Here is a 67,190-nt window from a genome sequence, read left to right on the forward strand (position 1 = left end):
TAATCCCAAATTCCCTTTTTTAAAATGGGTTTTCAATAAATTGTCTAAATTCCTATTTTAATAGGAGGCGACTTTAACATTACATTTTCTATAGTTACAGATAGACACTCGATAGATCACCCAACCCTGTCACCTGCTGCAACACGCCTTTCTTCTCAATTTAGGCAATTGGTCAGGAAACATAATTTCTTTCATATATGGCGCATACTTAATCCAATGAATAGAGAATACACCTTTTATTCCCACCCTCATACTACTCACACAAGGATAGAAACCTTTTTTGGTAACGTGTTAGCTGTTCGTCTCAGGAAAATCTGTGATCCACCCCATTACGTGGTCCGACCATGCTCCGGTCATACTAGAATTAGCACACCATACTAGAGTTAAAAGATGGTTTGGTTCCTCGAAGGGTTTGTCACTAGAGATTAAAAGGGTACTCCAGTGAAATGTTTTATTTTTTATTTTTTTAAATCAACTGGTGCCAGAAAGTGCCAGATTTTTAAATTACTTCTATTAAAAAAAATCTTAATCCTTCCTTTACTTATTAGCTGCTGAATACTACAGTGGAAATTCTTTTCTTTTTGAAACACAGAGCTGTCTGCTGACATCATGACCACAGTGCTCTCTGCTGAAATCTCTGTCCATTTTAGGAACTGTCAAGAACAGCATATGTTTGCCATGAGGATCTCCTTTTACTCTGGACAGTTCCTAAAATGTACAGAGATGTCAGCAGAGAGCACTGTGCTCATCATGTCAGCAGACAGCTCTGTGTTTCAAACGGAAAATAATTTACACTGTAGTATTCAGCAGCTAATAAGTACAGGAAGGATTAATATTTTTTAAGAGAAGTAATTTACAAATCTGTTTCACTTTCTTGCACCAGTTGATTTAAAAAAAAAAAAAAAAAAAAAGGGTTTCACCGGAGTACCCCTGAGTCTCTACTTAAAAAAGAAATACATGCATTTTTGGAGGACCGTTTGAAAGAATACTTTGTGCACAATATAGGGTCAGTCTTGTCCTCCTCCACTCTGTGGCAAGCTCACAAATCTGTTTTCAGAGGTCAAAGTATAGCATTATCTTCTAGAATTAAGAAAGAATTACTAAAAGACTTATCTGACTCATTAAAATCCCTAGAGCAGAGTATGCAGATTCGCCCTTCAGTGACACTTCTGAAACATATAACCAAAACGAGAAATAAACTGAGAGACTATTCCATTTGGTATTAAAGACACCTCAGGCAACATTATCTACGACCCAGAACAAATTGTCAAGCTGTTTGGGGATTACTACACTCAACTGTATAATCTAGCCCCTGACCATCCTTCAGATCTGGTGAAAAGGAATTTATTAGTTCGGTCTTCTTCAGATAAATGTAATTTACCAAAACTCACATTAGATGACCTACAATTACTAAATTCCCATATTACGGTAGAAGAATTGCAGGACACAATAAAAAGTTTACCCAAAGGTAAGTCCCCAGGACCTGACAGTCTTACATACTTATATTACAAAGTATTCTTGGACACTCTTACCCCCCACATGTTGTCCCTATTTAATCCTTTTTTATCTGGTGACCCCATTCCCTCCTCTATGCTCACCTCCTACATTATAGTCCTTCCCAAGCCAGATAAGGACCCATCCGAATGAGCAAGTTCTCACCCGATAGGTGAGAATAGGTTAGAAGAGATACTCCCTAGATTGATGCACACGGATCAAGTGGGGTTCGTACAATGTAGACAGGTTGGGGACAGCACGACAAGGAACATAAACATCACAGATATTCTCTGTAAAACAGAAAAAAAGGGTCTAATACTCAGTTTAGATGCTGAAAAAGCATTGAGTTGACCTTTTCTCATTCAAACCCTTAAATCATATGGAATGACCAGTGTGTTCCTCGCGGCTGTCTCCGGCCATTATACTACCCCATCGGCTCAAGTTCGCTTGACCCATGCTTTATCCCCACTTTTTCAGATCTCAAATGGGACAAGACAGGGGTGCCCCCTATCCCCTCTATTATTTGTGTTGAGTATTGAACCATTAGAAGCCAGAATTAGAAACAATGCTGATATAAAGTGAGTTAAACTGGATTCTTCTAAGCTCAAAATCTCTTTATTTGTGGACGACGTCCTCCTAACTAATCCCCACGTTTCACTACCTAACCTCCTTTTCCTCTATCCACATGTACTCCAAAGTGTCAGGTTATAAAATCAATTCTTCTAAAATGAAGCGCTACCCGTAAACATTACTGATCCTGACATTCGTAATCTAAAGTTAAACCACAATTTTTAGTGGCAGGATACCTCACTTAAATATCTTGGGACCAAACTCACTCCAAATTTTAGCTCCATATTTAAATGTAATTTCCACCCACTTATTCAGAAGATTAACTACTTATTATCTAAATGTTCTCCTCTACCTCTATCATTACTACGCAGGATTGCAGCAGTCAAGATGACTGTTCTACGCAAGGTTCTTTACAACTTTGAGACCCTACCCATTCCTGTTTCCAAAAAACCTTTAAAAAAACTCCAATCCTCACTATTAAAATTTGTATGGAAAGGGGGACGCCATAGAATCCCTTTCTCAGTTTTAACATCACCGAAAAATTCAGGAGGCTTGGCATTCCCCAACCTCTATAAGTACTACATGGCTACTCACCTACGTAGATTACCCGCTTGGTCATATTGCTCAATTAATCATTGGTGGTGCGAAATTGAATAAAAGTGGATCTCACCTATCCCTCTCAGTTCCCACATATGGGCCTGGAACCTAATCACACCTCCCAAAAACCTTCTGGGATCCATGAAACTTACCAATTGTATTTGGGAAAAATCCTCTTCCACCTTTCGCTTAAAATCACCTAAATCCATGTCAATTCCCTTGCTCTCCAACCCTTTAATTCGCTTGAGTAGAGACGCTGTGGAAGTCTCTCCTTGGATGAAGGCAGGATTACTTAAATTAATGATTGATCCGCTTAGGCGTACCATACTATCCTTTGAGTATCTCCAAGAAAATTATATAGGGAAATAATCAATATACCTTCTTCCATGCATACTCCACTCCCCTCCTTAACACCATTTGAAAACATATGTAGAAGGTCGGTGACATAAAGAAGCCTTATCAAGCAAATCTACAGTATTTTGATTTCACCCACTGATCTATATTTACATCCTCATTCCTTCATGTCCAAATGGGAATCTTACTTAGGTAAATCCATCACACTTCAGGGTTGGCAAAAGATCTGGTCCTATGCGGCTATATCTTTCTCATGTATTTCATACAAGGAAAATTAATTCAAAATGATCGTGTTTTGGTATCATACCCCAGATGTGCTACACCATTTTTTCCCCCATATTCCTGAAACATGTTGGCGATGTGGATTAAATAAAGGGACTCTCCCGCACATTTTTTGGGAATGTCCCTCACTGAAATTCTTTTGGTTAAGGGTCCGTAATGTTATACACAAAATACTTGGATTTCTGGTCCAACTGGATCCCTCGATATTTCTCCTTAATCTTCTACCAAACTGCTTTAAAAATTTCCAAGCCAAACCATGTCTTTATATCTTAACCGCGGATAAATGCCTCTTAGCACAGTGGTGGCAACGTAATGAGGCACTGTTGTTTCTCGGCTCTACTAGATAGAATTAGGGAGGTGAGACGGATGGGATCTCTTTCTGCACATATAGACCATTCCATGTCTCAATTTTACTCGACATGGCAACCCTGGGATCTCTGGAAGGAATTATCATAGGAAGCCTAGTCAGATTTACCCCCCTTCAAAATGTATGACCGTGCGGATATAACCTTTCAACTTTTCAACTTTCTCCTCTTTTTCTCTAATTCTTATGTCTCTTTCTATCTTATTCCGTTTCTTCTCATATATTCTCTATGCTCTTAAGGGATATATTTTTGTTCTCAACATACAGTACAAGTAGTACAATAATTTTGGTCTAAAAGAATAACTAATACTTCTGATTTATATTGAACTACTGTCTCTTTTCATAATCTAAATACGGATAATCAAATTCTTCAGTGGACTACATATGATCTTTCTATGTCACTTTCATTGAGAAATATATTACCTTCAATTTACATTGTCAGTCATATTGTTACATGGAATATATGACTCTGTCTTTCCATTCCTGATTGCTCAAATTTCACTATATGAAGTTGTTATTGTTCTTATACGTTAGATGTTAGATGAAAATTGAAAACATTATTTTAAATAAACAATTATTAAAAAAAAAAAAGAAATCTGTGATACATAAATCTAGATAATAATTCTTATTCTAAGGAGAAGACAAAAAACACAAATTGCCTCAAGTAAAGCACAGACAGTCCAAAGTTATATATTTACCTTTATTACACTGTTGGATAATGCAAATAACCAGAAGCCTCATAATACACCATGATGTCCAAGAAGACAGATTGTTTAACAAGAAATTTGTATTAAAAATAATTTTCAATCATTGCAAAGCCTATTATGCTTCTTAGTACATGTCTTCCTATCATTATGCGTAAGCCGTGTATATTCAGAAGTATAAGGAGCAGTAAATATGGAGCCTGGAGACATTTCTTCTCCTAATTCGTAATAGGTCCATAATGCTGCACTGATTCATTTTACATTATATATTATATAAAGATTAGAGATTTTTTTATTCATATATATCAGAGTATTTATTCTGCAGTATATATTGGGAAATCTTAGGCTTGAATACAATCTAAGCAGAGTCTAAGTCTGAGTTCACACATCGTAAAATTACATTGGAATTACAACAGTGTGCACTGATGCCTCCTATTTTGAAGACATTTATAGAGTACAATATTACATGAAAAATACAGCAATTTTTTGCCCCCTTTTTATGGCTGTATTTTTCATGTGATTTTATAATGTGTGTATATTCAATATCTACTTCTCCTTGTGAGCTGTAATGAATATGAGAGCCTTATAGTCAGCAAGGTCACTCACAGCCGTTCTCTTCTTAATCTTACAGTTATCTATAACAAATCCTTCTCCAACTAGAGTTTTCCTGACAAAATCCTCATCATATGTGAAAAAATGGAACTTCTCCCTCCCGACTGTGAAATATGTCATATCTAAAGCTCCAAGTAATATGAGATGTCCTCCAGGTTTTAGTAACCCTGAGAATTTCCTGAGATATCTTATATAATCATCTTGATTTTTGCTGATCTCATCCAGGAGCCAACCGCTAATGATACAATCTGCTGGTGGTAAGACTATCGGATCCATCATATTTTGTTTCGCAAAGTCACATTTCATCACATGTTGAACGGCCGATCTCACTTTCTCTTCATTGTCCTGTAACTGGTCACTAAAAGAGATGAAATCATATGGACAGTCCACATCAGTTATAGCAGAATAAAACCCTATCCAAAGGATAGGGGATAAGATGTCAGATCGCCGCGGTCCCGCTGCTGGGGAGCCCCGGGATCGCCGCTGCGGCACCGCGCTATCATTACAGCACAGAGCGAGTTCGCTCTGCACGTAATGACAGGCAATACAGGGGCCGGAGCATCGTTGCATCATGGTTCCGCCCCTCGTGATGTCACGACCCGCCCCTTTAAATACAAGTTTATGGGAGGGGGCGTGGCGGTCGTCACGCCCCCTGCCATAGACTTGCATTAAGGGGACGGGCCGTGATGTCACGAGGGGCGGAGCCATGAAGTCACGCTGCTCCGTCCCCTGTATATCGCCCGTCATTACGCACAGTGCTGTAATGATAGCGCGGTGCCGCAGCGGGGATCCCGGGGCTCCCCAGCAGCAGGACCACGGTGATCTGACATCTTATCCCCTATCCTTTGGATGGGGGATAAGATGTCTAGGGGTGGAGTACCCCTTTAATATTGGACATTTTTTATTAAAACTTGAAGGCTGTTGAACAAGATGAACATTTGTCTTTTTTCGACCACACTATGCAACTTTGGTATACTAAGTATAAATCTTGTAGAACTGAGCAGCTGACTAGTTTAAATCATCTGCCAACGGAAGGTGTGAGCTCTGGCACCGCAGCTTATTGGCCCAGCGCTCCCACCTCCTGATAATGTGAATAGAGTGACAAACGGCAGAGCAAAGGGCAGGACTATCATCAAGATGACAAGAGAGACCATGGAATACACAAAGAAAGGGCCAGAGGCTGTGCTGGAGCCCAGACAGGGACGTGTTACAATAAAGTGTCATCAAGCTGTGCAGCTTAAAGGAAATACGGTCATCCTATTCACCCACACTAAACCCAATACATTGGGTTGTAGTGCGGGTTAACAGGAGACCAATGCGGGGTCTCTGACTAATATGCATACCTGCAGTCTGGCGCCTGGTCCCCCTGAAGATCTGTCTATCTACCTGGAGGTGAATGGAATGGGATGCCTGCTGAAATCGTTCAGCAGGCATCCTGTACAAACTCGTGGGAGGGGAAGGGGGTCCTGAGATCGCCGCAAAATTGTCGGTCAATTCAGATTGTCGATTTGCGATGATTCCAGGTCAATCGGGTACATTCACTTGGGTGGGAGTTTACAGTGAGTTTCCCACTTCAAGTTTGAGATGCGGCAAATTTTCTGTAAACACTCTGTAAACCCCCACCTGTGTGAATGTACACTACACAAAATAAAGAGTAAAACACTACATGCACACCCTTACACAGTTAACCCTCCCCCACCAATAAAAATAAATAATTTCTCATACAGCAGTGTTTCCAAAATGGAGCATTCCGCTGTTGCAAAACAACAACTCCCAGTATTGCCGGACAGCCACTGACTGTCAAGGCATACTGGGAGTTTTTCAACAACTAGAGGCACCCTGTTTGCTAAAAACAGGGGAATTATCAGTCTACTCCCCACTGCTCATCTCTGTACCCGATGGGGATGATCAGTGGGGAATAGACTGACATGTACCTTCTGTGCGCTCTGATTGCACTTGGAGCAGGACAGCAACGGGAACATGTCGGGCAGCGGTGGGGAATGAATGAATGAGGCAGTGCATTGGGGGTACAGGTCAGGTACTGATGGAGGGGAATGGAGTGCTATAACAGCGCATAGGGGAGACAGGTCCTTCCATTCTCCGCTGCTCCTCTCTGTTAGATACGGAGATGAGCAGCATGGAATGGAATGGCATGTCCCTGCTGTGCGCTGTGACAGTGCTAGAAGATGACCGTGCAGCGGGGGGGGGGGGGGGGGGGGAATCATATATATACACATGGGGGAATAAAATTAATATACTTAAAGGGGAATGTGATTATACAGTAAGGCACATTAAAGTTTAAAAACCCCGCCGGGCCATTCAGGGCTTTCGGCGGGGAATTTAAAAATGAAAGTAAAATACATTGTACATTGCAAGGGAGTGCAGCATACCGCCCTCCCCCTGTTTAATAACTTCTAATCGCATTGGGTCTCAGAAGTGAGACCTGGTGCAATCCCTCAGCCCCTTTACTACAACCCCCATCATGGAAAAGAGTCTGTTCCATGATGGGGCTGTAATAGAAACCCTAACGTAGCCTCCCCTGCCACCAGCAGATTCCTGCAGCCAGGGAACTACTACTCCCATCATGGAAACAAGTTTGTTAAATGATGGGAATAGTAGTAGTCCCTCAGCACTGCAGGAGTCTGCCAGGTGCAAACAAATGACATACAGGCTCATCCGTTTGCCATAGACTTCAATGTTAAAAATAACTTCCGTTAATTTAATCGTTTATTGTGACAGAAGAAAAATTAGTGCATGTGCCGTTTTTTCTTCCGTCACAAATAATGTCAATTATTCATGACGGGCTATAACGGGTCATCACGGATAATCAAAAAATCCTATAGACTTTAATGGGATTTTGTAACAGCCATTTAACATCTGTTTTTAAGGCTTTTCTAACTGAAGTTTGTAACGGGTCTAACGGGTTTAACGGAGCAACTTTATAGTGTGAAAGGGGCCTAATAAAAATGTAGTGTGTGCATGTGTGTTAGATATTACTACTACTCCCAGTGTGGAACACACTATTCCTTGATGAAAGTAGTAGTACCTGTACTAATTGACAGATCGCCCCGGGTGTCACTTCAAACACCCGTTGCGATCCTCATGTATAATGTATAGATGCGGCTGCCGCACGTCTATCGTCCCCTGCACTGCTGCACCTATTCATATTTCCCACAGAGAGCTGTGATTGGACAGATGGTTCTATCAAATCAAAACTCTCTTTGGTAAATATGAATAGATGTATATATACGTCAGTGCAGGGGACGATAGAAGAGCAGCTGGCCGCCTGCATCTATACATTATACAGGAGGATCACAGCGGGTGTCAGGAGTGACCCTCGCTGCTATCTGTCCATTAATGCAGGTACTACAACTCCCAGCATGGAGCAGAGTGTGCTTCATATTGGGAGCAGTCGTACCTGCAGTTAAAGACAGATCACAGCGGGTTACCCTCCTGACACCCGCTGTGATCATTCTTCATCCCTGAGATGCGGAGCGGCTTTCTTCTGCACTCACATCTCTGCTCTGTGCTCCGGGCGGCCACTCACCATTCATATTTCCCGCTGAGAGCGGGGATTTGCTGCCGCCATCCGGCCAATCCCCACTCTGGGCGGAAAATATGAATAAGTGAGGTGAATTTCTATTCACATCACTGACCGGCCCAGAGTATAGTGCAGAGATGCGAGCTGTTACGCCTAGCGCTCCGGGTCCCCGCTCCTCCCCGGAGCGCTCACGGCGTCTTTCTCCCTGCAGCTCCCCGGTCAGTCCCGCTGACCGGGAGCGCTGCACTGTCATGGCCGTCGGGGATGCGATTCGCACAGCGGGACGCGCCCGCTCGCGAATCGCATCCCAGGTCACTTACCCGTCCCGGTCCCCTGCTGTCATGTGCTGGCGCGCGCGGCTCCGCTCTCTAGGGCGCGCGCGCGCCAGCTCTCTGAGACTTAAAGGGCCAGTGCACCAATGATTGGTGCCTGGCCCAATTAGCTTAATTGGCTTCCACCTGGTCCCTGACTATATCTGACCTCCTCCCATGCACTCCCTTGCCGGATCTTGTTGCCTTGTGCCAGTGAAAGCGTTTAGTGTGTCCAAAGCCTGTGTACCTGAACTTCTGCTATCCATCCTGACTACGAACCTTGCCGCCTGCCCCCGACCTTCTGCTACGTCTGACCTTGCCTCTGCCTTGTCCTTCTGTCCCACGCCTTCTCAGCAGTCAGCGAGGTAGAGCCGTTGCTAGTGGATACGACCTGGTTGCTACTGCCGCAGCAAGACCATCCCGCTTTGCGGCGGGCTCTGGTGAAAACCAGTAGCCTCTTAGAACCGGTCCACTAGCACGGTCCACGCCAATCCCTCGCTGACACAGAGGATCCACCTCCTACCAGCCGGGATCGTGACAGTAGATCCGGCCATGGATCCCGCTGAGGTGCCGCTGCCAAGTCTCGCTGATCTTCCCACGGTGGTCGCTCAGCAATCGCAGCAGATTGCCCAACAAGGACAGCAGCTGTCGCAGTTGACCGCCATGTTACAGCAACTTCTGCCTCTGCTACAGCAGCAACCATTTCCTCCGCCAGCTCCTGCACCTCCTCCGCAGCGAGTGGCCGCTCCTAGCCTCCGCTTGTCCCTGCCGGACAAATTTGATGGGGACTCTAAACTCTGCCGTGGATTTTTGTCTCAGTGTTCCCTGCATATGGAGATGTTGTCGGACTTGTTTCCTACAGAACGGTCTAAGGTGGCGTTCGTAGTGAGCCTTCTTTCAGGAAAGGCCTTGTCTTGGGCCACACCGCTCTGGGACTGCAATGATCCTGCCACAGCCACAGTCCAGTCCTTCTTCGCTGAAGTCCGAAGTGTCTTCGAGGAACCTGCCCGAGCCTCTTCTGCTGAGACTGCCTTGCTGAACCTGGTCCAGGGTAATTCTTCCGTTGGCGAGTACGCCATACAATTCCGTACTTTTGCTTCTGAACTATCCTGGAATAATGAGGCTCTCTGCGCGACCTTTAAAAAAGGCCTATCCAGTCGCATCAAGGATGTGCTGGCCGCACGAGAGATTCCTGCCAACCTCCAAGAACTCATCCATTTGGCTACCCGCATTGACATGCGTTTTTCTGAGCGACACCAAGAGCTCCGCCAGGAAAAAGACTTAGATCTCTGGGCACCTCTCCCACAGCATCCTTTGCAGTCTTCGCCTGGGCCTCCCGCCGAGGAGGCCATGCAAGTGGATCGGTCTCGCCTGACCCAGGAAGAGAGGAATCGCCGTAGAGAAGAAAATCTCTGTCTGTACTGTGCCAGTACCGAGCATTTCTTGGTGGATTGCCCTATCCGTCCTCCACGCCTGGGAAACGCACGCACGCACCCAGCTCACGTGGGTGTGGCATCTTTTGGTTCTAAGTCTTCTTCTCCACGTCTCACGGTGCCCGTGCGAATTTCTCCTACAGCCAACTCCTCCCTCTCAGCCGTGGCCTGCTTGGACTCTGGTGCCTCCGGGAATTTTATTTTGGAGTCCTTTGTTAATAAATTCAGCATCCCGGTGACCCGTCTCGTCAAGCCGCTCTACATTTCCGCGGTCAACGGAGCCAGATTGGACTGCACCGTGCGTTACCGCACAGAACCCCTCCTCATGTCTATTGGACCCCACCTCGAGAGGATTGAGCTATTCGTTCTCCCCGGCTGTACCTCTGAGGTCCTCCTCGGTCTGCCATGGCTCCGGCTTCATTCGCCCACCCTTGATTGGACCACCGGGGAGATCAAGTACTGGGACTCTGCCTGCCACAGGAAGTGTCTCTCCCCCCCTCCCAGTCCCGTCTGGCAAGCCTCTGTGCCTCCTCATGGCTCCCGTCCTTGTGTCTCCCTGCCCCGTGCCAAGCTTCGCCCTCTGCCCTCCCTCCCCATTCCTACTCCTGCTGTACTGCCTGCCATTGAGGAAACCATCCATTCTTTCCCGGTGTCCTCATCCCAGGGGAGGCAGTCACCGGACAAAAAAAAGGGGAGACCTAAGGGGGGGGGTACTGTTACGCCTAGCGCTCCGGGTCCCCGCTCCTCCCCGGAGCGCTCACGGCGTCTTTCTCCCTGCAGCTCCCCGGTCAGTCCCGCTGACCGGGAGCGCTGCACTGTCATGGCCGTCGGGGATGCGATTCGCACAGCGGGACGCGCCCGCTCGCGAATCGCATCCCAGGTCACTTACCCGTCCCGGTCCCCTGCTGTCATGTGCTGGCGCGCGCGGCTCCGCTCTCTAGGGCGCGCGCGCGCCAGCTCTCTGAGACTTAAAGGGCCAGTGCACCAATGATTGGTGCCTGGCCCAATTAGCTTAATTGGCTTCCACCTGGTCCCTGACTATATCTGACCTCCTCCCATGCACTCCCTTGCCGGATCTTGTTGCCTTGTGCCAGTGAAAGCGTTTAGTGTGTCCAAAGCCTGTGTACCTGAACTTCTGCTATCCATCCTGACTACGAACCTTGCCGCCTGCCCCCGACCTTCTGCTACGTCTGACCTTGCCTCTGCCTTGTCCTTCTGTCCCACGCCTTCTCAGCAGTCAGCGAGGTAGAGCCGTTGCTAGTGGATACGACCTGGTTGCTACTGCCGCAGCAAGACCATCCCGCTTTGCGGCGGGCTCTGGTGAAAACCAGTAGCCTCTTAGAACCGGTCCACTAGCACGGTCCACGCCAATCCCTCGCTGACACAGAGGATCCACCTCCTACCAGCCGGGATCGTGACACGAGCGCTGTATAGAATTGCTCCGAATCTCTGCTATTTTATGGGCGATTGCATCGGGTGTCAGGAGTGACACCTGTGGCAATCTGTCTATGAATACAGGGACTACTATTCCCATCATGGAACAGTGTGTTATATGCTGGGAGTAGTAGTACAAAATAATACATCATAAAATAAAGAAGATAAAAGTGAATAATAAACGCACACTACATTTATATTATTGTCGGCTACATTTTTAGGTCCCTGCCTGCCCACATAAACTGATCTCTGTTCAAAAATTAACATTAACAATTTTTTTTCCCAATTTTCGGGAGCGGGCAGGGTCCAGAAAATTCAGCACTCAATATTAAAAAGTGAATGAGGAGTGCATTTCATAATTTATTTTTTCTAGTTTTTGTTCTAAATCATAATTATTTTTTTTTTCACTTTACTTTTTTAACCCCATTTTTTATATGGAGTGCTGAATTTTCTGGTCCCTGCCCACTCCCGAAAATTGAAAGAAAAAAAAAAAAAATGTAATGTTAATTTTTAAACAGGGATCAATTTATGTGGGCGGGCAGGGACCTAAAATGTAGCCTACAATAAGAAAAATGTAGAAAGTGGCCGTTTAAACGTAAAAACAATATACTTTTTATAACAATAATTTTTAATTTTTTTTATTAGTAATGTATTTTAATATTGTGTTTAAAGTGTGGTTGTTTATGTGTTGTTCACTTTTTCCCCCACAATTTTAAAAAAATGTTTAGGTAGTACTACTACTCCCAGCATGTACCAGATTGTTACATGATGGCAGCTGTAGTACCTGTACTAATAAACAGATGACAGTAGGTATCACTCCTGACACCCGATGGGATTGTCCTTTCTATTGCAGAGATGGAGCGGCTTTCTCCTGCATTCGCATCTCTGCACTATACTCCGGCCGGCCAGTGATGTGAATCGATGGTTCCAGCCACTCACAGCTCTCTGCGGGTAAGCAGCTGCAACTACTTTGGAGAAGGAAGCAAGGTCCGGAGCATGGAGGAGGAGCTTGGGGGCATGGGCAACATCCAAGTGCTGTGCGCACCTTCGCAGAGGACTGCGGAAGGATCCCTGTGTGCAGTGTAAAGGTGGTGGCCGGTGCTCTACAAGCTGATTCCAGGGAGCAGCGCAGCAGCTTTCAAAAGTAAGTACCTGGAAGTTCTAAATAATTGTTTTATTTTGTGCTTTATTTATTTATTTATTTATTTTTAAACAGGGCATAGGGTATGTGAAGGGGGGCAGGGTCCATCCGTCTAATTATGGAATAAAGAGAGAGGGTTTGATTAATGTGGACAGAGAAGTGGACTGGTGTAGGGGGGAGGGGGTTCTGAGTCTGATTAAGGGGGACTGGTGAAGGGGCATGGCTTAATTAAGGGGATCTGCATCTGATTAAGGGGGTCAAGGGACTGGTGAAGGGGGACATGGGAATGATTAAGGAGGCAGGGGACTGATTGAGGGGGACTGAAAAAGGGGGACATGGGACTGATTAAGCGGGCAGGGGACTGATTAAGGGGGACAGGGGACTGATTAAGAGGGCAGGGGGCTGATTAAATGGTCAGGGGACTGATTAAGGGGGACAGGGGACTGATTAAGGGGGACAGGGGACTGATTAAGGGGAGGCAAGTGTTTTATTGAATGGGTGGCCAAGGGTTTTGGTGTTGGGAATGAAGGTGGCATATTGTGTGCTTCAAATTGTCTATCGGGTGCCAAACAAAAACATTGGTTGAAGAAATGTGGGAGAGTCTATGCATGCTTAGTGTTGTAAAATAGTTAGATATAGTGTTCTGACAACATGAGAAGGATCTAGGTGTACTTGTAGATGACAGACTACAGAATAGCATGCAATGTCAGGCTGCTGCTTCCAAGGCCGGCAGGATATTGTCATGTATAAAAAGATGCATGGACTCGAGGGACAGGGACATAATACCTTTGTAAAGTATTGCCTTTATATGCCTTTATAAAGCATTGGTATGGCCTCACCTGGAATATGCTGTTCAGTTTTGGGCACCAGTCCATAAAAGGGACACTGCAGAGCTGGAAAGGGTGCAGAGACGTGCGACTAAACTAATACGGGGCATGGAACATCTTAGCTATGAGGAGCGATTAAAGGAGTTACAATTGTTTAGTTTTGAGAAGAGACGTTTAAGGGGGGATATGATAAATGTATATAAGTATATTAATGGCCCATACAAAAAATATGGAGAAAAACTGTTCCAGGTTAAACCCCCCCAAAGGACGAGGAGAAGAAAAAGTTTAGTCTCAAGGGGCGACACGCCTTCTTTACCATGAGAACTGTGAACTTATGGAACAGTCTACCTCAGGAACTGGTCAAAGCAGTAAAAATTAACAGCTTTAAAACAGGATTAGATACAATCCTGGAACAAAATAACATTAATGCTTATGAAGAGATATAAAATCCCATCCCTTCCCCAATATTGCGCCACACCCCTACCCTTCAATTCCCTGGTTGAACTTGATGGACATATGTCTCTTTTCGACCGTACTAACTATGTAACTATGTAACATAGCTCTTGTTTCTACAAGACATAAACTTATGTATAACTTATGTATACATTGATATACATGATTGTTACCAGTCAAACCAGTTATTTATTATTGTACTTGTTTCCACTTGCACTTAAATTGTCTGTAATTAAAAAATATATATATTTGTTACAGATATTTTTTTCCTCTTTGTGTATGTTTATGGGTTAATGGGGGGGGGGGGCACCACAAGGTTAGCTCGCACAGGGCGCCTGAACACCTAAGGCCGGCCCTGCCTGCTGGTGTTGTAGACAAATACAGTTTAAAGCGGCATACTGGAGTGCCTTGAACTCCCCTTATAAGTGCATACCATATACGTACATCTAAGTGGTGTACCATTTAGTTCCCTTTAAAGTTTTAAGGGCCTAGTTCATTGCAAGGCCAGCCAGAAGTACACATCTGCTGGTGTTGTAGACAAATACTGTTTTAAGCATACTTGAGTGCCTTGAACTCCTCTCATAAGTGCATACCACATACATACATCTAAGTGGTGTACCAATTAGTTCCTGTTAAAGTCTAAAGGGCCTAGTTCATTGCAAGGCCAGTCAAAAGTACACACCTGCTAGTGTTGTAGACAAATACGGTTTTAAGCGTACTAGAGTGTATTGTCCTCCACTCATATACGCTTGAAGTATGTCAGGCAGAGAAGTGCAAGGACATGCACAGAGGAGTGGCAGAGGTCTAAATTCATCAGGCAGAGGTCGTAGCAGACTAGGCATAAGTGACAGCAGGATTCGCAGCGAGAGGCCTGAGATTCCGGTATCAGCTAGTGGTCTCGATCAGCAACCCATCTGCCGTCATCGATTGGTTAACACGGTCATCCACTTCATCACAAGTGACATCTGACACCCCCAGTCAACAGTCGGTGAGTTCCTCAGACACAATCCTCAGTTTGCATGGCCCGGGAGCAGTCCCTGTCCTCCCATTGCCTCTGTCCTATGCTGATCCCTCCCCTACAGAAGTATCTTATGCTGTGGGTTCAGCTCCACTATTCAGTGAGGATGATCTAATAGAGGACAGTCAGCAGCTACTGCCCAGCCAAGAAGTGGAGAAGACATCCGCCGTTTCCTCCGCTAGGCGGGCAAGTAGTGTCACGGTCTGGTCAGATGGCAAGAGGTGGATCCACTGGACCAGAGGAGAGATGGAGTGGGCCGAACCAGGGGAACAGAGTTTAAGGGATTACTGGTTTTCACCAGAGCCCGCTGCAAAGCGGGATGGTCTTGCTGCGGCAGTAATCCCCAGGTCGTTCCACCCGGTAGCGACTCAACTCCTCTGGTTGCTGAGATAGACGAGGTACAGGAGGGATAGGCAGAAGCGTAGTCAGATGTGGCAATGGTCAGGGCAGGCAGCACAGGTTCTAAGGCGGTAGTCACAGGCAACGGGTCGGCAGCAGGCAGGGTAACACTGGAACAACAGGGAACGCTTTCACAAGGCACAAGGCACAAAGATCCGGCAGGAGGCTGTGGGAGGAGAAGGTATTTATAGGCAGTGCACAGGTGAATGCCTAATTAATTCCAACCAGCACTGCCTCTCACAAACTTTAACCCTTAATAACCACTTTGGGCCAGGCACCAATCACTGGTGCACTGGCCCTTTAAATCTAAGAGTCCTGGCGCGCGCGCTGTCCCTAGAGAGCGGGGACGCACACACCGAGACGCCGGAGCGCTGCCTGGGGACACATGCTGTGAGCGCTCCGAAGCCAGCAGGGGGCCAACAGTACCCCCCCTTTGGTCTCCCCCTCTTTTTGGTACCGACGAACTTGAGGATGAGGCTGCAGTCCAGGATGTTCTCCTCCGGCTCCCAAGATCTCCCAAGACTGCAGCCCTCCCAGTCGACCAGAAAGAATTTTCTTCCTCTAACCAATTTGGATGCCAAAATCTCCTTGACGAAGAAGACATCAGATGTGCCAGCCACAGGAGTGGGAGTGGTGATTTTAGGGGAGAAGCGGTTAAAGATGGTAGGCTTAAGGAGGGAGAAGTGGAACGAATTAGGGATCCTAAGGGAGGAAGGGAGATGGAGCTGATAAGCCACAGGATTTATCCTCTTCTTAATCTTGTAGGGTCCCAAGTAACGAGGACCCAGTTTGTAGCTTGGGACCCTAAAATGAACGTATTTGTCTGAGAGCCACACTCTGTCTCCAGGGGAAAAAACGGAGGAGCTCTGCATTTTTTATCTGCTTGGGACTTCATGCGGGCAGAGGCTTGTAGAAGGGCAGTACGAGTCTCACGCCAAATGGTGGAGAAGTCCTGGATGAACTCATCAACTGCGGGAACTGCTGAGGAGGTAGACAAGGGCAGAGGAGGTAGAGGATGAAGTCCGTAGACCACAAAGAATGGAGATTTATTGGAAGCTGTGGAATTCTTGTAATTGTAAGAGAACTCTGCCCACGGGAGGAGATCTGCCCAGTTGTCTTGGTGAGAAGAAACAAAGTGTCGGAGATAATCTCCCAGGACTTGATTCACTCGTTCCACTTGACCGTTTGTTTGGGGGTGGTGAGAGGAAGAGAAGTCTAATTTCACTTTGAGCTGACCGCAAATAGCCCTCCAGAATTTGGATACAAACTGCACACCTCGATCAGAAACAATATTAAACCATGCAGACGGAAAATGTGCTTGAAGAATTGCTTAGCCAGTAGTGGCGCAGAGGGCAGCCCAGGTAATGGTACGAAGTGCGCCATCTTGGAAAAACGGTCCACTATCACCCAAATGACAGTCATGCCCAAGGAAAGGAGGAAGGTTGGTCACGAAATCCATGGCGATGTGGGACCATGGGGTCTCAGGAACAGGAAGAGGTAAGAGCCATCTAGCTGGTTTCTGGCGAGGCTACTTGTCCCGTGCGCAGATCACACAAGCTTGGACGTAGTCCGAGACATCCCTCTCCACGGAAGGCCACCAATATCTTTGGGTGATAAGCTGGAGTGTCTTCAGGACTCCTGGGTAACCTGCAAACAAGGAAGCGTGACCCGACTTGAGGATTTGAAGGCGCTGACGAGGAGGCCATAGGACTTGCCAGGAGGAAGAGAGCGCAGGTCCATAGGAGCAACGGCAATCAGGCGCTCGGGCGGAATAATATGCCGGGGAGTAGTCTCGTCACCCATCACATCTGAAGAGCGGGAGAGGGCATCTGCCCTGATGTTCTTGCTTGCCGAACGGAAATGGATCACAAAATTTAAGCGAGCGAAGAACAGGGACCAACGAGCCTGGTGTGGATTGAGCCTCTGTGCGGACTGAAGATAGGCAAGATTTTTGTGGTCCGTGTAAATGGACACCTCATGGATCCCTCGAGAAGACGTCTCCACTCCTCAAGAGACAATTTGATGGCCAGCAACTCCCTGTCACCAATCGAGTAGTTTCTTTCGGCTGGGGTGAAGGTCTTGGAGAAAAAGCCGTAAGTTAGGGTCCTGCCTCTAGGTAACTTCTGGGTGAGCACGGCTCCGACACCCACGGAGGAGGCATCCACTTCCAGAGAAAAAGGCTTAGTGGGGTCCGGTCTGGAACGTACAGGTGCGGTGGCAAAAGCGGCTTTCAAGGACTGGAAGGCTTCATCTGCTTGAGGAGGCCACGATTTTGGATTAGCACATTTCTTGGTCAAGGCCACTATGGGAGAGACCAGGGTGGAGAAATGAGGGATGAATTGCCTATAATAGTTGGCAAAACCCAAAAACCTTTGGATGGCACGAAGTCCAGAGGGGCGTGGCCAGTCCAGAACTGCGGAGAGCTTAGCCGGGTCCATCTGTAAACCTTGGGCGGAAATTATGTACCCCAGGAAGGGCAGTCTGGACCGCTCGAACAGGCACTTCTCGATTTTTGCGTAGAGACGGTTTCTTTGAAGGCGTGAAAGGACTTGGCGTACATGTTCCCGGTGTTGCTCAAGGTTTGAGGAGAAAATGAGAGTGTCGTCAAGGTAACCGACCACGCAGGTGTAAAGCAGATCTCTGAAAATGTCATTGACAAATTCTTGAAACACGGCAGGCGCGTTGCAGAGGCAGAAGGGCATCACCAGGTATTCAAAATGGCCATCCCGTGTGTTAAAGGCGGTCTTCCACTCGTCACCCTCTCTAATTCGGATCAAGTTGTAAACTCCACGGAGATCCAGCTTGGTAAAGATTCTGGCCCCACGCAGACGGTCAAAGAGCTCAGAGATCAAGGGGAGAGGGTAACTGTTCTTAACTGTGATCTTGTTAAGTCCTCTGTAATCTATACATGTGCGGAGGGAGCCGTCCTTTTTAGTAACAAATAAAAAATCGGCTCCAGCTGGGGAAGAGGACTTCCTTATGAAACCCCTCTGCAGGCTTTCTCGGATGTACTCCGACATGGCAAGAGTCTCTGGTGGAGAGAGTGGATAGATACAACCCCGAGGAGGAGTAGTCCCTGGCATCAGATCAATCTGACAATCATAGGGTCTATGAGGTGGAAGAACTTCAGCTTGCTTCTTACAAAAGACGTCGGCAAAACTGTGGTAGGGTTCTGGAAGTCCTGGTGGCGGAGAAGCAACATGGTTCTGCTTGACGGGTACAGTCTTGAGGCAGCGGCCGAAGCAAAAGGACCCCCAACTTTGGATTTCTCCGGTGGTCCAATCCAGGAGGGGACAATGGCGCTGAAGCCAGGGCAAACCAAGGAGAAGTTCAGAGGAGCAAAAGGGTAGGACAAAGCCAATGTCCATCTGTAGAGGTGGAGTGCGGTACTGGACAGTAGTAGTAAGTCTCTCTCCATTGACCGCAGAGATAAAGAAAGGCTTGGACAAACGGACCACAGGAATTTGATGCTTGTCTATCAAGGAGGCATGGGTGAAATTGCCAGCAGATCCAGAATCCAAGAAGGCTGTGGCAGTGAAGGAAGACTTGGCAGGCACAGAAAGCTGCACAGATACTGTCAGGCGTGGAGAGGAAGAATCCACACCTAGCAACGACTCTCCTACGTTTACTAGGTGCGTGCGTTTCCCAGAACGCGTGGGACAGAGAGGACAGTCTCTGAGGAAATGCTCGGTACTAGCGTAGTACAGACACAAATTTTCGAGTCTGCGACGACTCCGTTCTTGTGAGGTCAGGCGAGACCGGTCCACTTGCATGGCTTCCACGGCGGGAGGCCCAGAGAAGAGGTGCAGTGGACGCTGAAAACCAGAGACAAGCGAGTATAGTGTCCTGTACGAGCCTTCTCTCTTTCTTGAAGGAGTTCCTCTTGTCTCTCTGAGAAACGCTTGTCAATCCTTGTGGCCAGGAGAATGAGGTTACCAAGGTTAGCAGGTATCTCAAGTGCAGCTAGAACGTCCTTAATCTCACTGCTTAGTCCCTTCTTGAATGTAGCACATAGGGCTTCATTGTTCCAATTCAACTCTGAGGTGAGAGTACAGAATTGGATGGCGTAATCACCCACAGAAGCGCCTCCTTGGGTCAAATTTAGCAAAGCTGTCTCTGCAGAGGACACCTGGGCTGGTTCCTCGAATACACTCCGAAACTCCTGACAGAAGCGCTGGACGGGGTTGTGGCAGGATCAGAGTGGTCCCATAATGGTGTAGCCCAGGCCAGGGCCTTCCCGGTGAGCAGACAGAGTATGAATGCCACCTTAGCACGCTTAGAAGGAAATAAGTCGGCCGACATTTTGAGGTGCAGAGAACACTGGGTAAGGAAACCATGGCACTTTTTCGAATATCCAGCATACTTCTCAGGCAGGGACAGGAGTATTCTGGAAACAGTTGCTGGCAGAGGAGCAGGAACAGGCAGTGAAGTAGGTTTCTGCTGGGTAGAGATGATCTGCTGCAACATGGCGGACATCTGCTGGAGCTGGCGAGCCTGCATGGCAACGACCATAGGCAGATCCTTAGGATCAGGTACCTCAGCGGAATCCATGTCCGGATCTTACTGTCACGGTCCGGTCAGATGGCAGGAGGTGGATCCACTGGACCAGAGGAGAGATGGCGTGGGCCGAACCAGAGGAACGGAGTCTAAGGGATTACTGATTTTTACCAGAGCCCGCCGCAAAGCGGGATGGTCTTGCTGCGGCGATAATCCCCAGGTCGTTCCACCCGGTAGCGACTCAACTCCTCTGGTTGCTGAGATAGACGAGGTACAGGAGGGATAGGCAGAAGCGTAGTCAGACGTGGCAATGGTCAGGGCAGGCAGCACAGGTTCTAAGGCGGTAGTCACAGGCAACAGGTCGGCAACAGGCAGGGTAACACTGGAACAACAGGGAACGCTTTCACAAAGCACAAGGCACAAAGATCCGGCAGGAGGCTATGGGAGGAGAAGGTATTCATAGGCAGTGCACAGGTGAATGCCTAATTAAGTCCAAGCAGCACTGCCTCTCACAAACCTTAACCCTTAATAACCACTTTGGGCCAGGCACCAATCACTGGCGCGCTCCCTAGAGAGCGGGGACGCACATGCCGAGACGCCAGAGCGCTGCCTGGGGACACATGCTGTGAGCGCTCCGAAGCCAGCAGGGGGCCCGGAGCGCTCAGCGTAACAAGTAGTGATGAGGAGATTGGTGTGGAAGGCGGTGTTGCCAGGGTTCAGGCTCCTGAAGCAGAAACTGTTGAGCAACCTTAGGAGGACATCAGTGACGTGCAGACACAACTCGATGATGATGAAGCCGATCGCACTTGGGAGCTGGGTGCAGAAGGAACTTCATCATCATCAGGAGAAGAGGGTTGCAAGTTGATCATGTGGCAGCGACTGAGCCAGCAAGGTGGTAGCATGGTTGGCAGTAAGCATGGTGGCAGAAGTGTAAAGTCTGGAGCCAAAAGTGCCCGGGGTAGATCACCTGCTTCGCCACAGCCTACATTGCCGGAGGTAGTTCCTGGAGTCGGTGGCATTGTCCAAGAGACAACAGTATGTGCCCACTCATCCAACGGTGCAAAAGCTGAATGTGCTCCTGTCCAAGTTACTGGTGTTGCAGTCCCTCCCTTTTCAAGTGGTGGACTCTGCACCTTTCAGAGAACTGATGGCTTGTGCCGAGCCGAGGTGGAGAGTGATTTCTTTGCGAAGAAGGCAGTACCAGCCCTGCACAATTTTGTGGAACAGAAGATGGGCCAGTCCTTGAGTCTGTCAGTGTGTAACATAGTGCATGGCAGCGCCGACATGTGTAGCTGTAACTACGGTCAGGGACAATACATGTCCTTTACGGGGCACGGGGTAAATGTGGTTCCTGCATAGTGTTGGGCGCGAGTATTCGCATTTCAAAATTTTATTGCGAATATCACAAATTAGCGAATTTGCGAATATTGCGAATATATTCGCTATATATTCGAAATTGTGAATATTTGCCGCATATATTTTTCCGCATTTGTGCATATTTGCATATGTGAATATTTTCAAATGCACATATTCGCATATGAGACTATTTGCATATGTGAATATTCACATATTCCTTCTTTTCACTTGTGGGCCAATTAGAATGATGCAAATACGCTTGTCAGCTGTTATCAACAACATCCCTAGCAACCAATAGTATAGTTGCCCAGCCCCTCACTGTTTTCTTCCTAGAATAAGCGAATATTCGCATATGCGAATATGCAAATTTAACGAATAAGCAAAATTTGCGAAAATAGGACGAATAATCGTCTATATATTCGCAAAATATTGCAAATTCGAATATGGCCAATGCCGCTAATCACTATTCCTGCACAGCCACAACAGCAACTTGGACAGGTCACGCTGCTCCCGCCTCCACGCTCTCAGGCAGTTGGTCCTGTGACAGTGTGCAACTCCTCCTCATCATCCTCCACTGTGTCCTCAGCCTCCACTGCACGGACAAGTCTCAGTGCCCATCCAGCATACCATTTGTGTAGGGTATGGCAGTTTCACGCTGTTCTTCACATTGTCTGCCTTGGTGAAGGGAGTCACACAGGGGAGGAACTGCTAAAAGTCATTCATCAAGAAATCTAATCATGGCTTACTCCATGAAAACCGGAAATGGGAACCATGGTGACCGACAATGGGAAGAACATCTTGTCTGCACTGCAACAAGGAAGTCTGAGACATGAGCCCTGCATGGCACACGTGTTCAATCTCCTTGTCAAGTGGTTCCTGAAGTGTTCCCCCCATCTGCAAGACATCCTAACAATGGGAAGGAAACTTTGCATACACTTCAGCCACTCGTACACCGCAAAGCACACCCTCCTTTAGCTGCAGCGTCAGAACGTTATCCCCCAACAGAGTCTGATTTGTGACATTCCCACAAGTATACGAACATAGAAAAGCCATCACCTACTTCTTGATGATCCAAGTGGATAGGGGGACTCCCCTGTGTAACTTCAATGTGAACCAGTGGCAGCTCATACGTGACACCTGACGTTTGCTCAGGCCCTTTGAGGAAGCCACATTATTAGTCAGTTGCCAGGATTATGGGATGAACAACGTCATTCCACTGCTTTATTTACTACAACACGTGTTGGAAACGATGGCTGGTCAGGGCACTGGAGTAGTGGCGCCTACATCGCATTGCCCTATGAGCCCTGTGGGGGCTGAATTGGAGGAGGAGGAGGAGCACAGTGGAGCACAGTTTAGGTTTTGCGAGATGTGATGTTTTTCTAATCATCTGAGAAGAGGAGCAAGAGCAGCCAGAGGAGCTAGAGCGTTATGAGGAAGGCAAGACACAGGACCTAGACACACCGTGGCAGTATGCAGTGGAGATAGAGGCAGCGAGCTCCTCCGAGTAATTTGCACAAATGGCACGATGCATGTCAAATTGCTTGCGTAGTGACCGCCAAATTGTCACCATTCGGCAGCGGGATGACTTCTGGCTTTCCACCTTATTGGACCTTCGCTTCAGGCATAAAATGGGGGCCTTTTTTAACACCAACTGAAAAGGAGGACAAACTGACCTATTACAGAGGTGTCTATCTGTGCCATCGTCCAGCCTCTCGCAGGTATGACTCGGGGGGCCCTCTGTGCTCACATTCCACTGCCATGGCTGATGGGGAGGGGTGGGATGGCAGAAACAGTACCAGCTCAATCAGCAGCAATTTTCTTCACCCGCATAGTGAAGCAATTCATCAGCAGCAGGTAGACCTGGAGCAGGAACTGAACCAGCAGGTGGTGGCATACCTTGACTTGCCCATGCCAACAAACCTTGAAGATCCTCTGGACTTCTGGGTAGCCAAACTTGATTTGTGGCTGCAATTGGCAGAGTTTGCCCTGGAAAAGCTGTCTTGCCCGCCCAGTAGTGTGCCATCAGAGCGGGTGTTTAGTGTGACGTGGGCCATAGTCACCCCAAGGCGAACTTGTCTGTTCACAAAAAATGTGGAGAGACTGACCTTTGTGAAGATGAATCAGGCATGGATCAGCCAGGATTTCTACCCACCAATGCCAGATGCATCAGAGTAGATTGACCATGGTGCCACACTAACACTTCACAAATATGGATAGTGCAAAACATATTTAAGGTGCTGCTCCCCAGTTACAGACATTCCTATTCATTAGCTAAAACTTAACTTTTCTTAGGATAAAATATATGTACCCATTTTTTTTTAAATAAAAAAAAAGGACAGGTGTGCAAAAAACACAATGTGCCACCTAATACATCAAGTATTGATGTGATGCAAAGACCTCTAAAAGTTGGAAGGGAACAACTTATGGTTCATTGTAAGCGGTGGGGGTAAAAACTTCCCCTGTAAGGCCCTACTTTCGAATTACTAAGGGCAGCCCCACACAGGTACCTCTCCCCATTTCCACCTGCAAACACTGCCATTTCCCAGGGTTTTTAGGTGGAAATAGGGAGAATTTTCTGTGTGGGGCAGCCCTTTTTAGGGCGAGTAACACTTGCCATGAAGGGAATAAATAGGGCGAGAGTAGGGCCTTAAAGGGGAAGTTTTTACCCCCACCTGCTACAAAGAACCATACATTGTTTCCTTCCACCATACGTTGTTTCCTTCCACCTTTTCAAGGAAAGTGTTATTCGTCTTAAAATTGGCGGCCCCCCACAGAAACCAAACCCTATTTCCACCTAAAAACCCTGGGAAATGGCAGTTTTTGCAAGTGGAAATAGGGAGAAGTTCCCGTGTGGGGCCGTCCTTTTTATGGCGAGTAGCACATGCCAAGAAGGAAATTAATAATGCGAGAGTAGGGGCTTGCAGGGAAAGTTTTTACCCCCACCGGTTACAATCTACCATTGTTCCACCTTTTAGAGGTCTTTGCATCACATCAATACTTCGTGATGTAAGTGGCACATGGTGTTTTTTGCACACCTTTCCTTTTGCTTGAGTTAAAAAATGTTTTATATATTTTATCCTAACATTATTATTAAAAGTTACATTTTATGTAATGCATATCCTCAATACTTACTTGTGCACACTAACACTTTTAGAAAAGAGACCGTTTTCTTCTGCCTACCTGCCTCAGCTACTATTCTGATTCTGCCACCCGCCTGATGCCACACATCTGATGCTAAGTTCTCCTTTTTTCACCCACCTTCATCACTGGTACTGGTATTGCCACCCACCGTCCCACCATGTTACCCGGTCACTTTCAGGAATCCTGATGCTGCTGATGCCAGCTCCAGGCTGTCTCATACTGGCACCATATGTTCTCCTCATGCTGATGCCAGCTCCAGGCTGTCTCATTCGGCCACCATATGGTCTCCTCATGCAGCCGTCTCCTCCAGGTTGTGTCATTTAGCCACAATATGGTCTCCTCATGCTGCCACCACCTCCACGCTGTGTCATTCAGCCACTATATGGTCTACTCATGCTTCCGCCAACTTCAGGATGTGTTCATCCACTATATGGTCGCCTCATGCTGACACCAACTACAGGCTGTGTCATTCAGCCAATATATGGTCTCCTCATGCTGCTGCCAACTCCAGGTTGTGTCATTCAACCACTTTATGGTCTCCTCATGCTGACAACACCTCCACGTTGTGTCATTCAGCCACTATATGATCTCCTCATGCAACCGCCAACTGCACGCTGTGTCAGCCACTAAATGGTGTCCTCATGCTGCTGCCCCCCCCCCCCCACGCTGTGTCATTCAGCCACTATATGGTCTCCTTATGCTGCCACCAACTACAGGCTGTGTAATTCAGCCACTATATGGTCTCCTCATGCAGCCACCACCTCCACACTGTATCATTCATCCACTACATGGTCTCCTCATGCTGCCGCCACCTCCATGCTGTGTCATTCAGACACTATATGGTCTCCTCATACTTCCACCAACTACAGGCTGTGTCATTCAGCCATTATATGGTCTCCTCATGCTGCCGCCAACTCAAGGCTGTGTCATTCAGGCACTATATGATCTCCTCATGCTGCCGCCAGCTCCAGGCTGTGTCATTCAGCCACTTACAGGTCTCTTCATACTGATGCCGACTCCAAGCTCTGTCATTTTGCCGCTCTGTGACAGTGATTCTAATAGCGACACCTCTAATCTGCATGTCATACTAAATAACAGTATTATGTCACTAACCCACCACACACCTTATTTGTGTTATAGTAAGGCAAAGTGTTCTACACTACTGTTGAGGCCAGAAATAGCTGTTTTTAGTAGCGATTAGCCGCAAATATATTCGGACCGAATTGAGGGCTTACCTCTCCTTCCATGCTGGCTCTGGTGCTCTGAATAATACAGCCTGGTAGGGCCAGGCTTTATCAGTCGAGCACAGAGCACACAATCAATATGGTTCTATGGAACCATAATGATCTGTATGAGGAATTTAATGATTCCTCCTAAAAGTCCCCTAAGGGGACTAAAGGTGTAAAAAAAAAGTTTTAAAAAAGTTTTAAAACACACACATTAACCCCTTCCTTTCCCAAATTCCATATAAAATATATATAAACATAATAAAAATAAACATATGTGGAATCACCACATGCGTAAATGTCTCATCTAAACCGCACGGTCAATGGCGTACACGCAAAAAAATTCCAAAGTCCAAGTAGTCCAAAACACAAATAGGACCGATTAAAACTTCAGATCATGGCGCAAAAAATGAGCCCTCATACCGCCCCATACGCCTAAAAATAAAAAAGTTATAGGGGTCAGAATATGACAACTTTAAATGTATTAATTTCCGTGCATGTAGTTATGATTGTTTCCAGAAGTAATACAAAATCAAACTTATATAAGTAGGGGATCATTTTATTCGTATGGACCTACAGAATAAAGATAAAGTGTAATTTTTACCGAAAAATGTACTGCGTAAAAACGGAAGCCCCCAAAATTGACAAAATGGTGTTTTTTCTTCAATTTTGTTGCACAATGTTTTTTTTTTCCTGTTTCGCCGTAGATTTTTGGGTAAAATGACTGATGTCAATACAAAGTACAATTGGTGGCGCAAAAAATAAGCCATCATATGGATTTTTAGGTGGAAAATTGTAAGGGTTATGATTTTTAAAAGGTAAGTAGGGAAAAATGAAAGTGCAAAAACAGAAAAACGCTTGGTCCTTAGGGGGTTAAAGGGATATTCCGGCTTTAGACATTTTATTCTCTGTTCAATGGAGAAATGAAGGTAGATCCTAGAATTTTTTAACCCCGCAAGGACCAAGTCCACTTTTACCTTAAAGGGGTATTCCGGCTTTTAGACACTTCATCCCCTATCCAAAGGATAGGGGATAATATCCCTCTTTTAATAATGTCAAGCCGACTTTTTTTGTCGGGTTGTGCGACCAAATTTGTGTCGCATAGCCTATGCGACACAAATTTGGTCGCACAACCCGACAAAATATATCATCACCCTGAGTGTTTTTTAAACCCGCCAAAATGGGCGTGGTTATCGCAAAATGGGGCGTGTTCCCGACAAAAAAGAAAAAACACTCGGCGTATGATGAAAACCTGTGAATTTTTCTTCACCAAAACCTGACAGCTCTGAGGAAATGACTCAAAACTGACTAAATCCCACCCCTGTCATGGAACAGGGTCTGTTTCATGTTGAGGGTAGTAGTACAGGGGCAAAGGGGTTGATCGCATTGGGTCTCACTTCTGAGACCCAATCCGATCAAAAGTTGTTAAGCAGGGGAGCGGGCGGCATGGTCCGCTCCCCAGCGATGTACGATATATTTTACTTGCGGGGTTCTCAAATAGAAGAGCTGCGGTGGGAAAATATATATAGAATCGCTGGATGGAATGTATATGTCTGGCTCCCCACAGCTTCTATGTATCTTGTCCCATATACCCACCGCAGCGCATGTATATATATATATATATGTATGCCCCCCGCACAGTGCAACCATATGCCCCCAGCAGCACATGTTATATATGTCCCCCATACAGCGCTATCATATGCCCCCAGCAGTGCATATTATACATGTCCCCAGCACAGCGCTATCATATGCCCCCAGCAGCGCATGTTATATATGCGGGAGCATATATAACATGCGCTGCTGGGGGCATATGATAGCGCTGTGCAGGGGACATATATAATATGTGCTGCTGGGGGCATATGATAGCGCGGTGTAGGGGACATATATAACATGCGCTGCTGGGGGCATATGATTGCGCTGTGCGGGGGGAATACATATATATATATATATATATATATATATATATATACATGCTCTGCTGGGGGCATATGATAGCGCTGTGCGGGGGACATATATATAATTTACCGTGCAACACAATTTCCAACCCGTGAGACACAATTTTTTTTCCCATGTGACACATTAGTAAATCAGGGAGAAAAATACACGGAGTAAATGAAGAAACACTCAGAGATAAACCCGACACTCTTAGTAAATGAGGGCCAATATGTCTGATTGCGGGGGACCTCTGGGACCCCCCCACCCGCGATCTACATGCAGCACCCGCATTATGTGCGGAGCTGCGTCTCCAGGCTCAGAAACCGGAAGTTTGGAGACATGACGTAACACCACGCCCCCCTCATGACGTCACATCACGCCCCTCTCTTCATGTCTATGGGAGGGGGCGTAATGGCTGTTATACCCCCTCCCATATACATGAAGGGAGGGGGCATGACGTCATGTCACGAGGGGGGCCTGGTGTTACGTCACGTCTCCAGTCCCTAAAACTTCCGGTTTCTGAGCCTGGAGACGCAGCTCTGCACATAATACGGGTGCTGCAGGGAGATAGCTGCTGGTCCTAGCAGCGGGCCCCCCGCGATCAGACATCTTAAAATATCTAAAGCCGGAATACCCCTTTAAGGTAAAAATGGGCATGGTCCTTAAGGGGTTAAAAAATTCAAGGATCTACCTTGATTTCTCTTGTATAGTAGAAACATTACCAACAGTTTTCCACTAATATTAAGCCAAATACTTCACCTTTTATTTTCTTTTTCTACATGAAGTTTTGTGGCATGTCCCCAATCGAATGCTCCTGTCCGTGAGTCCAGCCATCTCTTCAGCTCCAGAATACATCTGTCAGTGACCTTCAGGACTATGATGTGTCTGAAAAAATCACAGGCTGAATATAGATGATGGACCATGGGACCAGCACTAAGGTCAATCAGGACATCTCCTTTAATGTAACCTGCAAAAAAAATATATAATAAATAAAAAAAAAATATATATATAAATATATAAAAAAAATTATATATATATATATATATATATATATATATATATATATATATATATATAGCAAAAACAAGGATAAGTTGGCTAGCACTACTGATACCAAAACTACTGCATGGACCTGGCATATAGGTGCACGCTGCTAGGCCGAATATACATAAACAAGAGAATACAGCAGCACATTGCTAGCACAAAGATACAGATAAAACATGAAATGCTATATAGCTATAGTGAGAAAAATGAAAAAGTGAGATACTTAGCTCACAATTTGGCGGCCAAATAGTTTGGACCATCCCCCCACGGTAAGGTGACCTCATTGGGACGGACCCGACACTGTGAATATGCCTCTGTGTAATCAGTTTAACAGGCATTGCAAGGTCTGAGAAGTCCATGCCCTTATACACACCTAATAGAGGTGGGTGAGGTGCAGGAGCTAACATGGAGGTAGCCACTCCCCCATATGTGAGGTAACCTTACCGTGGTGGGATGGTCCAAACAATTTGTCCGCCAAATTGTGAGCTAAGTACCTCAGTTTTTCATTTTTCTCACTATAGCTGTATAGCATTTCATGCTTTATCTGTATCTTTGTGCTAGCAGTGTGAAGCTGTATTCTCCTGTATATATATATATATATATATATATATATATATTATACTGAAACATCTAACATATTAAACCCTCAGAGATGTTGTAGACAAATGATAATGTATGTCTGTATTGCTAAATAAGTTTGGCAACATAGTATTTTCCAATATAGGATAATAATAGGAAAAAATAAGTTAATCCTCATATGTTCTACAGAGCTAGGTATGGTTTAATCTATTAAGTTAATTAAAATAATAGTAATAAAAAAAAAATAAAAAACATTAAAGAGATTTGTAGCTTTAGACAATGTCTCCTGGATATTAGCTCCTTAAGGACTGAGGGCGTATCCACATGCCCCTGTTTTAGAGTCCTTAAGGATTGAGGGTGTATGGATAAGCCCATGAGAATTCCGGTCGGGGACCGGACCGGGATGCCTGCTGAAATCATTCCGAGGGGGGTCCTGAGGTTTTTTTTTTTTTTTTTGCTAAACGTGTGGCCGGGCCCTCTTAGCTATTAATGAGCGATCCACCACCATTAGCTAAAGCCCACCCTCCGCTGATCAGTCCCGTAGTACTGATCAGCGTTTTTTTGTGGTGAAGGCGCTTTTTCGGGGATTAAAGCGTCTTTTTTATTTTAATTTTTGCACCTATGGGTTGTCCGTTCCACCAGTAGTAGGCATGTTTTGTGTGGACGGACCGTACCTGTGTGTGCGGCCTGCCCCACCGCTGTCAGTTCAGGGCGGGTTAGTTAGTTAGGGTGGGTTAGTTAGTTAGGTTAGGGCGGGTTAGGGTAGGAAGTCTCGCATCACACCACATGCAGCACAAACAACAATAAAGGTTTCCCCCAGATATATACACTTCACTCCCCATTAAAGCAGGAAAATAACCCACAAGGCGTTTTCAGCGGAGGAGACTTATGCCTTACTTGCCTCCAACTCTGAAAGTGCCACAGAGGAGGAGGAAGACCCCACCTTCCTTATTTCCTCGTCCTCCTCATCATCTTCTGAAGATGAGCCACCAAAGCAGCGGAGACATCGCCATGCAAGGCCGTAAACTTCCCCTGCTCCTGACCCTGTGCCCCATGCTAGTATGAGTCCCCCTGGCGCTCATACTAGTCAAGCCCCCCAGCCAAGTTTACTGGTGCCCCGTAGCCGCGAACTTGTCTGGACTCAGCCAGAGGATCATGAACCTGTGATTCCTGAGTTTGTTGGTGACTCAGGAATCAAGATTGACATTGTCTGGTTCACTGAAATGGACTATTTTAGTTTTTTTTCAGTGAGGACTTTTTCAATCTGATGGTTGACCAGACAAACCTGTATGCACAACAGTTCGTCTCCTCAAACCCCAGCTAATTTTTAGCTAGACCCAATGAGTGGTACCCAGTCAATGCAGCCGAAGTGAGGACCTTTTGAGGCCTCGTGCTGCATATGGGTCTAGTTAAAAAACCCAGTGTCAGGCAATACTGGAGTGGGGACGTCCTCTACCATACCCCGCTCTACAGTATGGCTATGGCATGTCCCCAGTTTGAGGCCATTCGGAAATGTTTGCATTGTGCTGATAATGCGGCATGTCCCCACCAAAGTGATCCTGTGTATGAAAGGCTGTATAAAATCAGGCCGGTCATCAATCACTTCGGGTCACTTTGGGGCCACATTTTGGGAGGCCTATGGCCCTGGGCGGGAAGTCACTATTGATGAGTCTCTCATCAGCTTTAAAGGGAGACTCAGCTTCCAGCAATACATCCCAACCAAGCGAGCGTGATATGGCGTGAATATGTATAAACTTTGCGAGAGTACTTCAGGGTACATTTGCAAGTCTATGGTGTATGAGGGACGAAATTCCCATATTGAACCCCCAGAATGTCCCCCTACTCTGGGTGTTAGCGGGAAAATAGTTTTGGAGCCTTTTGCACCCATTGCTAGATAAAGGTTACCACCTTTACATGGATAACTTTTATACTAATATCATATTATACTTTTCACATCCCTCGCCGCAAGATCCACAGTCGTTTGTGGGACAGTCCGGAAGAATCAAAGAGGCCTTCCGCCCCATCCCCTACATGCTCCTATCCCCCGGGTGAGTCCCGTGCGTTTTCCCATGAAAACCTGTTGCTGGTCAGGTATAAGGACAAGAGGGATGTCCTTATGCTCACCACAATTCATGGGAACGGCAGCACCCTTGTCCCTGTGTGAGGTACCGCGGGACAGGTCCTCAAGCCCGATTGTATTCTGGACTACAATCGATATATGGGGGGAGTTGATGTTTCTTATTAAGTACTCAAGCTATATGATGCCATGCGTAAAATACGGACATGGTACAAAATAGTTACGGTCTACATGGTACAGGTGGCCATGTAAAACTCTTTTCTACTGTTCCAGCATGCTTGCAACACAGGGAAATTCCTGCAGTTTCAAGAGGAAGTTCTAAAGGCCCTCATCTTTGGTTGCCTCCAAGGAGTGGAGTACATTGTCTTCCAAATTTTAAATCCAAAACACCCCCCCCCCCCCCCCCCCCAAAAAAAAAAAAAATAAAAAAAAAAAAATAACCCAAAACCTCTTTCCCAATAGCCCTGATAATATCTTTTTTTTCCACCAAAAAAATGGGTCATGGGATACGGACACAGAGTCAACAGCATTGGGGGTTTGCAGTTGCCTCTCCCCACCTGAGCGGGGTGCGCATTTGAGGTAACAGAAAAGGGACAGCCACACACATCACATTCCCAGAATGATGATTCAGAGCATAAGGTTTGGGGCGTGCATCATTTTTACTTTCGGCTATAATCTGGGTCATCATTCTGGAAATTGGCATGTCAGTTTTAAAATTGCAATTTTAATTCCACCCCCATAGTACACTTCATCCATTCCTGGAAAATAAATTTAGGGAACACCCGTCTGTTCCAAATCTCCACTTCACCCTATACACCTTCCCTAAGGGGTGTACTGTTTGTAATGGTGTCACATGGGGGTGTTCCTTTCTTGTATTTTCCTCTGAATATATGTAACTGTTAGGTCCGTAAGAAACATCGGTCTCAAATGCGAAGAGTTTTCGCTCATGAGCTCTGTCGTATTTCCAAGCAACAATTCACAGTCACATGTTAGTTGTGCCCAGGAAGATGAAGCAGAGCATAGGTTGAAAATTGCAATTTTCAAAAGCTACCCTTCATCTATCCTGGAAAATAAATTTAGAAAACACTTGTGCATTCAAAATGTGCTCTTTAGCCCTATACCCCTTCCTCAGGGTGGGTACGTTCTGTAATGGTGTCACATGTGGGTGTTTCATTTTTGTATTTTCCTCTGAATGTATGTAACCGTCAGCTGCTGATATGCCATAGGCCTCAAATGCAAAGTTACCTCTATGACTTCTGAGCCTTGTTGTGCGCCCGCCCAACATGTTACCCCATATATGGATGTGTTTCCATAGTCAGGAGAAAAAGCCCTCCAATATTTGTAACCCAATTACTCCAATTAACCCTTGTGAAAATGATAAAAATTGGGTAACCCCAGCATTTTATTGTAAAAAAATAAAAAAATTAAATTTATGGCCCACTGTTCAAAAAAACCTGTGAGGTATGAGTACTTGACGGGTGTAGTTTCAAAATTGTGGACACTTTCTGGGATTTTTTTTTTTTTTTTTTAGGTTTTATGTCAGAACCTCAACCATTGCAGTGCAAAGCACCACTTTAGGTCTCAAATTTTATCGGTGCTGTCTCACTCCCAAGCCCTGTTTTGCACCCGCATAGTGCTTTATGGGGTATATCCTTATTCTGGAGAAATTGGGCTACAAATTTTGTTGAGCAATTTAGTATTAAAAATCTATTTTTTTACTTTTACGGCCCACTGTTCAAAGAAACTGTGAGGTGTAAGTAATCACTGTAACCCTTGTTACGTTCCTGGATGGGTCTAGTTTCCAAAATGGTGTCACATGTGGGGGTTTCTGCTGTTCTGGCATCATGGGAGGTTTGAAAATGCACATAGCCTCCGACTCCTCATAAGGAACTATTACATGCAATCTTTAGATTGCAAACTCTGAACAATGCTGTTCCAAGGAACAGCATTGATCAGTGTTATCAGCACTTCTTTGCTCCCACCTGCCATGGCTTTCTGAATCATTGGAGTGCAGATCAGACAGTGAGAAGGAAGGTAAGAGAACTCCTGCATCCCCATAGCTGATCTGGACCCCATCTATAGCAGCTCCACTAAGCTACCAGCACTTAATTTTTGGCATTTTAAAAGCAGCGATCAGCTTTGATCACAGTTAGGAATGAGTGAATCGAATCTGACGAATCCAAATTTATTACAAATTTCTGGTAAAATTATATTTACAACGAATACAAATATCACCACGATTCGATCACGCAAATCGCTTCATTAACCCCTTAAGGACCCAGCCCATTTTCACCTTAAGGACCCGGACATTTTTTGCACATCTGACCACTGTCACTTTAAGCATTAATAACTCTGGGATGCTTTCACTTTTTCATAATTTCTTGGTGAAAAATTCCAAAATTTGATGAAAATTTTGAGTTAGAGTTTTTTAAACTTTGAAACTCTCTGCTTATAAGGAAAATGGACATCCCATATAAATTATATATTGATATTGATTCACATGTACAATATGTCTACTTTATGTTTGCATCATAAAGTTGTCATGTGTTTACCTTTGGAAGACATCAGAGGGCTTCAAAGTTCAGCAGCAATTTTCCAATTTTTCACAAAATTTTCTAAATCTGAATTTGTCAGTGACAAGTTCAGTTTTGAAGTGGATTTGAGGGGCCTTCATATTATAAATACCCCATAAATGACCCCATTATGAAAACTGCACCCCTCAAAGTATTGAAAATGACATTCAGTAAGTGTGTGAACCCTTCACGTGTTTCACAGGAATAGCAGCAAAGTGAAGGAGAAAATTCAAAGTCTTCATTTTTTACACTCTCATGTGTAAAAGGAAAGAAATAACACTAAAATTTGTAACCCAATTTCTCTCGAGTAAGGAAATGTCTCATATGTGTATGTCAAGTGCTCTGTGGGTGCACTAGAGGGCTCAGAAGGGAAGGAGCAACAATGGGATTGTTACGCCAAGCGCTTTGTGTCCCGCATCCATCCTGGAGCGCTCAAGGTGTGTATCCTCCTGCAGCGCCCCGGTCTGTCCCTCTGACCGGGAGCGCTGCTACAGTGCCGTCGGCGGGGATGCGATCCGCGTGGCTGCACAAGTCTGCCCACGGGTCACATCCCATTCTACTTACCTCCCTCTTCCTTCTGTCCCTCCCAACGCGCGTGGCCCCGCTCTCTAGGGCGCGCGCGACGGCTCACTTAAATTAAAAGGGCCAGTGCACCATTAATTGGTGCATGGCCCAATTACTGTAAAAGCGAATAAAACAACACTTCCCCTTCCTGTCCTTGCCGGATCTTATTGCCTAGTGCCTAGAGAAAGCATTTCATGAGTGTTCATTGTTCCCAGAACCTTTGCTGTTGTCCCTGACTACGAATCTTGCTGCCTGCCCTGACCTTCTGCTATATCTGACCGTGCCTTGTCCTTTTGTACCGCACCATCTCAGCTGCCAGAGGGGTTGAGTCGCTAACGGGTGGAACGACCTGGGGGTTACTGCCGCAGCAAGTCCATCCCGCTTTGCGGCGGGCTCTGGTGAATACCAGTAACCCCTTAGACTCGGTTCCCTTGGCACGGCCCACGCCATCACCTCTCTGACACAGAGGATCCACCTCCAGTGTCCTCACCATCCGCCAGCCCGGATCCTGACAGGGATTTTGGAGAGTGAGTTTTTATGAAATGTTTTTTTGGGGGGCATGTCACATTTAGGAAGCCCCTATGGTGCCAGAACAGCAAAAAAAAAATAAAAAATAAAACACATGGCATACAATTTTTGAAAACAAAAGCCCTCAAGGAACGTAACAAGGGGTCCAGTGAGCATTAACAGCCCACAGGTGTTTGACGACTTTTCGTTAAAGTAGGATGTGTAAACAAATTTTTTTTTCACAAAAATGCTGTTTTTTTCCCAAAATTTTTATTTTTACAAGGGGTAATAGGAGAAAATGTCCACCAAAATTTGTAACCCCATCTCTTCTCTCTTCTGAGTGAGTAAATACCCCATGTGTGAACGCCAAGTGCTCTGCTGGTGCACTACAATGCTCAGAAGAGAAGGAGTCACATTTGGCTTTTGGAAAGCAAATTTTTGCTGAAATGGCATACTATGGCATACTATTTTGACTACACCCCTCAAGGTACGTAACAAGGGGTACAGTGAGCCTTAATACCCCACAGGTGTTTGACGAATTAACATGTACTGGCAGACCGTGCATGCTGGGAGTTGTAGTTTTGCAACACCTGGAGGCACACTGGTTGGAAAACCTTCCGTTAAGTTCTGTTATCTAACTCTTTCTTTTCCAACCAGTGTGTCTCCAGTTGTTTCAAAACTACAACTCCCAGCATGTACTGTTCGCCGAAGGACAGGAGGGGTGGCACCCCTGCCTCCTCACTCCTATCCCTTCAGGGGGATTGTGTGTGTCTTGGACAGCCCCGATCCCCCTTATTTTCCGGGTCACCGGAGACCTGTATGACCCGGATTTGCCGCAGATAGCCGGTCTGAATTGGCGGATCCACATGTGAGGACATGGGGCTAGGAATCCTGGGAAGGTGGGAACAAGGGTAGGCGCGATGACCCTGAATCACATGCAGCATGCAGCCAGTCACCTCTGTGATGTCACAGCCCTATATAATCTGCAGCCATATTGCAGCCAGTCATTTCAGCCTTTCATTGCTGAGAGATAGATAGGGACAGACAGCGCTGTGTGCTGGCCAGAAAAGCATTTGTCCTGCAGTGATTCACCTCCCAGTCACATCAGTGTTCTGTTGCACAGACAGAGGGACAGAGAGCAGTGTGTGCTGCACAGAAAAGCATTCTTACAGCAGCGATTCACTTCACAATTATTACAGCATTCTATTACAGAGAGGGACAGAGAGCAGTGTATTGCACAGAATAGTGTCCATTTCAGATCACAGACCTGGTGTTGGTTCTGTACATAGTGTCTAGCGACACTCGTTTCCCAATATTTAGAATTTTCTTTTTCTTCTTTTTCCTGTACACTCTTTTTTGCCATGTTCCTAATTGTACTTTTATGTTCATTAATACGGACTTTAATGGATCTAGCAGTTTGCTCGATATATATCTTGCCACAAGGGCATTTGATAAGATAGATATATTACTTGTTTAGTGTCACAAGTAAACCATCCCCGTATGGGAATTTTCATTCCCCTCATTGGATAGGTTACTGTGTCACCTTTTATGATCCCATTACAGTTTCGGCATGAACCACATGCAAATGTGCCATTTTTCCTAGCTTTCAAAAATGTTTGTTTCGATACCCGCTTCTTCTTTATGTCCAACCTTACCAACATGTCACCTATTGATTTACCTCTCCTGTATACAAACTTCGGTTTTTCCTTATACAGTATACCATACTTCGGGTCTGCTTTCAGCATCCCCCAGTACTTCGAAATTACATTTATTTTTTATTTTTTAACAAGTCTGTTTTTATTTTTACATAACAGTAATCAAAATACAATGCTAACAATGAATAGGATATACACAATGTATTCTCTTTGCCGGATAGAGCAATAAGCAATCGGAATGGTACATGTGCACCGTATACATAGCCTTTTACATAGAAAAGAGACATGCACAGATATGTAATCCTGGAAAGATCTTATTATTAAAACACAAATATCAACAAACAAAACAAGTCACATGAATCGAGTCGGTAAAGAATTTGTTACCCTTGAGTGAAATAGAGTGGTGAGCTAGCTAGGACAGCTAAGGGTTCATCAGTTAAAATATGATCTCTAGGAGGATGAAAGCTAGATAAGTATATCAGTGTGGAGGGGGGGGGGGAGTGGGAGGGGGGGAAGGGATATACCAGAAAGTCCTGTGTGGCGTAGCACTCCTAGAGGTTGTACACTGCGGTGGTCTATTCGTGAGGTCCAGATACTTTCAATCTGTTTAATAAGAGGGCAATGGCGTAGAGAGGGACTGTGTCATGCAAAGGCGCTTATACGAGAGCCAGGGTCCCCATAACATTTCAAACTTGTCATGGGTGAGGGATGACCAGCTGGATAGTTCCTCCATTCTGCATATTTGATTCAACTTCTCCATCCATTGTGTTTTTGTGGGAGGTACGGTTTGTCGCCATAATTGGGGAACAAGAGCCTTAGCTGCTGCTATCATGTGGGTAGGCAGGGATTTGTTTGAGGGTTTTAAGAAAGGTATGGGTAGGGCAAGGGCTATAACAGCCATTGAGAGCGTGATCGAACTTTTACACACCGTATTAATTGTATCCTCTACCGCCTTCCAATAAGGTTGGATCATTGGGCAACTCCACCAAATGTGTGTTAGATCGCCCAAGCCTCCCCCACATCTCCAACAGGAGTTAGAGTTCAGGAGACCAAGTCTCGGGTGTTTTGTACCATCGAGAGAGTAATTTAAAATGGTTCTCTTGTAGTTTGACACACCGAGAGAATCCATGAGAATTGCGAAGAACAAACCTCCTCTGTTCATCTGTGAGTTGTATTTTTAATTCTGTTTCCCAAGAGTGCAAGTACAGAGGGTCACCAACGCTAGTATCTGTTAATAGGGACTTAGTATTACAGCAAGTTTCATCTTAGTATTTTTGTTGGTAGAATAGATGTCATCTAGCCATGTGGTGGATCGGGCAATCGTAAACTCTTTTAGAAAGGCAATGCACGTCTGTCTTGTAGAATAACTATGCATTGCAGCTGAAGGGTGTGAATGCACCAGAGACTGGAGTAACTCCAGGGTAGGGGGTGTATTGTTAGGTAGAAAGTCCTCCAGTGCCACCATAGTTAGCAAAGGCCACACAGGGTTCCCTGAGTATGACGAAATGTCCATCACCTGTGGAATAAGTGCCGCTGGTGCTATGGGAGTGATTAGGTGTGCTGATTGTGTTTTGGTATGAAATTCTTGTTTCACTAGTAGAGTACCCCTTAACAGGGGGTTTGCTAAGGTGGCCACATCTTTTTTAAGCGTTACCCATAAAAGGCTCAGTTTGTTTATTCCCAACTGCTCAGTTTCGATATCAGGGCCCTGTAACAATCCAGTGTCCGTAACCAATTCCACCCAGCGCTTTAAATACATAGCTTTATGCTGCGATTCAGGGTCCAGTAGTCCTAGTCCCCCCATATGTTTCTTACGGGCCAGAAGGGAATAAGCTAGTCTTGGTCTATTATTTCTCCACAAAAAGTTGGAAAACAGGCGTTTCAATTTTTGAAAGAAATGTTTAGGTAAATGGATTGGAAGGAGGGTCAATGTGTATAAGTAAACGGGAAATACGTAAGTGTGGAGGATATTTTTACGTCCCATCCATGAGATAAAGGGCAAGTCATATGATTTAAGTGTATCAGTAAGTTTATGTAAGAGGGGTACATAGTTACACTCATACAGTAGGGAGAGAGATTTAGGTAACTGTATTCCCAAATACTTCATAGAAGTTTGGGGCCATAAAAAGGGGGCTAATGTCTTCAAATACGTGGTCAATTTAGTGGGGACTGTAATATTTAGGATTTCGGATTTGGTGTAATTCACCTTAAAGTTAGATACCTCGCTATATGTCGCCAGGGCCCTGAGGACTCCAGGCAGGGATTGACTTGGTCTCGTAAGAAGGAGCAATATGTCATCAGCAAATGCTGAAGCAAGGTGGGTATGTTTACCAACCTTTAAGCCAAATATCCCAGACACTTTGCAAAAATGTCTCGACCGTCAAGACAAATAGTGTGGGCGAGAGGGGGCAGCCCTGTCGGGTTCCATTGCGTATCATAAAGGGTGGCGACAGTTTGCCGTTAATCTTTAGTTTTGCATATGGCTCATCGTAAAGGGAAAGTATTGCAGATACTAATTTGGGTGGGAAGTTAAATTTATATAGGGTGCTCTCCATGAAATCCCATGCCACTCTATCGAAGGCTTTTTCAGCGTCTGTACCCAGAAGCAGCAGTGGTTGCTGCCTTCATGAGCATACTGGATAGCGTGGAGCACCCTTAACATGTTGTGTTTCCCCTCCCTCCCCTTCACAAAACCCGTTTGATCTGGGTTGATTAATTTCGGTAGCAATTCACCCATTCTTATAGCCAGGAGTTTTGCCCAAATTTTGATGTAGAGGTTTAGGAGTTAAATTGGCCTATAACTAGCGCAAGATGTAGGGTCCTTGCCTTCTTTCGGTATAACTGTAACGTGTGCTTCTAGCGATTGCCTGGGAAAATGACCACCGCTCAGCAAAGAATTATATGTTTTTGTTAAAAAAGGGGACAATATATCCAAGAATTTTCTATAGTAGGCAATAGTAAAACCATCTGGGCCGGGACTTTTACCCGCGGGGAAGGAAGAGATTATGTTTTTAACCTCCTGCTGAGTCACTGGTTCAGTTAGTCTCGCAGCTTCCTCAGGCGACACAGAAGGAAGCTTAAGTTTCTCAAGGAAGGATGATATCAGATCAACTCTGTCTGATGGAGATGCAGAGGTATTGGGCAGGTTGTATAGGGAGGAGTAATAATCTGTAAAAGCTTTAGCTATGTCTGGTGTAGACACGTGTAGAGCTCCATCTGACGTTTTAATGGTGTGAATGAACGATCGTTCCCTCAGCAGCGCCGACATCATTTTGCCACCTTTATCTCCATGGGCATATATTTTATGTTTGAGATACAGTAGGGATTTTGCATTTTTTGCGTTAAGTGAGTCTTTAAGTTGGTCTCTAAAGTGGTTTAATTGATCATAAACGGCTTGGGCAGACGATTTTTTATGCGCCTTTTCAAGATCAGCTATTTGGTTCAATAAATCATTCATTTTGCGCAGTTTCTCTTTTTTTACTCCACTGCCTAAGGCTATAAGATGGCCTCTCATAACAGCTTTATGAGCTTCCCATACATATGTAGAGTCCACTTCCGGAGTGGCATTCAATAAAAAATATTCGTTTAAGTGGGAGGACAAATGTAGCACATCGGCAGAAGAGTCAAGGAGTGTGTCGTTTAGGAGCCAAGTGAAGTCTCTTTTAGGTAAAGTGGGGAAAGTTATCTTAATATCTATGGGTGAGTGGTCAGATAGGGTAGTAATGCTAATGTTAGCTGCAAGCAAAAAAGGGAGCAGGCTTGAGTGAACAAAGATATAGTCCAGTCTCTGGTGCGATCTGTGTGGAGCTGAGAAAAAAGTATAATCAGTGTCGGACGGGTGGAGTACTCTCCATGTGTCCACCAGGTCCAACTCTTGAAGTTTGCGTCTAAGTTTACTAAGTGCAGCAAAAGAGTGGATTGAGCGATGCCTTGAGGAGTCCCGGAGAGGCTCCAAGGCGACATTTAGATTGCCTCCCATAACTATAGGCCCCTCCGCGAACGTCCTAAGACACTCCAATGCGGATAATAACCATTGTACCTGACCTTTATTGGGTGCGTAGAAATTGGCATAAGTATATGTTGCATTGCCCAGTTTACCCTTAAGAAATAGCGTTCTATCATCATCTGATTCCCTTTTATCGGTAAGGACAAAGGGGACATCCTTATGGAAGGCAATTGAAACTCCGCAGGAAGCTGAGGTGGGGCCAGTGCCGTGAAACCACATGTTATAGAAATTGGTGGGCAATTTGGGAATTGATCCCCTTTTGAAATGTGTTTCCTGAAGAAAAATAATAGAGGCATCCTCCTTTTTGAGCAGGGTAAGAATGTGAGTACGTTTGTTTGGGGAGTGGAGTCCCTTTACGTTGTAGGACACTAATTTTAACGTGGCCATGGTAATTTGAAAATCAGGAACCAGCTATCGTTGGGCTTCTTAGTGACTTTGCATGTGTTGGGGGTATGGGTCAGGACAGAGGGAGGGGAGGGAGAACCAGCTTTATCTTGATTCACCATGATAACCAACAGCGTCAACAAACAAATAACTGTATCAATTACTAAGGTTAGGATAAAACACATTATCGTTGAGAAAGAAAACAACATTCTAGGGCTGTAGAGTGTGTCTTGAAAGCAGATATTACAAGTAGTCGTCTACTAGCGAGGGAAAAAGGGGGGGGAGGGAGAGGAGGAGGAGGGAAAGGGCGGGTGAGGAAGAGGGGGAGATGGGGAGGGGGAGGTGAGGGGAGAAGAGGGAGGAGAGAAGAGAGAGGGGGGGGGATGGTAGGAGGTAAGGAGTCTAGCAAGGAACTAAGCCAGAGGAGTAGAGTAGAGGGGCAGAGGATCCACCAGCAATTAAAGGGTAGGAGGAAAGAAGTGGAAAGGGAAAGAGGAGGGTAGGGGGAATGGGTGTTAGGTGGAATAGGGAAAGAAGGGGGGAATAGGTGGGGGGAAATTGATGAGGATAAAAGGAGCAAGATATTTAAGGTATGGGGCAGTGAGTAGGTGTAAATAATGATCCAGAGGTACTCGGCTCTACAGAATAAAGAAGTCGGAATCCAAAGGGGACAACTGTTAAGTGATAGAAACTCACATGCCCAGGTATCAACGTCCCAAAATGATAATGCAGACCTTGTTAATGGGAGACAAGCATGCCCTCTCAGTCTTGAGGTTAAAGAGAGTGCTTAAAAAAAAACATCCATCTAAACCATTTGATCTTTACACAGAAATGCAGTAAAGATTACGGGTGTAGCCCCGCATCTCACCTAAAAAAAACAAAAAACGAGCGATTCCAGCAGTATGAGAAATGGGAGTATGGGGAGGAAATCAGTTGCAGTATCAGTGGGTGGTATGTGTGAGGTTCAGTGGATGAGATGTTTGAGTATATGTGGTACAACTAAAGTAACAATAACCTTTGACTAGTTTAAACTGAAACACATAAGAGACATGAGATAACCTGAGATTAGTGCAAGCTCCAATCCACCACTGAGATGAGTGCCTAAGTATCACTCCATGTCGACACCTTCGACTCCCAGGCATCCCATCAGCGGTAAATCAGCTAGTCATATAACTATAGCAATGAGTCCATCACTAGAGTCAAGCACGAGTAGTCAAAGCTTAGAGAGATAGTGCAGTCTGTCTTCTCCCAGAGTGGGTTTGTAGAGTCCCCATAAATGTCCATCAGACTTTCGGATGGATCCTGCAAGAAAACACAATAAGACAATACTAAAAGAAAGGTCTTATGCGGAGTCCATATCTATGCGTTTCGGGGTCATTTTGTTGGTCTTCTTCTTGTTCCTTTGCGGTTTGTGGGTTCCTGCTTCTTCCCAAGGCAAAGGGGGGGTTATTGTAGGCAAGTCTGTTAGGTCGGTCACAGCCGACCAGTCTGGAATGTCCATGTCGCCCTGACCCAGGGCTTCTAGTGCAGGTGTCAGGTCTTGTCGCACCCTGATGGTGTATCTCTTGCCTTCCGCTACAAAGGAAATACCAAATGGAAACAACCATCTGTATATGATGTTTTTGGAGCGTAGGAACGTTGTCAGTGGGCGCAGCATTCCTCTCTTAGATAAGGTAATCCTAGCCAGATCTTGGAAAACAGCTAGTGGTGAGCCCTCGAATGAGAGGTCAGATATAGATCTCGCCTTCCGTAATATTTCATCTCTCACTGTAGAATTCATGAGGCGGCATATCACATCTCTGGGAGGGTCTTGGGATTTAGGTTTAGCTTGTAGTGATCTGTGGGCCCGTTAAATTTGGATTTCAAGGGGATATGTGTCCCCCAGGATGCGTATAAAGATGAGTTTCAGTGTGGAGTGGAGAGATTCGGGTAAGACACTTTCCGGAAGGCCTTTGATGCGTAGATTGTTCCGTCTACCGCGATTATCTTGATCTTCAAGCCAATCAATAACTTTGTTGAGATGGGTTTGACAAGAAGCTAAAGCTGTGGTCGCGGATGCCGTGTATGCGACTACCTGTGACTGGGTGGATTCCAGCTGTTCCACTCTGTGGCCTATTTGTTTAACATCAGACTTCAGCTCTTGTAAGTCTTTAGAGACCGGTTCCAAGGCACTTCTAAGCAGTCTGTCCATGAATGTGCGGGAAAGCGGTAATGCATTGTCTAGAACTAATTCCTCTGAGTCATGCGTACAGTCTGCCGTCACGTCCTTGCGAGATTCAGGAGTCTGCGGTTTATCCTGTTTGGATGTCATGTCTGAGGATTTTGTGGGGTCGGAATGCCCGGAACGTCTCACAAAGATATCTATTGCGCCTTTTTTATGATATGGAGAGTTGGTTCTGGATTTAGGCGGTCCAATCTTGACCATCATGTAGTTGGAGGTTGCTGGTGGAGAATCATTCAGTATTTAAGAAAGGGTAGGGGGGGGGGGTGAGTACATGCCGGTAGTAGCATAATATACACTGAACAGTCCCCTAGAAGAAGGATGCTACTTCATAGCGTCAATTTTATTATCGCAAAGCGGACATATATCAGCAAGAACAGCTTCACCAGCTATCGGCTGCCGGCACGCCAGGGGGGGGGGGGTATAAAGGGTGTATAGAGCAAGAAACACACCCTATATTGGAGTTGCACAGGACTGATAATAGTAAGTATTATGGAGGTGCAGTACTATTAGCATCCAGCAGGTGGCATCAGAGGGCTGAAGAGAAACCAGAATTTCTCAGTATATGCAAGATGTATTGGTACTATGTAAGGTTCCTTTGTGAAGGCATCAGTGACTGTTTCATTAATTATCAATGCCAAGACAGGACAGCGTTTATATTAACTATAACTTCTCCTTTGTGTGAGTTCTTTGCTGAGAAGGAAGCAGTTGAGGAGCACAGCCTGCACAGATATATTTTAGTGGTGCAGTGAGACAGTAGTGTAAGCCTGCAACAGCTGTGTATGGCAGTTGGCTGGGAGGCTGTCTATATCACTCTGGCTGTAGTTTTCAAAGGAAGAAAATGCAGGGGAAAAGCAAGTTCTGCGTGTTGTCTTCAAGGTATTCCAGGCTCAGGTGTTCACTATGTAGACTTTCACTGCACTGAGCGGAGATCCCCCCTGGAGGGGCTCCGTCTCCCTCAGCAGTATCACCAGGACGGTTTCAAGTGTCCCCTTCACAGCTTGCGCACGGCAGCTACACAGCCACAGATATGGTGAGGAGATAAGGCAAGGAGATAAGGCAGGGGGCGAGAGCACACACAGGGAGGTAGGAGTAGGTTTAACCCTAGCTGCTTGTTTATTGCAGAGTGTGCCCTCGCAATTTAGGAGGATCCCTGCACTGCAAAGCTCTCTCAGTTGCTCCCGGGCACCTCAGCCCCCTCTCCAGAGAGGTGCTGTGCGATCTGCAGGATGGTGGTGGCGGCAGGCTTCCCCTCAGAGACCACGATGCAGCGGTCAGCAGCGTGCTCTCCCCGCTTCTACTGGTTAACCCTCCGGCAGAAGGGAACACAGCTCCGCACCCCACAGTCCAGGGAGCCGAGCAGTACTCACTGCGGGTGCTGCTGTGTGTCCTGGACGCACTTCGCCCTCCTCGTTGTTTCCCGGTCAGCCTCGCAGAGAAGGTAAGATGGCGCCCGTGGTCTCCTGTAGTTTCGTTGTGGGAGCTGCAGTCAGTTGGTCTCAGTCCCAGGCAGGCATGCAGGGCATCTAGAGACTCCTGGGGAGGTCAGGAACTCTTTTAAAGTGACTGTGGGACCGTCAGGGTGGTCCAAAAGGCACAAATCCACCAGAAAAGTGGGTCTTCTGTAGGAGCTCTGTGTCCCCGCGTCCTCCTCGGCTCGTGGCTAGCTCGGCCCCTCGAAATTACATTTTTAACCATCTTCGAATGTCCATCAAAGACAGAAGGTGCAATACGAAGAGAACTACGAATGAGAAAAGACAAAAATAAAAGAAGGAAGAAAAATGAGAATGTATTTTTTTCTGTCTTTGATGGACATTCAAAGATGGTTAAAAATGTAATTTCGAAGTACTGGGGGATGCTGAAAGCAGACCCGAAGTATGGTATACTGTTTAAGGAGAAACCAAAGTTTGTATAGAGGAGAGGTAAATCAATAGGTGACATGTTGGTAAGGTTGGACATAAAGAAGAAGCGGGTATCAAAACAAACATTTTTGAAAGCTAGGAAAAATGGCACATTTGCATGTGGTTCATGCCGAAACTGTAATGGGATCATAAATGGTGACACAGTAACTCATGCAATGAGGGGAACGAAAATTCCCATACGGGGATGGTATACTTCTGACACTAAACAAGTAATATATCTAATATATCTTATGAAATGCCCTTGTGGCAAGATATATATCGGGCAAACTGCTAGATCCATTAAAGTCCATATTAATGAACATAAAAGTACACTTAGGAACATGGCAAAAAAGAGTGTACAGGAAAAGGAAGAAAAAGAAAATTCTAAATATTGGGAAACGAGTGTCGCTAGACACTTTGTACAGAACCAACACCGGGTCTGCGATCAGAAATGGATGGTATTGGAAGAAATAAATGGAACTAGAAGTGTAGAAATAAAAAATAGGTTATTGAAAAGGGAGGTATTTTGGATTACCAAGTTAAATGCGATGTCCCCAAATGGTATCAATGAATATTGCAATTTTAATGTATTCTTATAAATACTATTCCGATGTAATTTTTGTGGATGTAACATCTACCCTATATTTATTTTATAATGATTTTAACTTTTAGATATGAATTCTCACGAGACTGAGTTCTCTATAATGTGGTGGTGGGTTATTCACGTCAGGCTTGAGAAAGGGAGTGATCCTAAAATGTCGCCAATCAAGCTCACCGGCTGGTGAGCCTCTTACGCTTGTCTCAGAAGAAAGCAAGGTTCACAGTGTTAATGGACATGGTCACATGGAGCTTCGGCTGGAGCCGAAGAGGTCTGTTGTAATGCTGTGACCGCGTATCGGCGAGTATGCACTGGGTGATTTTGCATTGTGTTCAAGTACACTATTTCTGTATGAAAATAATCTTTGTAAGAAGAAGTATTGGAAGTAAAAGTGTTAAAGTCTTGGAACACATCCGTTGTACGAGTGCTATTTATGCTGGAGTGGTCCAGCCTGCTGCATCACCCAGTGGCACGCCACTCCCTGTTTCAGCCAGCCAAGGCTCCACCACCTCAGCCGAAGGGAGCTGTGTGTTACACCTTTGCTCTGTCGCTTCAGATGCTCCTGCTCCTCCTACTTTGAGTCAGTCATTCCGCCAGCAATCCACCGGCGAAGCCATGTCCAAGAGACAACAGTATGTGCTCACTCATCCAACAGCGCAGAAGCTAAATGTGCTCCTGTCCAAGTTGCTGGTGCAGCAGTACCTCCATTTTCAAGTGGTGGACTCTGTACTTTTCAGAGAACTCATGGCTTGTGCTGAGCCGTGGTGGAGTCCCAAGCCAACATTTCTTTGCGAAGAAGGCAATACCAGCCCTGCACAATTTTGTGGAACAGAAGGTTGGCCAGTACTTGAGCTTGTTGGTGTGTACTAAAGTGCATGGCAGCGCCTACGTGTGGAGCTGTAACTACGGTCAAGGACAATACATGTCCTTTACAGCTCACTGGGTAAATATGGTTCCAGCACAGCCTTAACATCAACTTGGACAGGTCCCGCCGCTCCCGCCTCCACGCACTTGGTCCTGTCACAGTGTGCGACTCTGCCTCCTCATCCTCCACCATGTCCTTAGCCTCCACTGCACTTACAAGTCTCAGTGCCCCTCCAGCATACCATGTATGCAGGGCACGGTGGTGTCACATAGTTCTTCACATGGTTTGCCTTGGCTAACTGAGTCACACAGGGGAGGAACTGCTAAAAGTCATTCATCAAGAAATCGAATCATGACTTACTCCATGAAAACTGGAAATGGGAACCATGGTGACCGACAACAGGAAGAACATCTTGTCTGCGCAACGACAAGGAGGCCTGAGACATGAGCCCTGCATGGCACACATGTTCAATCTGGTTGTCAAGTTGTTCCTGAAGTGTTCCCCCCATCTGCAAGACATCCTAACAATGGGAAGAAAATTGTGGATGCACTTCAACCACTTGTACACCGTAAAGCACACCCTCCTTAAGGTGCATCGTCAGAACGGTGTCCACCAACATAGTCTGATTCACAACATTTCCACACGTTGGAATTCCACCCTCCATATGTTGGACTTACTATACAAACAGAGAAAAGCCATCACCGATTTCTTGATGATCCAAGTGGGTAGAGGGTCTCCCCTATGCAACTTCAATGTCAACCAGTGGCAGTTCATACGTGACACCTGTCGTTTGCTCAGGCCCTTTGAGGAAGCCACCTTATTAGTCAGTCGCTAGGATTACGGGATGAACAATGTCATTCCACTGCTTCATTTACTACAACACGTGTTATAAACGTTGACTGGTCAGGGCTCTGATGAAGTGGTGCCTACATCTCATGGCCACATGAGCCCTGTGGCAGCTGAAATGGAGGGGGAGGAGGAGCTGGAGCAGCCAGAGGATTATGAGGAAGGCAAGACAGAGGACCCAGACACACCATGGCAGTATTCAGCGGAGATGGAGGCAGGGAGTCCCTCCGAGTCATTTGCATAAATGGCAGGATACATGCTCACTTGCATGTGTAGTAACTGACGAATTGTCACCATTCGGCAGCGGGATGACTTCTGGCTCTCCACCTTATTGGACCCTCGCTACCGGCACAAAATGTGGGCCTTTTTTACACCCACTAAGAGGGAGGACAAACTGACCTACTACAGAGAAATCCTATATGGTCAGTTGGCCGATGCCTATCTGCACCATCGTCCATCCTCTCACAAGTTCGAATCGGGGGGGCCCTCTGAGCTCACATTTCACTGCCATGGCTGCTGGGGAGGGGTGGGATGGCAGGAGCAGTACCAGCTCCATCAGCAGCATCAGAGTCTACAGTCGCTGATGAGTATTTTTCTTCACCCGCATAGTGAAGCAACTCATCAGCTGCAGGTAGACCTGGAGCAGGACCTGAACCAGCAGGTGGTGGCATACCTTGACATGACCATACCAACACACCTTGAAGATACGCTGGACTTCTGGGCAGCCAAACTTGATTTATGGCCGCAACTAGCAGAGTTTGCCCTTGAAAAGCTGTCCTGCGCGGGCAAGAGTGTGCTATCAGAGCGGGTGTTGAGTGCAGCGTGGACCATAGTAACCCCAAGGAGAACTCGTCTGTGGAGAGACTGACCTTTGTGAAGATGAATGAGGCATAGATCAGCCAGGATTTCCACCCACCAATGCCTGATGCATCAGAGTAGATTGGCCATGGTGCCACACCAGCACTTCGCAAATATGGATAGTGCAAAACATATGCTGCTCCCCAGTTACAGAAATTCCTCTGCATCAGACCACAAGAAAGTATTGAGGATATGCCTTAGCTAAAACACAATGTTTCTTAGGATGAAATATACAGTCATGGCCGTAAATGTTGGCACCCCTTAAATTTTTCAAGAAGACAAAGTATTTCTCACAGAAAAGGATTGTAGTAACACTTGTTTTGCTATACACATGTTTATTCCCTTTTTGTGTATTGGAACTAAACCAAAAAAGCAAATTGGACATAATGTCACACCAATCTTCAAAAATGGGCCTGACAAAATAATTGGCACCCTTTAAGTGGGTACTCCCGTGGAAAACTTTTTTTTCTAAATCAACTTGTGCCAGAAAGTTAAACAGATTTGTAAATTACTTCTATTAAAACATCTTAATCCTTCCAGTACTTTTTAGGGGTTGTATACTACAAAATAAATATTTTTCTTTTTGGATTTCTCTGATGTCACGACCACAGTGCTCTCTGCTAACCTCTGCTGTCCATTTTTGGAACTGTCCAGAGCAGGAGAAAATCCCCATAGCAAACATATGCTGCTCTGGACAGTTCCTAAAATGGACAACAGAGAGCACTGTGGTCGTGAAATCAGAGAAATCCAAAAAGAATAGCATTTCCTCTGTAGCATACAGCCCATAAAATGTATTGGAAGGATTAAGATTTTTTAATAGAAGTAATTTACAAATCTGTTTAACTTTCTGGCACCAGTTGATTAAAAAAAAAAAAGGTTTACACAGGAGTACCCCTTTAAAATTGTGGAAAAATAAGATTGTTTCAAGCATGTGATGTTCCTTTAAACTCATCTGGGGCAAGTAACTGGTGTGGGCAATATAAAAATCACACCTGAAAGCAGCTAAAAAGGAGATAAATTCACTTAGTCTTTGCATTGTGTGTCTGTATGTACCACACTAAGCATGAACAACAGAAAGAGAAGAAGAGAACTGTCTGAGGACTGGAGAACCAAAATTGTGGAAAAATATCAAAAATCTCAAGGTTATAAGTTTGTCCACAGTGCGCAACATTATCAAGAAGTTCGCACCCATGGCACTGTAGGTAATCTTTCTGGGCATGGATGGAAGAGAAAAATTGATGAATGGTGTCAACACAGGATAGTCCAGATGGTGGATAAGCAGCCCCAAACAAGTTCCAAAGATACTCAAGCTGTCCTGCAGGCTCAGGGAGCCTCAGTGTCAGCGCAAACTATCCATCAACATTTAGATAAAATGAAACTTTGTGGCAGGAGGGACGAAAATGTCACACTGCCGCTCAGCCTATTGCTGGCCGAGTCGGGACTTCGCTGCGGCCGGTGATTGGCTGAGTGATGGAAGGTATGTATCTATTTTTTTTTTCCCGCCGGCAGTATGGAGGACAATTTTTGTATTCTGGAGTTCTCCTTTAAGGGTGTCAATAATTTTGTCCAGACCATTTTTGGAGTTTGGTGACATTATGTTCAATTTGCTTTTTTTCCTCCCTTTTTTGGTTTAGTTCCAATACACACAAAGGGAATAAACATGTGTATAGCAAAACATGTGTTACTGCAATCCTTTTCTGTGAGACATACTTAACTTTCTTGAAACATTTCAGGGGTGCCAACATTTACGGCCATGACTGTATGTCCTATTCCTTTGGCTCAAAAACTGCAGTGGCAGTTTTCCAAAAACTGGCAAAAAAAAAAAAAAAGTGGAAACTTTGCCTTATAGGGGAAGTTTTTACCCCTACCTTTTACAATGGAAAATATGTTGTTCCCTTCCACCTTTTAGAGGTCTTTGCATCACATCAATACTTGGTGGTGTAGGTGGCACATGGTGCTTTTTGAACACCTTTCCTTTTGTTTGATTTCAAAAAAATTTGGGGTACATATATTTTATCCTAACAATATTATTAAAAGTTAAGTTTTAAGTAATGCATATCCTCCATACTTACATGTGCACACTAACACTTTTAGAAAGAGACTGTTTTCTTCTGCCTACCTGCCTCAGCTACTATTCTGATCCTGCCCACCGCCTGATGCCACACATTTGATGCCAAGTTCTCCTTTTTTCACCCACCTTCGTCACCCAGTCACTTTCAGGATGCTGCTGATGCCAGCTCCAGGCTGTCTCATTCAACCACTATATGGTCTCCTCATGCTGCCGCCAACTCCAGGCTGTGTCATTCAGCCCATATATGGTCTCCTCATGCTGCCACCAAGTACAGGCTGTGTCAATCAGCCACTATATGGTCACCTCATGCTGCCACCACCTCCACGTTGTGTCATTCAGCCACGATATGGTCTCCTCATGCTGCCGCCAACTCCAGGCTGTGTCATTCAGCCACTTTATGGTCTCCTCATGCTGCCACCAACTACAGGCTGTGTCATTCATCCACTATATGGTCTGCTCATGCTGCCACCACCTCCAGGCTGTGTCATTCAGCCATTATATGGTCTCCTCATGCTGCCGCCACCTCCAGGCTGTGTCATTCAGCCACTATATGGTCTCCTCATGCTGCCGCCACCTCCACACTGTGTCATTTAACCACTGTATGGTCTCCTCAAGCTGCCGCCAACTCCAGGCTATGTCATTTTGCCACTATATAATCTCCTCATGCTGCCACCAACTACAGGCTGTGTCACTCAGCCACTAAATGGTCTCCTCATGCTGCCACCACCTCCACATTGTGTCATTCAGCCACTATATGGTCTCCTCATGCTGCTGCCACCTCCACGCTGTGTCATTCAGCCACTATATGGTCTCCTCATGCTGACACCAACTACAGGCTGTGTCAAACAGCCACTATATGGTCTCCTCATGCTGCCACTACTTCCATGTTGTGTCATTCAGCCACTATATGGTATGCTCATGCTGCCGCCAACTCTAGGCTGTGTCATTCAGCCACTTTAAGGTCTCCATATGCTGCCACCAACTACAAGCTGTGTCATTCAGCCACTACATGGTCTCCTCATGCTGCCACCAACTACAGGCTGTGTCATTCAGCCACTATATGGTCTCCTCATGCTGCTGCTAACTCCAGACTGTGTCATTAAGCCACTATATGGTCTCCTCATGCTGCCACCAACTCCAGGCTGTGTCATTCAGCCACTATAGGGTCTCCTCATGCTGCCGCCACCTCCACGCTGTGTCATTTCGCCACTGTATGGTCTCCTCAAGCTGCCGCCAACTCCACTCTGTGTCATTCAGCCACTATATGGTCTCTTCATGCTGACACCAACTCCAGGCTGTGTCATTTTGCCACTATATCATCTCCTCATGCTGCGACCAACTACAGGATGTGTCATTCAGCCACTATATGGTCTCCCCATTCTGCCGCCACCTCCACGCTGTGTAATTTTGCCTCTATATGGTCTCCTCATGCTGCCGCCAACTCCACGCTGTGTTATTCAGCCACTAAATGGTCTCCTCATGCTTCCACCAACTACAGGCTGTGTCATTCAGCCACTATATGGTCTCCTCATGCTGCTGCCAACTCCACGCTGTGTCATTCAGCCACTAAATGGTCTCCTCATGCTGCCACCACCTCCACATTATGTCATTGAGTCACTATATAGCCACTATATTTTCGGCTACATTTTTAGTGTCCTGCCTGCCTACATAAATTGATCCCTGTTTAAGAATTCATTAAAATTGTGTTATAATAAAGATACATTTTGTTAAATACAATTTTTTCCATTTCCAAAACGTTTTATTAAAAAAGGTATCTCCATCACTTTTTTTTGATCACTAATGTTTTATATTTTTTTTCCATTATTGCCTCCTAAACGGACCATTCTAATAAGAGATGCACACTGATGCAAAGGGATGCAATTTAGTGGCATCTATTTATATCAGTTTTTCATCCGTTAGTATCAGCCGTCGGCAGACTCCCGCAGCTGTGACTACTATTACTCCGATCATGAAACAGACTTCTTTCCATGATGGGAGTAGTAGTTCCCCAGATGCGGGAGTCCTTCGGGGGCTGGTGAGGCTGCATTAGTGTTTGTACTACTACCATCACCATGGAACAGACTCTGGTCCTTGATGGGGGTGTAGTTCAGGGGCTGAGGGATTGATCGCACCGGGTCTCAGATGCAATCAGAAGTTATTAAACAGGGGAGCGGGCGACATGATCCACTCCCCTGCGATGTAAGATGTATTTTTACTTTCATTTTTATATTCCCCACTGGGAACCATGAATGGCCATTACGGAGGAGACATTCAGGGCTCCCGGCTGGCCTTTTAAACTTACAGTGTGCCTTACTGTATAATCACATTCCCCCTGACTTAAGTATATTCATTTTAATCCCCCCATGTGTATATATATGATGCCCCCCCCCCCCCCCCCGCCTGCTGCCCTGTCATATTCTAATGCTGTCCCAGGGCATAGCAGGAACATGCCATTCTATACGGAGATGAGCAGCAGAAAATGGAATGGCTTGTCCTTGCTGTGCGCTGTGACAGCGCTATTAGATGACCGGGCAGGGGGTATCATCCATATACACATGGGGGGAATAAAATTAATATACTTAAGTCAGGGGGAATTTGATTATACAGTAATTAGGCACACTGTAACTTTAAAAACCCCTCCAGGAGCTCTGAATGGCTCCTCTGTACTGGCCACTCAGGGCTCCCGGTGGGGAACTTAAAAATGAAAGTAAAAATACTATGTACAAGTTTAATAACTTCTGATTGCATCGGGTCTCTCCCTCAGCCCCTGTACTACAACCCCCATCATGATGTTCCATGATGGGGGTAGTAGAAAAAACACTAATAAAGCTTCCCCTGCCACCGGCAGACTCCCGTAGTCGGGGAACTACTACTCCTATCATGGAAACAAATATGTAGTGTGTGTGTTTTTTCACTTTTTTTTTTTTTTTTAGGTAGTGCTACAACACCAAGCATGGAACACACTGTTTCATGATGGGAGTAGTAGTACCTGTACTAATTGACAGATCACCCGTGTCACTTCTGACACCTGTTGCGATCCTCTTGTATAATGTATAGATGTGGCCAGCTGCTCTTCTATGGTCCCCTGCAGTGCCATAGATACACACCTATTTATATTTCCCGCAGAGAGCTGTGGTTGGCCAGATGGTTCCAGCCAATCACAACTCTCTGTGGGAAATTTGAATAGGTGTATATATACATGTGTGCAGGGGACCATAAAAGAGCGGTCAGCCACATCGATACATTATACAGGAGGATTGCAGTGGGTGTCAGGAGTGACACTAGCTGCGAGTTGTCTATTAATGGAGGTACTACAGCTACCAGCATGGAGCAGAGTGTAGTAGCAGAGTAGTACCTGCAGATAAGGACAGATCATCCTTCATCCCAGAGATGTGGAGCGGCTTTCTCCTGCGCATCTCTTCTCTGTACTCCGGACAGCCACTCACCATTCATATTTGCTGCCACCATCCAGCCAATCTCCACTATGGGTGGAAAATATGAATGAGTGATGTGAATTTCTATTCACATCACTGGCCGGCCCGGAGTATAGTGCATAGATGCGAGCTCTGGATAGAGCCGCAACGCATCTCTGCTATATTATGGATGATCGCATCGGGTGTCAGGAGTGACACCCGGGGCGATCTGTCTATTAGTACAGGAACTACTAAACCTATCATGGAGCAGTGTGTTCCATTCTGGGAGTAGTAGCACTACTTAAAAAATACACACTACATTTTTATTATTATCAGCTTCATTTTTAGGTCCCTGCCCATCCACATAAATTGATCCCTGTTTAAAAATTTACGTAGGGACCAGAAAATTCAGCGCTCAATATTAAAAATGAATGAGGAGTGCATTTCACATTTTTCTAGTTTTCGTTCTAAATCATATTTTTTTATTTTTACTTTACCTTTTTAGCCCCATTTTTTATATTGAGCACTGAATTTTCCTGTCCCTGCCCGCTCCCAAAAATTGAAAGAAAAAAAAAATGTTAATGTTAATTTTTAAACAGGGATTAATTTATGTGGGCAGGAAGGGAACTAAAAATGTAGCCGACAATAATAAAAATGTAGAAAGGTGCCATTTAACCCCTTGCCACATATGGACATTTATAAACGTCCATATGCAGCTCCCGAGGTATGACGCGCGCTCAGCAGGTGAGCTCGCATCATTCCCGGTGGGTCCCAGTTGCTATAAGAAACCAGGACCTGTGGCTAATGCTGGACATTGCCAATCTAAAGTGAAAGTAAAAGCTTCCCGACAGCTAAGTCGGGCTGATCGGGACCATCACTGTAAAATTGTGATGTCCCGATCAGCTAGAAAGCAACAGGAGGGTCCCTTACCTGCCTCTTGCGTGACCAATCTGCGATTGATTGCTCCAAGCCTGAAATCCAGGCTTGAGCAATCAACTGCCAATAACACTGATCCCGGCCATTGCAATGCAATGGCAGTGATCAGTGTATTGAATCAATGTACTGCATGTATAGTCCCCTATGGGGGCTATAACATTGCAAAAAAAGAAGTGAATAAAGATCATTTAACCCCTTCCCTGGTAAAAGTTTGAATCACCCCCCTTTTGCCATTAAAAAAAAAACTGTGAAAATAAAAACAAAGATAAACATATGTGGTATCACTGTGTGCGTAAATGTCTGAACTATAAAAATATATTGTTAATTAAACTGCAATAGCATATTTGTGGTAACTTTTTATACCATAATAAAATGAATAAAAAGCAATCAAATGTCTGATCAAAACAAAAATGGCACCAATAAAAATGACAGATCACGGCGCAAAAAATGAGCCCTCATACCGCCCCGTACATGGAACAATAAAAAAGTTATGGGGGTCAGAATAGGACAATTTAAAACATATACATTTTCCTGCATTTATTTTTTATGAAGTAATACAAAATCAAACCTATATAAGTAGGGTATCATTTTAACTGTATGGAACTACAGAATAAAGATAAGGTGTCATTTTTACCGAAAAATGTACTGCGTGGAAACGGAAACCCCCAAAAGGTAAAAATTGCATTTTTTCTTCCATTTTGTCGCACAATGATTTTTTTTTTCCATTTCGCCTTAGATTTTGGGGTAAAATGAATTGGTGGCGCAAAAAATAAGCCATCTTATGGATTTTTAGGTGCAAAATTGAAAGGGTTATGATTTTTAAATGGTAATGAGGAAAAAACGAAAGTGCAAAAACTGAAAAATGTTCGGTCCTTAAGGGGTTAAATGTAAAAATAACATATTTTTTATAATTATTTTTTTTTTTTATAATGTATTTTAATATTGTGTTTAATAAAGTGTGTGTTTATGTGTGTTTCACTTTTTTTTTGCTATTTTTAAAAAATTTGTTAGTTAGTACTACTACTCCCAGCACGGAACAGACTGTTTCATGATGGGAGTAGTAGTACCTGTACTAATAGACAGATCACAGCAGATATCACTCCCGAAACCCGATGTGATTGTCCTTTCTATTGCAGAGATGGAGCGGCTTTCTCCTGCGCTCAAATCTCTACACTATACTCCAGCCGGCCAGTGACGTGAATAGAATTCACATCACTTATTCCAGCCAATGGTTCCAGCCAATCACAGCTCTCTGCGGGAAATATGAATAATAGGTATATATACGGCATATACTCATACTACAGTGGGACCAGAGAAGAGCGGCCGGCCGCCCACATCTATACATTATACAGGACGATCGCATCAGGAGTCAGAGTGACACTTGCTGCAATCTGTCTATTAATGCAGGTACTACAGCTCCCAGCATGTAGCAGAGTGTGCTCCATATTGAGAGCAGTAGTACCTGCAGTTAAGGACAGATCACAGCAGGTATCACTCCTGACACCCGATGCGATCATCCTATCTAGATGCGAGAAAGCTGCCCTCATCTATACATTATAAAGGACGATCGCAGCGGGTGTCAGGAGTGATACCTGGGGCAATCTGTCTATTAGCACAAGTACTACTACTCCCATCATGGAACAGTCTGTTCCATGCTGGGAGGAATAGTACTACCTAAAAAATGTAATTAAAAAATAGAGAAAAAAAAGTGAAACTCACTTTAATAAACACATTATTAAAATACATTACTAACAAAAATTTGCCGAGAATTTATTCGGATCTAATCGATTTTTTTTTTTATTCGGTGAATCGGCCAAATCTAATTTTTTTAAAATTTGCTCATCTCTAGATGATGCCATTAAGTGGTCATGACCAAGGCAAACAGGTTATCAACACAAAGCAGGCACATGGGGGATCAGTACTGTAAGTATATACTGTTTCTCTCAAAGAGAACATACTCCAAAATGCTTAAACATTCAAAAATATTTCATTTCACATTTTTATCATTTTAAACCTATTTATCTTAATTAGAAAATCATTTTGACTTCTAGGTTATCATTGTTAAAAGAGACCAAGAAGTGGCACTGGGACAAACTTGTAAACTACAAATTCCCAGAACAGATCAGATATAAAGTCTTAACATCTATAACAGTTTTATGTTTTCTAGGTTTCTGGTGATTATTGAGGGTAAAACAATGACTTCACTAAACCCCATAACCCGACATCTTACATCATATTCAGAAAACAAGAGGTTGCTTTGCTCTCTATAGAAGAAAATGTATAAGAGTAGTGCGGTCGCCCCTACTAATCTGCAACATCTCAGAAAAAGTCTATCTAGTTATATTCATTTGTTTATGAATTTGTAAAACCAATTAACCATAAAAAATTCAAGATACATACCCTCTGCAAAGGTTTTTGTAAGATTGTCAATGGGAAACATCAAGGAATCATCTCCAAAGGCCATATCAGGTTTATCCGAAAAATAATCCTCAAGATATTGTCTGGAATCATAACCGTGTACATGATAGATCTTATGGGAGCTGGAATCCATCGTCTAATCTTCTATCCCAGACAGGTGACTATCTCTACACTGGAGCTCAGCTTTATATCATTTGACAAAAGTGAGAATTACTGATCAGGTCATGAGATATAATATTCATGAGTCAGTCATGGGAAAATGAGGTATAATAGATTCATGTGTTGAATTAAACAAACTAAATAAACTATACAACATAGCAATAGCCTAGTATATCTCATAATGTAATACAGAACCAAAAAGAGTAAGAAAGAAAATACCTGTACAATACAATAAAATTGAAATAATTTTTATTAGTTACCACAAAAGATTGATAAAAACACACAATAAAGTGCAACATATGGCATATAAAAGAAATGGTATGGAGTGATCTGCAGAGATATGCAGTGCCATATAGTACATACATTCAACCCCCAGTGGTATGTACAATCTAGGTAGATAGAGAAAAAAAAAAAAAATATATATATATATATATATATATATATATATATATATATCAGAAAACATAAGTCTCAGGAGCACAATAAATAAATAAATAAATCAAAGGTAACTCTACCAGGAGGAATGCCTCACGGCTCTCACACAGGTCAGCATACAATATTGGGACCTGCTCCTCCTTCACGAGCCTCCGGATCTGCCTCCACTCTGTCTGCTCTGCCGAGTGGCGGCCCAAACCACTCCACACCAGCGGCATACCTTCAGCCTTCTAGCTTCTCTGTTGCTCTCTCACTCAGCGCTCTATGGAAGCCAGGTGAGCTGCAATCAGGGCTCCATAGGCACAAAGGGGTCTGTGTATAACAGTGCACCAGGGACCTCATAATACCCAACACAGGGTAAAGACTCCAGATGCCTCTCCTACCACTGGCAGTTGCAGCACTTTAGTAACTCCTGCCTTCAATCAGGACTCTCTTGCAGCCTAATCTATTCTTCAGGGCATTCCTGCTTCCCAGGTTATAAGGGGAACTCCAACTGCCCCTCCAGGCATCCCTATAGACATATCAAACAGTCAGTTGCTTCCTTTTAATACTGCTACAAGCATTTTTTTGCCCTTTATTGCTACTGAGGGCTCCAACACAGTTACACCTGCACTCGCAACTGTGCTGACTGATTATACTCTTCTCCCCCAGTATTGGAGACTCTACCAAATATGTGTGATATAGATGATGTGACTGGGCACATGGTGGGCACACAAACCTGTCCTGGATAATAACAGGGACTGGGACATTAACCCTCCATCCAAGAACAATCTCCTTTATGAACTTTAAGTTTATCTGGCTTCTTTCAATGTACCTTGACACAGAGAGCCACTTCAAAATCCTTATTGCCTCTTCTTCAAACGAGAAAGATCCCTTACTGCTGGGGCTACCCTTTTGCCCCTACTGATGAGACACTGTGACAATACAGCTGCTTTACTAAACCCAGTGGACTTGCACTCCACCTGGGAAGAGACAACCCACGACTGAAAACACTGCTGCGTTCTGGACTGACTGCCTTAGATCCTCTTCCTCAATGTTGTCATTAGAGATTTCCACCTCTTATGGCTCCTAATTGCTTGTTAAATGAGTCTTCTGCTTGTTAAATGAGTGCTGATATTCTGTAACCAGTTGGTTATCTCCCTCAGGTATCAATATCCTCTCTCTTTCCAGTCCTGTCCTCTGGTTCTCTTCTCTTTTTTTTTTTACCTGTCCTGTCACGCTCTGTTCTTTTAATAATAAGAAGGTGTCTTTACCTATTTTTCTATATACCGAGGCACATACATATATGTCCATGTGCATGATGGGATGGGAGAAAGGAGGAGTAGAGGCCTCAATATATGAGGAAGATAAAAGGCTCCTTCTCTCCTTTCATCTCCATCTTATATTGATGTCCCCAGCTATCCTCTAGGTGGTCCATCATTGACAGCTCAGGCTGACACCTCTTCTCAGCTTCTTTTAGCCCTTAATTGTGAGTGTTTCCCTTTATGGGCTCACATCGTCATGGCATGTTGATACTGTGACTATAGTTCTCAAAAATATTTTCTATACATTTTAATTTACTTTTTGTGTGTTCCTCTACTGCCCACCACTGTCCCCCATGTAGGGATAGTTTAGAGAGTGTAATGAGTTCCCCTTACCAGTCTGTGTAGGTTACTCTCTGGTCTGGAAAGAGCTTAGAAAAATCCCATGAAATCAGGTATGAAAATGTGCTCCTAATAGCGCTCAGCCATAGTGGTAAGGTTCTTAGTAAAGAACTGCATCAATGGGAAAAGACTGGTGCAGACAATTAAAATAATAAATAAAAATTGATTTATTCAGTTAAAGTGCTAGGACTACGTGTTTCAAGGGTTGGAACTCCCTCTTCCTCAAGTCCAATGGTGGATCAATGATACATGGCGTCATTTTACTTTTAATAGTTTTTTATTGAAATTTTTATCATAACAAGTAAATAAAATAGACATAGGATCCGAGGTATCCATAAACAATAACAAGCAACATTGTCTTTTGTGACAACAAACGAAGAGATATATGCTGTATTTATCCTAGAAATAAAATATTGTGAAATGTACAGTAGATGGAAACAAATAAACATGTCCAATCTTATCAGCCTATTGATAATACAAGAGTTTAAGGTGAGTAATCTGAGGGTGCTCATGGTCTAATGCCTTAAGGGGAGTCAATATGGGGAAGTCAATGTATCAGGGACAATGTAGTGGGGAAGGGGATCAGGGATTACTACAGTGTGGGGAATCAATCAAGTGTAGCCATTTCATTTTGAAAGTAAGATGGGTTTCTGAGCTGCTAATATTTTCTCAAAGCTGAAGGTGTTATTGAGTTTCTGTATTACTTGTGAGATGAATGGAATATCAGGTGTCTTCCAGTGGCTTGTTAGTAAGTTTTTAGCAATGATGCATATAATGCAGAAGATAGCACGCATTGTTCGAGGGAGCAGATGCATGTCCAGAAATAAGAGGGTAGATTGGGGAGTCCAAACCGAGGTGATACCTAGGACTTCCGTTAAGAGGGTGAGGCATGCTCCCCAGAAGGGTTGTATCAGAGGACAAGTCCAGAGAATATGGAAAAGGGTACCCTCCCGGCCTCAGCTATGCCAATATTTGTCTGAGGAGCCTGCATAGGCTCTGGCAATTTTGTCAGGTGTGAAATACCAACTAAGAATGGTCTTGTAGGCTGACTTGACGTGTGTAGCACAGAGGAAAGATTTAGATATGGTTTGAAATGATTTGTGCCAATCCGTGGGTGGGAGTCTCACATTCAGGTCCCTTTCCCAAAGTCTCATAGGATACGTACGAGTGCATACGTTTGAGCAAGAGTTATATGGGAGTTTGAGGCCAGGAGACCTTTTTTCAAAATAACGAAAAGTTAGCTTATCTGGGTGAATTTGTGTAGGAGAGAGAGTGGTGAGGAAGTGGTGTATTTGAAGATACTTGTAAAAGTCTCCTCTGGGGATGTTATATGTGGAGATTAGTTGTTGGAACGTAGTAAGAGATTGGTCTTATTGATGTTGAACCTCGGTGATGCCTACAGATAACCAGGATTGTATGTTCAGATCAGGGATATAGGCTTGAATGAGAGATAGGGGTAGGTCAGCGACTAAGGATTCTGTGGTGGAGTATAAGGAGGCGAGGTATATCTTCCATACTTTTAGGGCTTGGCGGAGAATAGGATTGTCTATCTTTGGGGTGGTGATATAGACATTGCGTCATTTTATACACAAAAAAAGTATTAAATAACAATAAAATTACAGATTCAAATGAGAGTAATAAAAATATTGTAAACGTATAAAAGCACAATGGGTTAAAAACCGCATATATACAAATAAATTTATAGTACAAAACTGGCATTGCCATAAAACTAGAAGCAGTGGATTGGAATGGTGTTATATTCATGGTGATAAAAATTGTAGTGGCGGATCATAAGATCCGTTCACTGGTCCCGTGCAGAACTCGCAGCCACAGTCACTTGGGCTGAATCCGTATGGGAGACCACAACTTTTCTAAGAAGCAGCTCATACCTGGAAGGTCCTGTTCGGATCCACAATCACTTTCCTCTGGAGATCATATATTTTAAGTTAAGTGTTCTATGTAACTCTAAGCATCCAGTAGTGTGATCGCATCCTAAGAGAGGAGCAGTGGAGCCCGTTGTATGTGAGAAATAACATGGGGCTGTGTATATGGATTTCTAGAACTCCTATGTTGTACGTGAAATGATAACTATACAAATATTAAATGACAGGTATGTTATTGCGTAAGAATGACTGGGATCAATGGATTAACTGTGTTGCCTCATTAAGACCATATGGTTGCAATGAATGGAGGGTATAAATTCAGAACATCTATTTTCTGGATAGTGTCTCAAACCGATTATTATTATTTGGGTAAATTAAAGGGGTGACTGATCGCAGGGGGCCTGCTGCTGAGACCCTCCACGATCTCCCTGCAGCACCCGCATTCTATGCGGGCGCTGAATCTCCAGTTTTGGAAATCTCCAGGTTTCCAGGACTGGGGACGTGACTAGAGATGAGCGAACTTTTCAAAAATTTGATTCGGCTGATTCGCCGAATTTTCTGCAAAAGTTTGTTTTTATCCGAATTTTTTCGCAGCGAATCTATTTAATAAAAGGCTATTTCTAGCCTACAGACAGCCTCAATAGGGGTATAGAACACTTTGCTGGGTTTTAAAACGCATATGGAGTGTGCTGGGTTAGTGAAATAATACTGTTATTCAGAATAACATGCAGATTACCGGCATCACTTTTAGAATCACTGCCGCGCAGCAGCACAATGACAGAGCCTGGTGGTGGCATCAGTGTGAGGAGACCATATAGTGACTGAATGACATAGCGTGGAGGTGTTGGCAGCATGAGGAGACCATATAGTGGCTGAATGGCACAGCGTGGAGGTGTTGGCAGCATGAGGAGACCATATAGTGACTGAATGACACAGCGTGGAGATGTTTTCAGCATGAGGACACCATATAGTGGCTGAATGACACAGCGTGGAAGTGTTGGCAGCGTGAGTAGGCACTAGGCCTTCACAATCCCTAAGATTAAAAGATGAATTTAGAAATTTAAACCAAAGATTTTGGATAGCGGGTGCTACCTATGATAAAATTTGAATTTCCCAGACCCAGGCCCAGTAGCGGCATCAGTAAACCCTATATTAACTGAATGGCACAGCCTGGAGTTGGCTGATGCATGAGTACATACCAGGGCTTCACAATCCCCGCAAAAAACACAAAAACTTCTTGAAGATTTTGGATTGCGGGTGCTACCTATGAGAAAATTTGAATTTCCCAGACCCAGGCCCAGCAGCGGCATCAGTAAACCATATATAGCCTGAATGACACAGCCTGGAGTTGGCTGATGCATGAGATGACCATTGAAATGTCTGATTTTTTTTATTTGAAATTTAAATCAAAGTTTGAGTGTCCCAGACCCCAGCGTGTGGGTACAAAGGACAAAATCCAACAAGCCCCTACAGAGCTCATGTCGCCGGGAGATGTAGGCACAACGTCTCCATTGCCCTGACCGGCCATTGTTTCCAAGACTTTTCGCCAAGGCAAACCATGTGAAGAACAACGTGACACCGCTGTGCCCTGCACACATGGTATGCTGGAGGGCCGCTGAGACTTGTCCGGGCAGTGGAGGCTTAGGACGCAGTAGAGGATGTGGAGGCAGAGTCGCACACTGTCACAGGACCAACGGGCTGACAGAGTGGAGCAGGAAGCAACATGAGTACACAAGAGTGGTTCACAACCCCTAAAATTAAAAGGTGAACTTTGAAATCTCTATTGAAGATGCATGTTAGGTAGTGCTACCATCCAAAAATTTAAGGCCCAAGGCTAGAAGCATCAGTAAGCCAAATAATTCCTGAAAGACACAGGCGCAGGCATCAGCAGTACACCCGAGGGTTTCATAACCCCTTAACATTGCAAGATCAATGTTGAAATTTGCATTAAGCATGTATTTAGCTACTGCTAAACATCCAAAAATTAAAGGCCCAAGGCCCGAAGCATCAGTGAGGCAAGTAGTTCCTGAAAGAGACACAGGATGAGATAGGAGCAGGCATTCACAGTACCAGAGAGGATTTCTTAACCCCTTACATTTAAAGATCAATGTTGAAATTCGCATTAAGCATGTATTTAGCTACTGCTAAACTTACAAAAATAAAAGGCACAAGGCCAGAAGCATCAGTGAGGCAAGTAGTTCCTGAAAGAGACACAGGATGAGTCAGGAGCAGGCATTCGCAGTACCCAAGAGGGTTTCATAACCCCTTACATTTAAAGATCAATGTTGAAATTTGCATTAAGCATGTATTTAGCTACTGCTAAAAATCCAAAAATTAAAGGCCCAAGGCCTGAAGCATCCATGAGGCAAGTAGTTCCTGAAAGACACAGGATGAGTCAGGAGCAGGCATTTGCAGTACCCAAGAGGGTTTCATAACCCTAATTGATAACCCATGAGGGTTTCATAACCATAATTGTTAAGTGTTGGTGTAGCAGCATGGTCAATCTACTATGAGGGATCTGGCATTGGTGGCTTTAAATCCTGGCTGATCCATCCCTGATTCATCTTGACAAAGGTCAGTCTCTCCACATTTTTCGTGGACAGACGAGTTCGCCTTGGGGTGACTATGGCCCCGGCCGCACTAAACACCCGCTCTATTGGCACACTACTGGCCGGGCAGTACAGCTTTTCCAGGGCAAACTCTGCTAGTTGCGGCCATAAATCAAGTTTTGCTACCCAGAAGTCCAGCGGATCTTCAATGTTTGTTGGCATGGCCATGTCAAGGTATGCCACCACCTGCTGGTTCAGGTCCTGCTCCATGTCTACCTACTGCTGATGAGTTGCTTCACTATGCGGGTGAAGAAAGCTACTCATCAGTGACTGTAGACTCATGCTGCTGCTGATGGAGCTGGTACTGTTCCTACCACCCCTCCCCTCCCCAGCAGCCAAGGCAGTGAAAGGTGAGCGTAGAGGGCCCCCTGAGTCAGACCTGCGAGTGGATGGACAATGTCGCCGATAGGCATTGGCCAACTGACTACGTAGGATCTCTCTGTAGTAGGTCAGTTTGTCCTCCCTCAGTGGGTGTAAAAAAGGCCCCCATTCTGGGACGGTAGCGAGGGTCCAATAAGGTGGAGAGCCAGAATTCATCCCGCTGACGAATTTTGACAATTTGGGGGTCACTACGCAAGCAACTGAGCATGCATCGTGCCATTTGCGCCAGTGACTCGGAGGGACTACCTGCCTCTATCTCCACTGCATACTGCCACGTGGTATCTGGATCCTCTGTCTCGCCTTCCTCATAACCCTCTAGCTCCTCTGGCTGCTCCTGCTCCTCCTCTCCTGTCCACTGGGTGATGCAGCAGGCTGGACCACTACATCGGAGCTATGGATCTCCCAGGCCGCTTTATGCTTGCGAAGCATGTGTTGACGCAGGGCCGTGGTGCCGACATTGGGACCCTGGCCACGCTTCACCTTCTGCTGACATATATTGCATGAACCTCCTCCGGATGCCTGATGAAAAACTGTCACACCACCGAGTAGCTGATTTTCCCACCTACAGTCCGCATTGATTGACTGCTACTGGCGCCGACTCCAGGAACCCCTGCTTCACTACCTTCTGGAAGGTAGGCTGCCGCGATGCAGGTGGTCTCCCCCGGGCACGTTTGGCTCCAGAATTTCCACTCCTGCCACCATGCTGACTGCCAACCGTGCTACCACCTTGCTGGCTCAGCTGCTGCCTCAAGGGCAACTTGTAACTCTCTTCTCCTGATGATAATGAAGCCCCTTCTGCACCCGGCTCGATATTGGGATCGGCTTCATTATCATCAACAGGTTTCTGCATTTCACTGATGTCCTCATCAGGTTCCCCAACAGTGTCTGCTTCAGGACTCTGAACCCTGGCAACACTGCCTCCCACGTCACTCTCCGCATCACTACTTGGCCGCTTGGCGGAGCAAGTGGCACATGTCTCATTCCCTTCTCTGCTGGGCAGTAGCTGCTGACTGTCCTCTATTAGATTATCCTCAGTGAATAGTGGAGCTGAAACCACAGCATAAGATACTTCTCTAGGAGAGGGAACAGCATAGGACAAAGGCAATGGGAGGACAGGGACATTGACTGCTCCCGGGCCATGTCAACTGAGGGTTGTGTCTGAGGAACCCCCCGACTGTTGACTGGGGGTGTCAGATGTCACTTGTGATGAAATGGATGAGCATGTTAACCAATCAACGACGGCAGATGGGTTGCTGGTCGAGACACGACCGCTGGCTGATAACGGGAGCTCAGGCCTCTCGCTGCGACTCCTGCTGCCACTCCCCCCCAGTCTGCTGCCAACTCTGCCTGAAGTATTTAGGCCTCTGCCACTCCTCTGTGCACGTCCTGGCACTTCTCTGCCTGACATACTTAGTGTGCATATGAGGGAATTACAATACGCTTCACTACTCTTTAAACAGTATTTGTCTAGAACAGCAGCAGGTGATTACTTTTGGCTGTCCTTTCACAGTATGTAGGCCCTTGAGAGATTAACAGGTACAAAATGGTACAATAATTAGATGTACGTATGCGGTATGCACTGATGAGGGCAGAAAAATGCGCTACAATGAGCCGAAAAACTCTGTAATTTTTGTAAAACACCAGCAGTTGAATACTATTGTTTGGACTTTCACAGTATGTAGACCCTTGACAGATTAACAGGTACAAAATGGTACACTACTTGGATGTATGTATGCAGTATGCACTGATGAGGGCAGAAAAATGTGCAACAATACGCAAAAAAAATCTGTATTTTTGTAAAACACCAGCCGGTGAGTACTATTGTTTGGACTTTCACAGTATGTAGGCCCTTGACAGATTAACAGGTACAAACCGGTACACTACTTGAATGTACCTATGCGGTATGCACTGATGAGGGCAGAAAAAATGCTCTACAATGAGCCGAAAAAGTCTGTAATTTTTGTAAAACACCAGCCGGTGAGTACTATTGTTTGGACTTTCACAGTAGATAGGCCCTTGACAGATTAACAGGTACAAAATGGTACACTACTTGGATGTACATATGCAGTATGCACTGATGAGGGCAGAAAAATGCGCAACAATAAGCAGAAAAAATCTGTATTTTTGTAAGACACCAGCAGGTGGTTTCTTTTGCTAGGACTTTCCCTGTATCTATACTTGTTACAGTTACAAAAAAGTAGACTGTTCTTTTCTTTCCTACATGTTCAGGATGCTCTTCCTGGCCAGATGATGCTCCTGTAAGCCTAAGTAAATGCACATATCCAGAAAGGTTACTCTTAGTAAGTTTTATCTAGGAAGAGTTCTAGGGATAAGAAGCACAAAGTCCTAAGACAAAAAGAAAAAACTCCAGCTCACCGGTAAGTATGCAGTTCACAGGTGGAAGGTGTGTTCAGGCAGGGAGCACGAGAAACCCTTTCAATGCTGCATACTTCAATATTGACGTATGCGGCATTGAAAGGGTTTCCCCTCCTCAACGAGGTGGAGATTGGTCCTGTCTATTGTTAAAACGCGAGACTTATTGGATTCTCATGCTGGAAACTAGATTTCCAGCAGGGATGAATTACAGAAATGATCTGGCAAATATCTATTGATAACGATGTTCTCTGTTCATATGAGGGATTGAGGAATAATTTCCTAATGGCTCTGTATGTTTTGCGGCTTATAGTGGACGTGAGATTTTAACTCACCATACACGTTTGATTTTTGTTTGCACCTTTTTTACCTTTTTCTATTTTTAAAAGAAATTTTCTACTTCCAAGTGGAGCTGGAGCCTCTAGGGATAAGAGTGTGCAGCCAATAGACCCTAGTAGCTAGGTATTGGTCAGAGAGCCACAGGCAAGCCAATACAAAACCC

General features: G+C 45.0%; 1 protein-coding gene across 1 annotated transcript; it reads right to left on the minus strand.

Moving 5' to 3' along the window:
* Window positions 1–4,911: 4,911 nt before the first annotated feature.
* Window positions 4,912–57,338, minus strand: LOC130294045 (indolethylamine N-methyltransferase-like). The gene is made up of 3 exons (XM_056543417.1): window positions 57,188–57,338; window positions 28,449–28,656; window positions 4,912–5,335 (listed from the first exon to the last, which is right to left on the minus strand). Exons 1-3 carry the CDS (start codon window positions 57,336–57,338, stop codon window positions 4,912–4,914), a joined length of 783 nt encoding a protein of 260 aa, XP_056399392.1.
* Window positions 57,339–67,190: the final 9,852 nt, after the last annotated feature.

Source organism: Hyla sarda, chromosome 10 (assembly GCF_029499605.1).
Source record: "Hyla sarda isolate aHylSar1 chromosome 10, aHylSar1.hap1, whole genome shotgun sequence".
In the NCBI taxonomy this organism is placed as follows: domain Eukaryota; kingdom Metazoa; phylum Chordata; class Amphibia; order Anura; family Hylidae; genus Hyla; species Hyla sarda.

Bases quoted from the DNA above. Each gene is read 5' to 3' on its own strand.
- LOC130294045 (XM_056543417.1), bottom strand. From the start codon at position 57,338: ATGGATTCCAGCTCCCATAAGATCTATCATGTACACGGTTATGATTCC. The intron at 28,657-57,187 runs GTATGTATCTTG...TTTTTTTTGCAG, and splicing joins TACAAAAACCTTTGCAGAGG to GTTACATTAAAGGAGATGTC. The intron at 5,336-28,448 runs GTGAAGTATTTG...CATCTCTTTTAG, and splicing joins GTAGAAAAAGAAAATAAAAG to TGACCAGTTACAGGACAATG.